Genomic DNA, 72,089 nt, shown 5'->3' on the forward strand with positions numbered 1-72,089 from the left:
TAGCTTTTATTGCTAATATATATTTTTACTGATTGATTACACTTCTTGTCAGTCTCTTCCCACTAAAACATGAGTTCCCTGAGGGCAGGAATTTCCTCCCTTGCTTCAGTGACTAGAAGACTGCCTAGAACAGCAAGCCTTGTGGCTCAAGGACTTGGCGGAAACCAACTGATTGCACCAAACAAAGGCGGGTAAAGTGGAGGATGGGTTTTGAAGGAATTTAATGAAGAGACTGTATATAAGCTACGGGTATGGTTGAAGAAAACCAACAAGAGTGTGAAGCACCCTGGTGCTACCAACAGAGGGCTACTCACAAGCTCCAGGTGGGAGACTGCATTTACCAGTATGCTTTGGTCTGTTCTTGACCTCTGATCTCATGAAGCCAGAAGACAAGAGCACCTGGATAATGTGGTCCATGGAGTTTAGGCCCCTGGGACCTGGAGTGGGGTAAAGCCTAGATCTGGAGAAGCACTTGAGAAGATTCATACACAATAAATCTGTTAAATAACGAATGAATAACCTTAAGAAACCCACATGTTAGTGGAGAAGACGTGTCTTACTCATGCTTTCATTCATTTTCTTCATGCACGTATTCATTCATTCATTTAAGGCAGAGGTGCTGAGCATTGGGTGGATATTAGGACTTATCAGAGACCAGGGTGGAGCTATTCCTAGCCCCTCATGAGCTGCCTCCCCTAGCAACTTGCTGGGAAGATGGACACTGAGGGCAGGTTTCAGGACCTGGAACTGCTGCTGCCTCACCTGTTGGCTCACCTGCTGGCAGCATGCTGTGGGAGTGGCCATAGAACACATCTGGCTGAGGGTGTGCTGGGCCCAGTGCAGGATGGAGCAGGCAAGAAAGCTTTGGTTCATCAGGGGACTTGTTAAGTCAGGCCAGGTTGTGTGAAGGCACTGGGTGTGGGGAGACATCAGTTGTCATTTGTTTTTCTAAACCCTAGAGATTTGAAGCTTGGTGAGGAGGTCACAGAGATGGGCAGCCTATGGGCCCTTTAATCTTCTAATCACACTGGGGAGCACTCTGTGCCAGAGCTCTAGCTTGTCCTCCCTTAATCTGTCCAAGTTGCATTATTATGCCCATTTGACTGTGGAGGGACCTGAAGCACAGAGAGATTCAGTAACTTACCTAAGGTTCTACAGCTATTAAGAGGTAGAGTTGGCATGCGCACCCTGGCAATTTGTGTGCAGTCTATGCTACTGTCCTTTATGCAGAGACCTTTGGTGGAAGATCCATAATGGGGGAGAGTGGCAGTCCTCTAAAGATCTAGGAAGATTCTTGGTGATTTCCTGCCCAATTGTGGAAGGGAACCTCTGCAGGAGAAGTCCTAGAGGGAAGAGACTTGATCAGAGACAAGTATGGACTTTAGGTTGTGTGCTCCTCCTGGCTGATGAGTCAGAGCTGAGTAGGAGTCCCAAGCTCTAGAAGCCAGTCCTCACTGACACCATCTCTCTCTCATACTTTTCCTAAAGCGGCTCTCCCCTGGCTACCTGGCCTTTTTTTTTTTTTTTTTTTTTCCTGGCCTTTTATCTTGCCTTGCCCCATTCATTCTCCATGCTGTATGTTTCCAGAACTCAAACATTGTCATGTTGATGCCAGGATAAAAAGTCCAACCTTCTCCCCATGGCCTAATGCCTGCATGATCTTCCCTGTACACCTCACTGGCCTTGTTTCTAGTCATTTCTCCCTTGGCTTCTCCACTCCAGCCCGCTGGCCTTATTGCTGGTTCTGGAGCACACTGTGTCATCCTGTCCTTGAGACCATTCCATTTACTATGTCCTGTGCAGGGAATACTGTTCCCTCAAAACTTCAGATGCCTTATTCCTTCTTGTCAGTAAGATTTCAGGTCAAGTGTCAACCCCTTGAGGTCTTTCCTCACCCTACCAGCTGAATGGATGTCCCCCCTTTTATCACTCAGCCTCTCTTCATCCCCTTATCTGGGGTTTACTTACTTTCTCACCTTCATCACTATCTGAAATTATCTTTTTAAGTTTTATTTGTTTACTTAGTATCTGTCTGCCTTCATTAGAATGTGAGCTTCAGGAAGGGAGGAAATTTGTGTTTTGATTATTGTTGCATGCTCAGTGCCTATAATAGGGTGTGACATAGGGTCTCCGCTAACTACATAACTCATCAAGAACTTGCTCTGCCGTTTCTTATCACTGGGCTTTTGAACATGCAGATCCTTTTGCCACCTTCTTCACTCAGTTAATTCCACTCATACCTTTGTTCTGAGCTCAAAGGCCACTTCTTTAGAGAGCCTTCTCTACTGGCCCATGTTCTCTTGACCCCCTACTTTTCTGCCCTCCCAGAGCACCAGACTTCCATTGTTGCATCTCACTCCTGACCTTGCAAGGTGAATTTCTGTCTCTCTACTAAAAAGTAAACTCTGTGAGGGCAGGGACTAACTGCTTTGTTTACTTCTGTTTTCCTGGTGTTTAGTACAAAGCCGGACACACTAGATGCTTCAAGGTTACGTGTTGAATCATTGAAGGGACAGCTGGGGCCCTCAAGTGGCCATAAGAGTAAGGGCACAGGTCTCTCTTATCTGCTTCTACCTTGACAGGTTTGAAAAGGTCTGCAAGGCATTTTTACATACATGAATTCAGTCTTTCTAACACACTCGTGAGATAGATAGGCATTGTGATCTTTCTTTATAGACAAAACGACAGAGGCTTGGAGAGATTAAGGAACCTTCCCAAGATTATATACTTGAGAGCAGCAGAGCTGGGACCCAAACCCAGGCCTCCTGACTTGAATCTTTTTCCTGGGATCCCTTGCAGAAAGTAAGATGCAGGTTGGATGCCAGGTAAGGTGGGAGATAGCCCACCCCAGCTTCTTCCTTTCCCTCACAGCCTGTTTTAGTTATCTGCTGCTGTGTAGCAAAACTTAGTGGTTTGAAACAATAACATTAATTATCTCACTGTTTCTCTAAGTCAGGAATCCTCAGCTTCAGGATCTTTCACAGATACAACAGTCAGGGTGTTGGTTGGAGCTGCAGTCATCTGCAGGCTCAATTGGGGAAGGATCCACTCCAGGCTCACATGGCCATTAGCAGGGTGCAGTTCCTTGCTGGCTGTTGGCCAGAAGATGTCTCCAGTTCTTTGCCACAGGGATCTCTTCATCAAAACAAGCCAGCTGAGAAGGCAAGACAGAGCCAGAGAGATGGAAGTCACAGTCTGTATCACTTAATCATGGGAGTGACATCCCATCACAGTTTTCTGTATTCTGTCATGAGGAGTGTGTACCTTGGTCCCCCCACACCCTGGCTGTGAACACCAGAAAGTGAAGGCCACTGGGAGCCATGCCAGAAGCTGCTCCTACACAGCCCTGTTCTCTCTGGCAGCTCTCAGATTTTGAATCCCTCCCTGCAGGGCAGCTAACTTCGTCCTATTCACAAACATCCATGGGGATGCTGCATGCACTCATTCGCTTACTGACTCATTTATTGGATGTTTAACGTTTACTCTGAACTTACTGAGTGCTAAATCTTTTTATCTTTTAAAAAATTATTTATTTTAATTATCTTTAGCTAATCATACATGTACTTAGTTTATTATTGGAGTATAATTAACATACAGTGTTATATTGAAATGTACAACAAAATGATTCAGCAATTCCATCTATTACTCAGTGCTTACTACAGTACCACGGTAAGTGTAGTCACCATCTGTCATCATACATTATTACAATCTTATTGACTGTATTCCCAGTGTTGTACTTTTTATCTCCATGCATTACTTATTTTGTAACTGGAAGTATGTACCTCTTAACCCCCTCTATTTGTTACTCATTCCTCCATTTACCACACCTCTGGCAATCACCGGTTTGTTTTCTGTATTTTTCATTGTTTATTTGTCTCTTTTTTCCGTTTTGTTAATTGAATTCCATATGTGAGAGAAATATGGTGTTTGCCTATCTGACTTATTTCACTTAGCATAATGCCTTCAGGGTCCATCCATCTTGTTAGGAATGGCCAGATCTCATTCTTTTTTATGGCTGAGTAATATTCCATTGTATATATTTATACCACATCTTCTTTACCCATTTATTTACTGATGGACACTTTGGTTGCTTCCATGTCTTTTATAAATAATGCTGAAATAAACATAGGGGTACATATATCTTTTCAAATTAGTGTTTGTCTTCTTTGGGTAAATACTATAGTTGAATTACTAGACAGTACAGTAATTCTTTTTTTAACTTTTTGAGGAATCTTTGTGATGTTTTCTGTGGTGGCTTCACCAACTTGCATTCCCACTAACATGAACTGGGTGTTAAATCTTGATTACTGGAGTTACCAAATTAAATAAGGTTCATTTCCTGCCTTGAAAGACATAGGTCAAGAAATAAATGAGATATAGTGCGTGCTCATGGAAACTTTGGGAAGTAACCGTGTTAATGCTCATTTAACACTGTGTACCAGGCATCAGTCTAAATGCTTTCTATGTATTCTCTCTTTTAACTTTCACAGCAACCTATAAAGTAGGATTTATTATTATCACTCCATTTTATAGAAGAAGTAACTGAGGTACAAACAGGTGAACTGTTTGTTCCGGGTCACCCAGCTGGCACGGCAGGGCTGGGATTCAGGCCTGGGCAAACTAACTCCTGAGTCCATACCCTTAGTCCCTTTGCCATCTTTTCTCTCAAAAGAGAGTCTCATGGGGATGGGCTGTCAGAATGACAGGTGTTGGGGGGCATCCTCAGAGTTTTTCCCTGTTCTTAGGATCAGTCTGTAAACAGATATGTTTTTGTGGGCCTTGGTGAAGGGCCTGGGCCCTCTGGATTATCTGGGATGGGAAGAATGGCTGGGAAGCCCACTGGCAATCTAGGGAAGAGAGTTGTTTTGGTTTAAAAGATTGACATTTTAATAAACTGCTCTTAATTAACAGCACTTTGAAATTCTGAGTGGTGTGCTCTCCATCTTAAAACACGCGGGCGGGTGGTTTCTTAGAGAGTGTGATGCTTGTGGGTGATCTCCTTTTTTGAAACAAACCCAGACCCTCCAGTCACAATGTATTTTTCATTCCAAAAATGATCTTTACTGCAAATGTTGCTTTGGTTCGAGCGAATTAGAAAGCCTTATTACACAGGCAGGCACTTCAAACAGTGCCCGGCTCGCCGCGCCGGCTGTGGCATCAAAGGCTCGGCTGGAATCCCTGATTACCACCCAGGCTGTCGGCCACTCGGGAACAGGCGGCATCTGAAGCGGGGCCCTGGCTCTGGCACTAGCAGGCTCAGGGCATCCAGAAGCCAGGCAGCAGCCTCCATGCCAGGCTTGGTGCTTCCCCTTTCAGGGATGTGGAGGGGGTGCTATGGGCTGAAGGGAGAATGGTTTAGCTGTCCTTGACTGAGCACCTATTGTGTTCCAGACACATGCTAAGATCTTTGACATGCATTATTTTATTTAAATTTTCCAACAGCTACCTACAGTAGTTGTTACACTGGGAGATGATACCCCTCTTTTTGTCCCTTATTCTGACCTAATTAAGAAATAAGACAAAAGAGCCAGGCAAATAAGAGGCCACAGATCATGCTTCTTACTGACACTATAGCTGATATTGGAGACGGTGGCTTCTATCTGCAGGCAAGCTGGCTTCTCATTCTGAACCTCACAGTTATCTAGTTCCTTCCACAGACACATGCACACTTACTGGGACAGGCTGCATTAGTCGATAATATGGATCTCTAAATTGTTAGCAGAGAGCAAAATGCATGCCCTCTGCGGGCAAGCCAGCTCCCCAGAGAAAGAGAGGGGCTGGAGGGAGCATGGCCACATTTGTCCTACCAAACTGACCTATCAGATAATTCTTCACTTTTTAAGGCCAGGTGAGTGAGAACAGAGGAAGGGGTCTGTGGGCCCCTACATAAGTCAAGAAACCTCAAACCTGCCAGCCCCTTTCCTGGCCATTGGTATTATTTTCTTTGTTCTTTTGACATGGAAGGAAGTCTGAGTTTCACAGCTGCCAGTTAGTTGGTGGTGAAGCCAAGATTCTGTCTGACTCTACTTCGCCTCTAAACCTTGAGCTCCTCAAGTTAAGAGGAGGTAAATTCCACTCATTCGGTGTCCGTAGGAACTAGCACAAGGCAGGCACGAAGCTATGTCTTTGAAGAGAGCAAAGCAGATTGATCCTTTCATCTAACTTATTGTCTCTATGCTGGGGGCTGTTCTTGCTGTTGATGGCATTAAACTGGTGAAGTAGGTGAATAGTGGCCCATCCCCCAAAAGGCAGGCCCTCATGCTAATCTCTGAAATCTGTAAATGTGACCTTATTTGGGAAAAGGATTTTTGCAGATGTCATTAAGGGTCTTAAAATGAGATCATCCCAGATTACCTGGGAGAGCCCTAAATCTAATGACAACTGAGAAGAGAAGGCAGAAGAGGACAAGGCCATGTGAAGACCAAGGCAGGAATGATGTGGCCACAAGCTAAGGAATACCTGGAGACTCTAGGAGCTGGAAGAGGCAAGGAAGGATTATTTCTTGGGAGGAAGCACAGCCTAGCTGACACCTGATTTGGATGGCTGGCATCCAGAACAGATGAGAGAATAAATTTCTGTTCCTCTAAGCTCACCAATTGGTGAAAAAGTACCACCTAGGCAGCTCTAGGAAACTACTGTGCTGTTATTGAAGTATAGAAAGACACCTTGGGCCCCTTCCTCTCATTCCTGACACACATGGGAGACATGGGAAGAGGTGGCCAGTCATCCCATCAGGACCTTGGTCTGAACCACTTTCCTCTGGGGGTGCTTGACTCCTCCCCATCTGAGGCATGAAGGCAGGAGGCCTATCTGCAGTTTGGAAATCATTGTATATAACATATTACTGAATCAAGTAAACATAAATGAAAATGAAGAGCAACACTTGCACATGGACCCCTCTACACCAGGTTCTAGAGATATGGGGGCAGGAGGTTTGGTTAAAAGCTGATGGGTTTTCCTTATAGCCCTGGCTGTTGAGATCTCTTGGTATCCAGAAAGGAAAGATAGAGAATTTCCAGATTCTCTAGAAAGGAAAGATAGAGAATTTTTTTTGGAGGGAACTCCAGGAGCCACAAGCTCTCCTTGCCAACCTTCCTCTCAAAGAGACATCCAGCTGCTATCAAGGTGCCTCAGAGTTGGCACAGCGTTAGGCCACCCTTCCTGGGGTACCTCCATCAAAGTACTTCCCTGCATGGAACCCCCATCTGTCTTTCCATGATGGCTACTCTCACTCTCATTTCATAAATGAAAAATGGAGTCTTGGCAACTTTCTAGGATCACATACAGTTAAGTGTTGAAGCAAGTACTCTGAGCGATTAGAGAACTTTGACTATCTGTCCTGGTAGTGAAAAAGAACAAAGCATAATACACAAGTGAGGGTTTGTGCTTGTCACCATTATGCTGCATTGTTGGGTATTGTAACAAGTGCTGTCATAACTGATCCAGGGCTTAGCTGTGGTCCTTGGAAGACCAGGTTGGTTACTTAAATCAGTATTGAGCTTCTCTCAGTACCTCTACAGGATGTATTTTGGGTGGGATTTTCTCAAAATATTTCCTGACTTTTGACCTCCTGGGTCCATCTGCAAGCACAGATTCTGCCAAATATGGATCATCCATCTGAAACCTATTGCCTCTTTCATGGTAACCTTGGGCATACTATGTATCAATAAATATTTAAATATAAATGCAATTAGTGGGATCCCTGGGTGGCGCAGCGGTTTGGCGCCTGCCTTTGGCCCAGGGCGCGATCCTGGAGACCCGGGATCGAATCCCACGTCGGGCTTCCGGTGCATGGAGCCTGCTTCTCCCTCCGCCTGTGTCTCTGCCTCTCTCTCTCTCTCTCTGTGACTATCATAAATAAATAAAAATTTAAAAAAAAATTAAAAAAAAATAAATGCAATTAGTTATGGGCAGCGGGGAAATAAGGATCATATTTGAACCTGTATTCTGGCTGGCTATTCACCCCTCCTCCCACCTGGGCTCTTTGCAGAGACCTGGGAAAGCATGGTTGGAACATTGGTGAGACCTCTTTCCCCCTACTAAAGTCAAATCTAAACCTTAGCACCAGCCGCATATGCCATCTGAAGTGAGGGGTGTTCTGTAGCACAATGATACACAACAGAAGCCTGTGTGATCTGTTTCCCTTCTGCAATGAGATGAGCATTGTATGCAGAATGTAAATCAACACCTGGTTTCTTTCAGGAAAATCTTGCTGGGAAAAAGTCCGCTGAACTGAACAGTATGCGTAGTGACATAGATCGTTTATGTCTTGCCCCTAATCTCGTTGCACACCAGTAAAAACCAGCACACAGACTAACATGGACCACACTAGAGAAGCACTGCTGAGTGCAGAGAAGAAATGAAAAGAGAGAAAAAAGGCAGGGTCTGCCCTAAGGAGGGGCAAGCGCTGGTCCCCTGAGGACCCTGCCCTGAAGTCATGGGGAATGGGGAACGCAGGAGAGAGGCCACATGGGGGTCAGATCTCTCCATGCAGCAATCCTGCTGATTAGGAGTCTCAGCCTATCTAGCAGTGAGGCTATTTCCTCTTGGCTGCTTTCTCTTAGCAACAGAGTATGAGGAAAAGGCTGGTCAGAGATGAAGAGAGGGATAGAAGCTTTCCTTTCCCTGCAAAGATGTCTTTCAACGGTGCAATGGAGCCTTAGCAACAAGAGTGGAATAAATTCCTGGCAATCATACTGCAGCCTTTACATGTTCTTGAGTTTTACAGTTCTTGATAAATGTAACAGCAGAAGGCCTGCAGGCATCTTCGAGTCTTCCTGGAAAATGTGAGGTTTTGTTTCCAGGGTGCTGGGATGCAGGTTTTTGGATTGGCAAACTCCCAGGGAGGGCTGAGATAAGCACACCTCAACCAGTTCTGCTGGTTGGGGTCAAGGGGGGGGGGTGGCAAAAGACAGAGAGACCTTGGGGACCTTTCCCTGCCACCAGTGAGAGTGGCCAGTTGAGGGGTTAGGATGCCTGGGTTTGTGTCCTGAGAACACATTATGACACTCTTGAGCTTTGAGGTCCTGCTGGGGGGCGGTCTGTGACAGGGCAGGCCATCCCATGGGGAGTGAGAAGACAGACAGAGGGGTCCTGAGGCTGCCTTGAGATCCCACCTCTTTGCACTTGAGCTGGTCGTGAAAGGGTACCAGAGAGGACCCAAGTTGCCAACCTGCTGAGGAGTGAGGGTGAGTGCTCAGGGAAGCCTTAGAAAGATCTGGCCCAGGCTGGGCTCTGTGTGGGCAGTGCTTGGCTGCCCAAGGAGCTCAATTAACTGCTTCTAATACAACCTTACCTCTCAGGGCCTCTTTTGTGGTGGGCTCCACAGGGGGACACAGAGCTGAGTCAAGCACACGGTGCCTAAAGCAATACTAATGAGAGCTAATACTGAGTGTTTACCACACACAGCGCTTATGCTCAGCGCTTCATGCACATTATCTAATTTAAGTCCTCCAGGAGTCCTCAGAGGAGTTGCTGTGTGATTCCCTTTGACAGTTTCAAGTATTGAGATTTGGTGACTTAGCCTGCCTGAAGTCACCCAGGTGATAATAGTGGAGCTGGGACTTGAATTCCCCAGTTGGGCTCTGGATCAGTGGTTTTCACCTTGGCTGCCCATCTGCATCGTCTGGAGAACTTTTATGGTATACCCACGTCTGCATTTCTCCCTAAACCAATAAAACTGGAATCTCTAAGGGTGAGGTTGGGCACCGATAATAACTTCACCCCAACATTGCATGTGGTCAGCTAGTTTGAGAACCTTGTCTCTAGGACCTGTGAGCTTAAGCACTGCACTGCCCCAGCCCTGCTTATGTCCACTGCAGCCTCTAACATGACACACCATGATGACCTCTGAGCACTTGCTTTTTCCCAGTGGGCCATGCTGGCCTCAGAATGGGGCTCTCATCCAGGTCTCTGACACAGGAGGACCATTTCTGTGTCATAAGAGAGGTACCCTCTCAGCAGGGAAGAATCATGGAGAAGACAGGAGAATCTGGGGCAGAGTGAGAGATCAGAGAGGCTGGTGGGAGCTTAGCAGGAGCCCCTAGTCTTTGTTCATTCATATGAACTTGATTGCCTAGGTACTGGGGAGCTCTGAAGGGTATGTGAGCATGACAGTGACCTCGCAGAAAGCCATCGCTTGCTGAAGCCCCTGTAACTCCTCCTGTACCTTCTTGCCCCAGGGGGAGGCTAGGAAATGGAATTCATTGAAAGATCAAAGTGTAAACATATTATTAAGAAAACCATCTCCTTGGTTTGAGGATTTTTTTGAGAAGAAATGAAAATCTTGCCTGTCCACACTAGCAATGCAACTGCCCACAGTTGTGGGGGAGACCTGGTAGCTGACACTTGCACAAGAGTGCATGTGCACACAGCCCACTCGCTAACCTTGGCAGATCCCTGACCCACTCAAACGATGCCTCAGTTGAGTCCTAGATGGCTCCTTCTCCCCCTTCTTCATCAGAGGGGGGCCCGTAAGCCTCCCTCTCCTCTATGCACACTAGCATACTGGTGGACTTCCCTGTCCACACTAGCAATGTCAAGGTCCCCCAGCCTACACACTTAGTGCTTCATTCCTCTTGATCTTTGTCCCCACAGTTTCCTCTGCCTGGAAAGCCCTGTCCCTTCATCAGCCATGTGAACACATTTGCATTTATACTTCAAAACCTGTTCTTGAAGCCATTCACAACCGAGCCCAGCCCACCTTGTCAGAGTAGCTATGCCAGATCCTGGCAAAAAAGGAGACACAAACATAGTATATTTTGAAGCAGATATGAGAGCAGGAGAGGGCTAGGCCTGAGAGTGCGGTGTTTTCGTGAGAGGTGTGAGTGTTTTACTGAGGCCAGGGGTAGCATTTTGGGGGCTGCCAAGTGGCCTGACAGAGGTCATTGGCTGTGTGTGCATAGAGGAGAGGGAGGCTTACGGGCCCCCCTCTGATGAAGAAGGGGGAGAAGGAGCCATCTAGGACTCAACTGAGGCATCGTTTGAGTGGGTCAGGGATCTGCCAAGGTTAGCGAGTGGGCTGTGTGCACATGCACTCTTGTGCAAGTGTCAGCTACCAGGTCTCCCCCACAACTGTGGGCAGACCCAGGCTCCCAGAGCCAGCCAGAGAGGGGATTACTTTCTGGTTTAGTAGATTAAATGCTGAGGTTTCTGTGAATTAAATCCCAAAGCAGCTTTGGAATGTTTTCACTATCTCCACTGAGAAAATGAGATCTTTTTCATCTGGTAACACAGGAATAATAATACCCAGATCCCTGGGCTATAGTGAGGATTAAATGAGATCCTGAACGTCCAGACCCTGGCCTGTGCCTGGGACACAGCAGGGCCCTAATCAGTGGTCATTCTCAAGTGAACCAAGGCCTAAGGGGGCTGGTTAGGGGCAAGCCTGAAATAAGAGAGCTTTATTACTTAGAGACAGTGGCCCATGCCCTTGGCTTTGGTTTCTTTTGGTCTGTGAGCCTTCAGTTCTGGGGCATCTCAGGCTTGGGGATAAATGTGGGCTCATTCCCAGGCTGCCCATGTTCCAGAACAAGACCTGAAACAAGTTCTTGAATCTCCCTGAGCCTACTTGCCTCATAATATTAGGACGTACAGGGTTGCCCAAGGATGGATGGATGGATTGATTGATTGATTTTTTGCCCAAGGATTTAATAATCATATCTGCCCCTTGCTCAGCTCCCAGCTTCCTCTGGAGACCTCCTCTAGACTGTTCTCCAAAGAGTGGCCAGTTAAGCTCTCTAAAATTGAAGTCAGAACTTGTTTTCCTGAGCATACAACTCAGAGTGTTTAACGTCTACTGTCCTCGCCATGGGCTGGCAGGCCCTGAATGATCAGCCTTCTGCTACCTCTCATCTCCAGTTAGATGCCCCCAATGCACTGGGCCATCAGCCAGCTTCCTTGCCATTCCTAAGCTTAATAGGCTCCTTCCTGAGAGCCTTTGTACTTGCTGTTCCCTCCACCTGAATGCCTTTCCCTCAAATAATGGCATGACCTGTCTCTGGACTTAATCTCTGCTCAAGCCTATACCACCTCATCCTGGAGACCCCTCCCCCCATCTCCCTCTCGGTCCTTCTCTGTTCCTTTATCTGGGTACAGTTTTCTTCATGGCACTGAGCTGTGGTTGCCATTGTCTTATATGTTTGTTTATTGTTGGCTCCCAGGCTGGAATGCAGGCTTCAGGGGAGCAAGGACTTGGCTTGGCTCAGCTCACTGTTATAGGTCCAGCAACTCGGTAACTCTTTGCTCAATAGCTGTTTGGTGAGGGAATAAATGAATGAAATGAGTGCCTGCAAAGCACTATTCCCACTGCCCAGTGAGCCCTCAGAATTATTAGCAATGGAATGAAATGTCCTTGAATCTGTAGCCCTAGAATTCAGTTCTTGCCTTGTCAAACTTACTGTGGAACCTCAAGCAGTGAACTTACCCTCTCTGGACCCCTGGGAGAGTATTGGACAAAAAGCTCCTGCCTTAGCCGAGGGAGATCAGGGATCATAGAAAGGTCAAATTGATAAGGGGACAGTTTGCCAAGCAAAAGAAGGCCCAAGAATATAAAGTAGAGGCCTGTTTTCTCTGAAGAAAGCTAGTGTCTAATTTCTTAGTATGCTGCCAGCTGGGCTGTGTCAGGTGTTGGTGTATAAGATAAAAAAAATCCCTTTGACTGAAATGGTGATATTTTACTGAGACCACTTGGTTTTGCTTTCAAATAATTTCTTCAGGGCTCCCAAGTGCCTCCTCTTTTCTTACTCATTAGCAGTCTACAGAACTTAAAGAGAGACTCTAATTAGGGAGAAGTTTCATATCATTTGCTAGGGAAAGAATGAGGAGGGGCTACCTTATAGGCAAGAGAGAACTTTCTGAGTCTACATGGAGACCCTTTGGCTCCAGGCCTTTGGCTTGAGCTTAGGAGCAAAAACTAAAGCCACAGGTCAGGAGGATGAATCTACTATTTAGTATAGGGAATCATCATTATTTTTTTAATATAAATTCTGGAAGAGTACACAGGTCTGGGGCATCTGGGGTGCCCAGGGATGGGTCTGACTCTTGCTTGTCAAAGAAGTGCAATTATTGACTCTGCTATTAATGAGGAATATGGAGTTTACAAGCTCAGGGCAAAGGAAGAGCAGTGGGGACAGCCTGAACTGGCAAAGAAGATTCTGTAGACTGTTCTGATATACCCTAACTCGGACCCCATAGGGAAGGGGACAGGCCCACTATATAAGTCCCTCTGGAAATCTGTAAAGGGAAAAACTAGGTTCTTTGGCTAGCATTAGGCCAGTGTGTGTCAGCAGTAGAGGAAGTTTGCTTAGAGTGCTGATGTCTTGGGTCATATCAACGTAGTATACAGTGCTGAATGAGGGAGGTGATAGTCCTGCCAACCACCATATTGATCGGCCCCGCTGTAATTAGGGTATTTGACTGTGGTTCCCATAATTGGCAAGGATATAGACAAAGTGTAATGAAAGGGAAAAGGTGGTAGAGTGATATGATTATTTTTTTAAACTACTTAATTAATTAATGGTCAAGCAGTAGAACCAAGAAGGGTAAGGAGCCTACTGACGATGACCATGCTTTGGGCAATGCACAAGACAGTGTCAGGGAGGTGAGTCCTGGTCTCTGCAGGCAGCAGCTTTCTCAGGTTCCTCTGCTGCCTCTGCTTGCCCTTCTGACTCTGCCAGGGTGATGCTTGCATGTGATGTTTGTCCCATGGGTGGGAGGCAAAGGCTATTCTTAGTTGTGGTCCTTGAAAGCCTTCCTGGGACCTTTTTTACTCTGTTGGGCTAGGATGGGAGAAGCAGTGGCTTGGAGGGCATTTGAGAATGATATGGACAAAGCCAACCCAGAATAAGATTACCTGGGGGCTCCTGACTCTAATCCCAGAAGCAAAGGATTCTGCATCTCAGCCTCTCCTGTGTCTCCTTTGGTCTTATCTGTACCATCAGCCTAGCTGAGACAACTCTGTCTGGAGCCATTGGGACCCCAGAAGAGATATGCTCCTGAGCCCTACCTGCAGCCACTAGCATGAGTCTGGGCCCAAAAGGGGACTGGGCTGTGATATCAACACATGCAGTGATGGGAAAGAGATGGTTTAGATCTTGGGTATCTGAAGCCCATGAGCAATAATCCTCTTCTTGCACTTCCCGCACCCCCATGGCTTTCCATATGGGAGTAGAGTCAGCAGCCCCTAAGGGATCTTATTCTGGATTGGCATCATCCACATCATTCCCAAATGCCTGGGTCCTAGGCCTGCCGGTCACTGATGGAAGGTGGTCAGAGAAGAGAACAATATGATCTATATTAACTCATCAATTTATGAGATGGATATTCTCATCTCCATTTGACTGATAAAGAACATGCAGCTCAGAGAGGCTAAGCAGTCTGCCCAACGTCACATAGGTAGGGAGTAATGAAACTGATTTTTGCATCTGAATCTTTGTGACTTAAAAGTCTGTGTTCTGTCCTTAAAGAGATTAGTGATTGAGGAGTGTGGCCAGCTAAGCATCTGTCCCTAGGTCTCGGTTTGAGACAGGATACCCCTCCTTGAGATTGGGAATTGAGGTGTCAGAGACTGTTCCTCAACTGTGAGGTGTCAGAGACTGTTCCTGCCTCCCACCCAGTAAAGGCTGATATGGAAGTCAGAGGCCGGCTTCCTTTTGAAGGGGTCTGTGCAGGGGAGTGGGCTCTGGGAAGAGCCTGGGGGAGCAACATAGTGGCTGCACTCCTGTCATCAGACTGATTTCTTAGTAGCGAGAAAAGCCACAGCCCCAACTTCACTGTCATGGCACAGATGGCGGGACATTGTCACTGGCTCTACTGGCTTTCTCTGTGGCCTTGGGCACACCACTCATATGACCTGAGGGGTGTGTCTAGCTCTTGGGTTCTATACCAGGATCTCCCTGACTTGACAGTGCCTGGGAGTCATCAGGGGGCTTGTTAGAAATGAGATTCTGTTTCAGGAAGACTGCAGCATCAGGTCTGAGCATCTGCCTTTCTGACTATCTCCCAGACAAGGCTGATGCTCAGTCCAAGGATCACACTTTGAGTAACCCCATTCTCACACTCTGGGCTCTGAGCCACCCTATGTAGAAGGTGCCAGGGCCTAAGCAGTTTTCTTCCTCCGCATAGAGCCTGGGCGTTAATAGACTGAGCTTGTGCCACGGGAGCTTCCTGAGGGAGCTCACCGGCTCCCCACTCTCAGCTCTTTAGGGTGAAAAGTGGTGAAGAATGTGGACCCCAGAGCTAGATGTTCTGAGTTCAAATGCTGACTTTGCCTGTGCCTTGGGCAAGTTACTTAACTTCACTGTGGCTTGGTTTTAGCATCTGTAAATTGGGGTTGATAACACCTGTCTCCCAAGGCTGGGATTTGAAAGAGTTGTTATTTGTAAAGCTGTATTGTATAATGGTGAGCCCATTATAAATGTTAGTTCCCTCCATTGTATCTGTTATTATCATCCTCTTCATTGTATCTGTCATTATCACCCTCTTTTTCCTCTCAGCCTCCCCCAGGCCCAGTCGTGCTCCTCCCTGACCCCAGTGCCTAGCACAGAGAAGCTGCTCAGAAGTCAGGTGCCTGCTGTTGGGCCGACAGAGTGGGGTCACTTCTCACAGGATGCAGATTTATGGCCCAGAGGCCAACATTAGGGCTGAAGGAAGGATTCATTGGGGATTACTGGCTCGTCCCAGCAGGGCCGAGCTTTTCTCATCTTATCTGGTTGCTGACAGAAAACAGAAGGTGTCCCAATTCCAGCCCCACCCTGCTCCCGGCCTTTGTGTTCTGGACCTTTGCCTGTCTCCCGGGCTTTGCCCTGAGGGCAGACATCTCCCATAAACCAAGCCCAGGGAGGGAGAGATCTGTAAGTGCGGGGCGTGGGGGTGTGCTTCACAGCTGCCAAGACAAGGCCCCCGAAGAGGTCTGGTCCATCACGGACTCTCCTGTCTTCTTGCCAAATGCTGAGGATGCCATGCCCTGCCGGGGGCTTGAGGGGTCGGTGCCCCACTTTGACAGAATGCAGTCCTCCCTTTAGATCCCTGCCTAAAAAGAAAAATGCACACACACAAAACAAAAGCCCTGCTGCCTAACATAAAATACTGCTTCCTAATCCCAAGTGTGGCCAAGTGCACTGTTAAGATATTTAGAAGGCCTTTAAATTATTTCCACTTTAGAAATGGTTTTATGTCTCCCATTTTGTTCACTTGGTTGGCTAAGGTGTAATTGCTCCGCTGGCCCAGACTTTGCTTCCTCACCAGTGGGGACCCCAGTTTTGTGTCTTGATATTAAGAACAGATACCGAGAGCTGAATGGGGCATTGTTTCCTAGCCAGATCAGTAGCTACTGCCTGCTTTTAGCAAGCGAGCGGTCCAAGATTGGCAGCCTGACCTAGCCCATGTTGTGGCTTGCTTTGATTAGTTGGTTCCATCCAGCTCCAATCAGGAGCTGATCACACACGTCCAGATTTTCATTTGTTCTCCCTCCCCCTATCCATTTTCTACAGTTGCAGGTTAAAGAACTGGGTTTGAAGATTGGCAGCCTGTGCTGATTTTAAACAGACTGTGTTCAGGTAGCTGATCTGGAGGGCCAGGGGGTGCCCCCCCCCATTAGATCTTTGGGCCAAAGCGGAGGCGTGAAATCTACGTATCTTCTGCTCTGTTCCCTTACCTGTGACCAGTAAAGGTTTTAGAAACTTCTCTCAAACTCTGAACAGTGAGAAGCACGATTCTTTCCCCAGAACATAGAAATCACTTGATATTTTACTCTTTTCATATTTTAATCAGATAGGTTGAAATACAGAAAACCACAGCATCTCATTTTAAAAGGATTTAGGAAAACATTCTACTGGTTACTTAAAAACTTTTTAAGTCTTCATTATCCTGCCCCAGTGCCTCAGAGTATTCCCCTCCTTGCTCATCATGATGTTTGGTCATAAACGCCAAGAACCTAGATAGAACCCCTTGAGCAATGGGCCCAGGCTGAAGAACAATGACAGGATGTTGGCTCACAAAGTGTCAGCATTTGCCAAATAAGTTTATCCTTTATTTATTATTTTCATTGTGGCTTAAAACATGCAGCCCCCAAAGCCAAGTCTCTAAACCAAAACGTATGGTGGGCCTGCCTCGGCCCAGAGTGCACAGTAAACGCAGAGGCTTTCCCCCTCCCTCCTCGCCAGCGATCGGGACAGAAGATAGTATGTTTTGAATTTACTGAGAGATCTACTGCTTTGGGCTCAGTTTTAGTACTTTTAAAAAGCAATCAATAATGGCCAGTTTGTAATAAGAAAAATTTATGAACTGACAGGCAAAATGTAATTACGGAGGGGATTCTTTGCAAGAAAAAAGAGGTGATGTTAACAGACATCCCGACAATCTGTTTGCACTCATTTCATTCATATAAATGATGAAGTGCTTCTGGGTTAAAGCAGCATTCTCCAAAGGCTTCCCGGGAGCCTGGAAAAGTCACTGCCAAAGTTTTTGCTAACAGAGGGCAATGAGTCTTTGCATTAACTTCTCATTGTTACCCGCAAAATGGGTTTTTCATGGTGTTACTTTTATGACTCTGACTGTTCCCAAGCAGCAGCTTACACACCTCATCTTCTGGGTCCCTGAGGAGATGCAGGCCCTTGTGAGCTTTCTGGAAACCAGGCAGTGTTGCAGTCACCTTGAGATCCTTTGGTCCCTCCCAGGCCACACTCCTATGCGTCTTTCTCCTTTTAGCCACCACTGCTGAGGACAGACATGGAGCTTCCTGAGTGTTAAAGGTGCCTGGCAAAAGGGAAGTCAGAGGTACTTGGGAGAACAGCAGAAGTTGTTCCCAAACTGCCGGATCCTGATCCTGTAGATCATCAAATCAAGCCCTTGACAGGTCTCAACAAATGCTTAAAAGATAATAATGGTGACATCTGACACCTGCCAGTCACTTTTTAATTCACAAAGTGCCACCAATAAGAATGTCCATTTTGATCATCCTAGTAATTTGAAGGGACATTTATTGTTATACCCATTCTACAGATGAAGTTCAGGCTCAATGAAATTACTTGACTTGCCCACAGTCCTGCAGCTTATTAGTGTTTGAACCAGGATTTGGGCCCACATTTCTCTATCTCCTAGGCCTATATTCTTTTGAACATGCCAAGAAGAGAGAGACCAGTTCTTTTAGAAAGAATGAAGAACAGGACTTTCTTGTCAAATACCCCTACAGTGAAATTTACTTAAATATGTTGACTTTTAAAGTGAGACCAAGGTTGCCAGAGGTGAGAACCGTTTTTGCTGTTTTTATTTTTTTTTCTTTCAGAATATGATAGATTTTCCAAGTGCTTCCACATCTTGATTTTGTGTCATTTGCCACTCGCCATGGCTCTGTGGGGGAGGCAGGGCAACTTCACCATGCCCATGTTGTGGAAGAGAAGCTCAGAGAAGCAAGGCTACCTGCATGGGTTCAGAAAGGACACTCCTGGGAAACTGGAAGGTCCTGACTATGTCTCATAGCTCATTGCCATATAAAGGGGTCCTCTTAATTGCTTTTATAGAAAAACCTCACTGTACTAGAAACAAGTAGTAGATTCCTTAGTTTTTGCTTTTTTTTTCCCTCCATGTTTACCTCTTAGGTGAAAGTTGAATGAGGGGCACTGGGTTGGCTCAGTTGTTGCATGTCTGCCTTTGGTTCAGGTTGTGATCCCATGGTCCTGGGATTGAATTCCACATCAGGCTCCCTGCCCTACTATGTGTGTCTCTCATGGATAAATAAATAAAAGCTTTTTTTTTTTTTTTTTTTTAGCTTTAAAAAAAAAGTTGAATGAGGTCCAGCAGTCATATAGGGCAAGAGGCATCCCAAAAAAGGGCAATAAGTAGAGTCACCCTGGAGAGGTGCCAGGGCCAGCCCAGCCCCAGGGCAGCATGACCTCCATCCTGACATGCAGTCCCAGTCCTGATGCTGTGGCTTTGGCAATGCTGAGTCAGGGAAGCAGAGGGTCATATTTCACAGAGATTTTTAGGAATATAGGTAGAGATAGAAGGAGTCTGAGCCTTCATTTACCTGAGAATCCACATGCACAGCAGCTTGCATTTCTCTGGGTGTGGCTGCTGGTTCCAAGTTTGGATGTGTTTGGCTCTGTGCCACCCTTCTGGACACATTTGGGTGACAAGGATAGCCAGAAATAGGTGTGGCTATGGGGGAGGTTGTCAGGATTATCCAGTCAGCCTTATCAATTAGAAATTAGTTTTTGGATCTCTATCTGCATCTCTTATTTGCCTATATAATAAAGCTATAAACCTTGTAGCTTAGAGGTTTAAAACGATGATTTCTTCTTCCTCCTGTGTCTGTGGGTCGTCATCTGGGTGTTGGCTAATCTCACCTGGGTTGGCTTCAGAGCTATAGGTTGGGTTTAGTTCTGCTCCCTGTATCTTTCCTCTTCCAGAGCCAAGGAACAACCTAGGGTAGGATGGTGATGGCAGAGGCACAAGACCCCAGCCAAACTGCTCGGCCCATGAAGTCACTTCTTCTTCTTGAGTCACTTTTACAAGTATTCCACTGGCTGAAGCCAGTCATGTAGCCAAGGAGGTCTGCCCTGCCCTTTCCAATGAGCTGAAGGGAGTGAATATTTTCTGAATTATCCAAACTCTTGATACCATCTGTCTGACTCCAGCATCCTGTTTGTTAATTGACTCCAACTCAGAGGGGGAAGAGATGTAACTAAGCATTATTGAAATTCCCCTGAACCCCCTGCATGGGTGAGAATGGGGTATGGGAGCTGAAGGTGGAGAGGCTTGGAGAAGAGGATCCAGCAGGTGAGGCTGCCTCCCTCTGGGACCAGCACGTCCTTGGGAATGGCTTGGGGTGTTGGAAGGCAGGAGGACAGGACAGGAATGAAAAGGAGAGGCACCAGAACATGACTGAACTGGGTTCTAATCCTAGCTTCCCTGTTTCTGAGCATGCTACTCCCTCTCTAGGCCTTTGGCTCCCTATACATCGCAAGAGGACAATGGCATATACCTCAGGGCAGGCAATTGTGCAGGGACAAGAGGCAGAAAGCAAGGACCCTGTGGTGAAGGAGTTTGGCCCAGATATGAAGAAGGAAAAAACAATAATATTTGAGAATATTTGGATTTCTTTATAGGAAGGAGGCTCTAGGAGAAGTCTGTAAGTAAAACAGAAAGAGGTAATGAGAGAGGTTGTGGGTGGGCTTCTGTTTCAGCTAGTGAGAAGGTCTTCTCACTTCCCTTCATTCCTTCAGGAAATATTTACTGAGCTGCTGCTACCAGGCACCAGCCAAGGTGCAGTGACTGCATCAGTGCATAAGACAGATGAAAACCTCTACCCTCATGGTGGAGTGGGGGCTGCATTTATTCAGCATTTACTGTCTTTTGGGCACTGTGCTGGGCTCAACATCCCTCCCCATGGCTGCCTGCAGCAAGTCAGAGGCACAGCTGGCACTGTTTGACCCCAGAACCTTCCCACTCTATGGCAGTCCTGACCCTAGGATGGCAGTTTGCAAGCAAGTCTGAGATTCTCGGAAGACAGGGAGACCAGAAGTAAGGGGACGGGCAGCAGCATATTAAGGCAGTTTCCAAAGGCAGATGGGGGCTGTTTGCTGATGTGAGCAGAGACACCGGGCTGGGTTCCAAAGTGGGTGTGTGAGCATGGGTGGGCATCCTCGCTGCAGGCTAGTCTCTCTCCTGGCCTGTCCAGAGAGGCCAGAGGGGCCCAGTGGCCCTTTCTTAAGAATTAGGGAGCAGGGGTGACTCCAGGGGTCTCTGAACTACTTCACTCTTAAGACCAGCCAGCTTCCATCACTGGTGTCAAATGCACAAAGATAATGGGACCAAGACCTGCTTGAAATCAAAAAGAAATCTGGAACAGATGTTAGTTAGGAAACCCCTCTCCACCCCCATCCCCTGCCCTTTTTTTTTTTACTTCGAATGGTAGGGTAATCTAACAATTATTGGCAGAACTCTGGCCCGTATAAGAAACAATCAGCTGCCTGGCCTGAGACTTAATAGAATCCCCAGCTTCTTTCCACTTCCTTCCCTGCTCAAGTTAGACATGCCTCAGGACCTGGATATGTCCTGCCCAAGGGGTGGATGGGCCCCACACCTCTAATTCAGGCTAGTCTTCAAGGCTGTCTCCTCTGCTCCACTTGGCCCATTGTCTTTCTCTATTCCTGACTTTTCTCTCTAATCCCTCTTCCTATGAATCATGTGAGTTTGCCAGGTACACACATACACATTCATACAACCAGCATGCAGCTTCGAGTCTTGGCAGTTGCCAAGTGTTCATAATGGGGGTCATCCCCAGCCTTACAGGGCCAGCCAGAGACTTAATCCTCCTTGACCTCCATCTCTATGTGGGCCTTACTTAATGAGCAGGGATCTTGGTGCCTGCTGGACCTCAGCTCTTACCACTCTCTGTTGCTCTCACCACTTCAGCCACATTGGACTCTTTGTTGATCCTTGAAGCATAGACATGATCCAGGCCCAGGGCTATTACCTCTCCGTAATATACTCCTACCCTGGATACCTGCACAGATTGATCCCTCCTCCTTCTGGTCTTTGCTCAGTTGATAGTTTATCGGCGACACCTTCTCTTCAGCTTCTTTATAATACTACCCACACCACCACTCTCCCTTTCCCTGGTTTTATTTTCCCCCATCACTTACTACCACCTGACATATGGTATATGTTACTTATATTTTTGAAATTTTATTGTCCCTCTTTGCACATTGGGGTGTAAGTTCCAGAAAGGCAGGGGATTTGGTTGCTTTTGTTCAGTTTTGCACCCCTCGCATCTAGATCCTGGACATTGCACAATTCCAGGAGGTACCTTTTATATAGAATATAATGCAGAATATTATGTAGTAGTTCTACCCAAAATAGTACCCGAGGTTGGCCCTTTATAGATTTCAATGGCGTGAATAAGCCATCTATCCTTGGCATAATTAAATCTCTTGGAAGTAGGATGTAATGCCCATACTTGAGTTCCTCATTCGAAGAATATAGAGGAATGAATTGGATGACACAGCTTTAGAAATTTAAATAGAAACTTTTCCCCTCAAAGATTTAAGCCAGTTTCTTGCTCTTTCTCCATATTTACTCTGAACCAAGAGATTTAATAATCAGGACATTAGAGGAATGGGCTGGAGACCCATGAGAATGACAGTTAATGCAGACAGACTCGAGTTCATTCATTAAGTCATCATCAGAAAACAGTTCCCTTGGGTCTCTTGCGTTTCTGCATGCTTAGTGAGTAGAGGCACCAGATACTCTTATTCTGAATTCTCTTTCCAAGGACGTTTGTACAGCTAACAGCCTTGCTGGACAGAGATAACGTATCCTTCTGGATGGAACCGAGATCAGGCAGGATGGGTGTCCATTATAAAAGACTCGGGTTCCCTAAACTGAGGGTTTGTTCTCCTGTGGCATTTCAGTGGGTGTACAGCTATCATCTGGCCTACTTTATATGACTTCATGAGAACTGGGGCTCGGGAAAATGCACAAATGCTAATCCTCTGACTACTCTGTTGGAGTCTCTTCTCTTCTGGCAGCAGGCATGTAACAGTGGCAGCCCAACTCCTAACTTGTCAGCTCACAAGTTAGATAAAATCTCAGACCCTTCACAGTCCTTGGCACTCATTCATTCCTTTATCTGTTTAACATTTTAAACATCTTCTATTGAGTTAATTACAAAACTAATACCTGTTTGCTGTGAAACTTTTAAATAATACAGAAATATAAAAAGCCTTAAAAAGCAAATAACTCCTTTTCCCATTTGTCAGCAGTTGCTACATATTTCTCCGAGCTCTTGTGCATACATACATAATCTTCTCGTATGTGTGCCATCTCTCTTTCTCTCTGACTCATGCTCACGCTCATTGATTGAATTTGGGTTTTTAAATTAAGAAAATAAGCAGTAGAGGAGCTATCATGGGTACTTTCTGTATTAGCCTGTACAGATCTACCCCCTTCCTTTGAACAATGCATATTTTTCCATCCTCTGGATCTTCCATCCTCTGGATCTTCCATCCTCTTGATCTGCACAAGTGGTTTCCCAGGACTGAGTTCTTATACAAAGCATTGGAGGGGTGGCTGGGTGGCTGAGTCAGTGGAATATCCAACTTTTGGTTTCAGCTCAGGTCATGACCTCAGGGTTGTGTGATTGAGCCCCATGTCTGGTTCTGTGCTTAGCATGGAGTTTGCTTGACATTCTGCCTGAGTTTCCCTCTACCTCTCTTACCCCTGCTCATTCTCTCTCTTTATCTCTCTCATCTAAATAAATAAAATCTTTAAAAAACAAAGCACTGTAGATACACAAAGTGGAGAATATTCAAATATTCCATTTTAACCCAGGCAATTTGAATATAAATATTTAAATCAGAATTATGCAATGATGATAAATTTCTGTTGAAAAATATTTTCAGCACCAAAAGACATTAGGCCAATTCAAATCCATGATTTTTTTATAGTTAAACTATTAAGTTATCTCTATTTTTTCAGTCATAACAGTAGGTTACTAAAATAATGCTTATTTTTGTTCACTCCTTTTCCATGAAAACTTCACAATAGAGATCTGGTTTATGGATCAGTTTTTGATCCATACCAAGTTACATGATTATTGACTTGGGTTTGGTAAGTTTTCTTTTCCAGACCTTATTTCTATCAAGTTCCATTTTCCCTGGTCAAGTTGTATGTATCTACATGTTACCATTTTAATTTTTATCTATTGTCCATATATTTTATATTAATTATTTTTATAGATAATATTCACTAAGACTTGGAAAAAGACTTCATAATAATTATTTACAGCAAATCCTAGAGAAAGTTGGGACCAATTCCCTTTGGGCTTCCACAATGGCTTTCTGGCCCCAGCCTGGTCATCTATTGTATGGCTTGTCCAAATGGCCTCTGTTTCCTATCTCTTTGCCTTATGGAATATTCTTACTGTGCCCTTGGCTAGGCCAGTAGCAAATGGAGGTGGTGACATGTAGGATCGAATATCCTCGTGGCCAAAATTGGGAGTCTAAAACATCTTACTTTTGGTACATGAATGAATATAAGAATTGTTCCTGCTCTCTAGGTATAGAGGAATAAGGATGGATATGAAGAGCAATAAATCACCTGAGCTAAGGGCTAACAGAATCGAACTCAGTGCTCTGGGAGGATAGATGAAGACTCAAGTACCTCTTCAGGAAGTTAAGATAGGAACAACAACCATGTTCACCCGCTCACCCTAATATCGAAACATGTGATTTTATAAAGTGTTTCAGGAAAAAGGCTAAAATATAGACTGGGTGGGGGGAAGCTTTTTTGGTTAACTTTCAGTAAGCTAGAACTTTCCAATTACCTATAAACCCCCCCCCCCCCATCCCCTTGCCCTTTCCTGAACACTCTAGTTAATCAAGGTTGAACTGTGCCTCCCAGGGAGTCTCAGAGAAGTGCCCTTGAGCTTACTGAACATTTGGCTTCGGGGACAGGAAGACACTTATGTAGTGCTGTGTCTTTCAGACACAACAGGCTAAGTCATCTTCTTTGTCTCTTTCTAAACTGAGTATCTATTAATACAAACCTTGCCCACTGCTGGGGCACAGAGGGCTGGGCAAGAGAGGCTGCACGTGTGGCTGAGAAAGCTTTCGAGGCCATTATCTCCTGGGGCACAGCAGGAGCCAAAGTGGGTGTCATTAGAGGCCTCTAAAGGGCTGGTCTGCATCCCCCCAGAGACATAAAAGAGGGTTAATTACAAAGAGGAGCTGGCTGGACAAAGGACCAAAGACAAGAAATTGTAAACGGTAGAAAAAAGGACACAGTGAAGACAAGATAAGGTGGGAGTGGGAGCAGATCGCAGTTCCCTAAACAGTCAATGCAGTGGGAAGTTTCTGGGCCCCTCTGTAATTGTGGGAGCAGGAGGGAAAAGGAGCTTTTAGAATACCATTAAGATAGGAATCTTCAAACCACGGCTGGCCCTAAATCCTGCAGAGCCTGACCTGGAAAGAAAAGGAGCACCCCTAGACTTCAAGCAGGGTTCTTTCTGTACATCCCACAGGTTCCCTGATCTCTTTCAATATTTAAGGACAATACTGTGCGTTTTTCATCTTTTGAAATCAGCCAACTTAATAAGAGTAATTGACTGTATTGCCTCTCTTGGCTTGCTCGTATGTGACATTTGTAATAAGACCCCCTCTTAGCAACTACTTCGTAGATGTGCCTGAGACAGACCTACCAGAACAGCCATAGCCTGACCCTTCAGACTGTGTTAGGTACCAGGACAAGGGCTCAGCCTGAGATCATTGCTTGTTCCTGTACTGTAAGCAAACCTAAGACACAAAGAATCCTGCAATCAAAAAAGACTTGGATTTAAAAAAAAAAAAAAGACTTGGATTTAAAGTTCAGCTTTGCTATGTGTTATCCGTGAAAATGTGGGTAGTCCTTCACCTCTCAGAGCCTTTGTCTTCTTCTCTGTAAAATGGACACAATAGTAGCTGCCACAAGGGCTCGTGGGATGCTACAGGGAAATGGCTCTGAGTCTAAGACTCTTCTCACTTTTTCACAGCTGTCCTCCCCTGCTGTCAGTGCCCCAGTCACACTCATTGCAGTAAGGGCGCTCTTTTAAGGGTGATAATGGTGTCCCCCTAGCAATGGTGATGACCAGAACAGGGGCACAACCTGATTTAGCCCCCAAATCAAGATATTGTATAACTAGAACAATCAGGATAGTTAGAGATGCTCCTCAGACACTGGGTTTATTAAACCAGGACGTTTTAGAGTGCTCTCTCTCACTTACTCAGCTGGTAAATGTGGCAGTTCACATTCGTGCTTGTTGTGTATATAGGTGGACATTTCTCTCTGTGGAATTTCTCAGGGATTGGCCAGATAATTAATTTCATGGCATATGTCATTTGCCAATGCTCCTGAGAAATCTGAAATACAGATAAATGCTTTTACCAGAAGTTATATTAGATTTAATATTTGATTAAGGGGTTGATAGATATCTAACGTTACATGGCAAATCTAGAGATAAATCTTGAGAATTTCTGGGTAACTCTGAGTCTGTCAAATTTCTTTGTAACCCATGGTGTTTTATTTCTTTTCCTACAGGCATTCAAGCACTCAAGACACCTTTACTCTTTCCCCCATCCTTGGCCTCTGCCACAGGCTCTGAGTTTCCCATGGGGCAGATAGCTTGAGGTAGCTGTGCCTCAGGTCATCCTCTCTCTTCTCTGCCCACACCTCTCACTACACCCGTAATGTCCTCAAGTCTGCCCAGTTGCCTGATGTAGGGGGTTGAATGGTGGTCCTCAAAATTTATGCCTACCTGAAACCTGCAGATATGAGCTTATTTGGAAAAAAGGTCTTTGCAGGTGTAAGTTAAAAATCTTGAGATAAGATGATCTTGGATTATCTCAGTGGACCCTAAATCCAATGACAAGTGCCCTTACAAGAGACAGAAGAAGAGAAGACATGGCCAGAAAAAACAAGGCATGGGAAAAGGGAGACAGAGTTTGGAACAATGTAGTCACAAGGAATGGGGACAACTACCAAGAGTAGAAGAGGCAAGAAAAGATTCTCCCCTAGGGCCTCCAGAGGGGTGCTGCCCTGCCAACACCTTGATTTTAGACTTCAGGCTCAGAATATGAGAGCAAAAATTTCCATTGTTTTAAGCCACCAGTTAGCAATAGTTCATTGCGGCAGTCCTAGGACACTAGAACACCAGCCTAGCCTGCTTTCCACTCAGGACTGGTGTCCTAATCCTCTCTCCCATATTACCCCAGAGAGGTGATTTATGTGTACTCTGGGGTCCCCATCCTGTCTCCTTTACATTCACTTTTAATTTTCCTATTTACCTCAGAAAATTGTTCTTTTCACAATGTTCCATCTGCTCACCTGGTTCTCACTGTCCACTCTTTCCTTTGTGGTTTCCCTATATTCAGCTTTATTTAGTTCCCTTTAGCTTTTAATATTCAGGGTTTCAGACACATGCCTCTCAGCATGTGAGAAGATATCTGTGATTTGAGGCTGCAGTTAACAGGTGACTCCCCTATTCCTGTGCTCATGGTAGAGGTCCTCTAGAGCATCGTCTCTCCCTTTTCTCATTTCTCCTCTACAGCATCTGGCAGGGGGATTTTCTAGCACCTGTTCATCTGCTTACATTTATTTATAGGTGAGGAACTCACCAACCCCAGGGCAGCTTGTCTGCTTAGATTCTCTCTGCCTGTTAAGACCTTAAATTGGCCAGATATTGAGCCAAACTTGCTTGTTTGCCTGTAACTTCACCCTCTGCTCTTTTCCCCCCTCTGGAGTTACAGGGGATAGGCAGGCCCGCAATATTTGCAGAGAGCTGTCATCATCCCTAAGCCCTCAATAGCCCCTCTTTCTCCAGGTTGTTTGTGCCAGATGTGCTTCCCCGCTCAATTGGGGCACAGTGCCCTCTCCTCTGCAGTGTCTTCTCTAGCCCAGGCACCTCCATCACGGCTCCTGACAATGAGAAATGTTCTCTGGCCCCTTACACCACAACCCTGGGCGAAGGACTGGCCAGCCACTGCCCTTTTGCCTGTTTACCTCTCTTCCTTTCGGGAAGAGTCTATGTCCTACTCCTTATGATTCTGACAAGGCTGATCAAGAGTCTCAACCTTTTCACCACAGGGAGAACATGGATCCTAGCAGAGTACCTCATATCCCTGGATGCCCACTTGCAGGCATTCATTTGTGATCATGAATTGTGGTTATCATGTAAGCCCGAGCCCATCTTTCCCACTCCACTGGGAGAGGCCCTAGGAGAGACTGCTGCTGGCATAATGGAAAATGAGAAAGGTGGAGAGATTGATTCTCTGGTGATATACTTGAAGCATCTGGATTCAACTGTGTTGGATGCTGACACACCCCTGGATTTTTCAGTTGTGTGAACCCCAAAATTCCATCTTTGCCTGAGTTAGTTTGATTCACATTGCTGCCTTTGCCATTAAGAGTATTGACCAGTATATCCAGTGCAGACAGCGTTCCCCTATGGGTCTCTTAGGGAGGACTGGCTATGTTTGGCTATGGCCATTGCCAAGCCTCCTTGCTTCTTTCTGACTGCTTTTACAGAAGAATGTGTACATATATTATTTAATTAAAAAGTAACTGAAGAGAATGGATATTTTTGAAACACAATTATCATCAATAGAAGTAACATAAACAGAGTTCTCTTGAATTGGAAGTCACTTCCTCCAAGGAAAAGAGAGCATGTTTTAGAACATGATCTCGATCTGAGCCCTGAATGTCATTAACGGATATAAACCAGATTGGGGGACAGCCTGGGTGGCTCAGCAGTTTAGCGCCGCCTTCAGCCCAGGGCATGATCCTGGAGACCCGAGATGGAGTCCCATGTCAGGCTCCCTGTATGGAGTCTGCTTCTCACTCTGCCTGTGTCTCTGCCTCTCTCTCTCTCTCTCTCTCTCTCTCTGTGTGACTATCATAAATAAATAAAAAATTTTAAAAAAAAGAATGCTCATGGAAATAGTGTTTGTAATAGTGAAAAATGAAACCATAGGTATGCCCACCTGTGAAGATGATTAAGTACATTATTAGGCAACTAATGTATGGGATTCAAGGCAGAGATAACAAAAATGAGGTAGATGGAAAGATCCTCATAACATATTTTTAAGTAAACAAAACAAATTGCAGAATAGCTAGTGTCATGCTAAATACAAACAAAAGCACCTAAAAACCATCATTTTTTCCATATGCACATGTATGTGTAAAGATACCTATTGAGAGTATGGAAAGACACAGACCAAGGTGATGCTAACGGTTACCTTGGGGATGGGGAAGAGTTAGGAGGGGGGACAGATGGCTAAGGGGGGTTTCCTTTTATCTTTGTAGTCTTAGCTTTTACAGAAGAATGTGTACATATATTATTTAATTAAAAAGTAACTGAAGAGAATGGATATTTTTGAAACACAATTATCATCAATAGAAGTAACATAAATCAAGTTCTCTTGAGATTGATGTCCTTCCTCAAGGAAAAGAGGCATGTTGTAGACTATGATTCTCGATCTGAGCCCTGAATGTCATTAACGGATATAAACCAGATTGGGGGACAGCCTGGGTGGCTCAGCAGTTTAGCGCCGCCTTCAGCCCAGGGCATGATCCTGGAGACCCGAGATGGAGTCCCATGTCAGGCTCCCTGTATGGAGTCTGCTTCTCACTCTGCCTGTGTCTCTGCCTCTCTCTCTCTCTCTGTGTGACTATCATAAATAAATAAAAAATTTTAAAAAAAAGAATGCTCATGGAAATAGTGTTTGTAATAGTGAAAAATGAAACCATAGGTATGCCCACCTGTGAAGATGATAAGTACATTATTAGGCAACTAATGTATGGGATTCAAGGCAGAGATAACAAAAATGAGGTAGATGGAAAGATCCTCATAACATATTTTTAAGTAAACAAAACAAATTGCAGAATAGCTAGTGTCATGCTAAATACAAACAAAAGCACCTAAAAACCATCATTTTTTCCATATGCACATGTATGTGTAAAGATACCTATTGAGAGTATGGAAAGACACAGACCAAGGTGATGCTAACGGTTACCTTGGGGATGGGGAAGAGTTAGGAGGGGGGACAGATGGCTAAGGGGGGTTTCCTTTTATCTTTGTAGTCTTAGCTTTTACAGAAGAATGTGTACATATATTATTTAATTAAAAAGTAACTGAAGAGAATGGATATTTTTGAAACACAATTATCATCAATAGAAGTAACATAAATCAAGTTCTCTTGAGATTGGAAGTCCTTCCTCCATAGGTAAATGAGAGCCATGTTGTAGACAGGATTCTCGATCTGAGCCCTGAATGTCATTAACGGATATAAACCAGATTGGGGGACAGCCTGGGTGGCTCAGCAGTTTAGCGCCGCCTTCAGCCCAGGGCATGATCCTGGAGACCCGAGATGGAGTCCCATGTCAGGCTCCCTGTATGGAGTCTGCTTCTCACTCTGCCTGTGTCTCTGCCTCTCTCTCTCTCTGTGTGACTATCATAAATAAATAAAAAATTTTAAAAAAAAGAATGCTCATGGAAATAGTGTTTGTAATAGTGAAAAATGAAACCATAGGTATGCCCACCTGTGAAGATGATTAAGTACATTATTAGGCAACTAATGTATGGGTTTCAAGGCAGAGATAACAAAAATGAGGTAGATGGAAAGATCCTCATAACATATTTTTAAGTAAACAAAACAAATTGCAGAATAGCTAGTGTCATGCTAAATACAAACAAAAGCACCTAAAAACCATCATTTTTTCCATATGCACATGTATGTGTAAAGATACCTATTGAGAGTATGGAAAGACACAGACCAAGGTGATGCTAACGGTTACCTTGGGGATGGGGAAGAGTTAGGAGGGGGGACAGATGGCTAAGGGGGGTTTCCTTTTATCTTTGTAGTCTTAGCTTTTACAGAAGAATGTGTACATATATTATTTAATTAAAAAGTAACTGAAGAGAATGGATATTTTTGAAACACAATTATCATCAATAGAAGTAACATAAACATATTCTCTTTGAGAATGGAAGTCCTTCCTCCATAGGTAAATGAGAGCTCTTTCTTAGTCTAGGTCTTAATGGAAGGAGATTATATAAGGGCATGATCACCAAAGGATGAGGACCATAGGGGGCCATTTAGAAGTCTGCCTGCCACAGGATACAAATGGGCAGTCCATAGAGAAATGACTATACACTTAAGAAAAGATGCCCAGCTTCACTAGTAATGAGGAAAAATGCATATTCAAGTGATAAAGAGAAGTCATGTTTTATTAATCGCATTAAGGGCAATTAAATACTGATGACATCTTGTTTTAGTAAGGGTTTGGGGAAACAGGTATTACTATGCAGTATTGGTGGAAGAGAAGATAGTTACTGGACATAGCTCCTTAACCAACAAGAGAACTTCTAAGACTCTAGTGCAGAAAAATACAGGTGCCCAAAGCTTTATGTTCAAGAATGCTCATGGAGGGATCCCTGGGTGGCGCAGTGGTTTAGCGCCTGCCTTTGGCCCAGGGCGCAATCCTGGAGACCCGGGATCGAATCCCACGTTGAGGGCTCCACGGTGCATGGAGCCTGCTTCTCCCTCTGCCTATGTCTCTGCCTCTCTCTCTCTCTCTCTCTCTCTCTCTCTGTGTGACTATCATAAATAAATAAAAAATTTTAAAAAAAAGAATGCTCATGGAAATAGTGTTTGTAATAGTGAAAAATGAAACCATAGGTATGCCCACCTGTGAAGATGATTAAGTACATTATTAGGCAACTAATGTATGGGATTCAAGGCAGAGATAACAAAAATGAGGTAGATGGAAAGATCCTCATAACATATTTTTAAGTAAACAAAACAAATTGCAGAATAGCTAGTGTCATGCTAAATACAAACAAAAGCACCTAAAAACCATCATTTTTCCATATGCACATGTATGTGTAAAGATACCTATTGAGAGTATGGAAAGACACAGACCAAGGTGATGCTAACGGTTACCTTGGGGATGGGGGAAGAGTTAGGAGGGGGGACAGATGGCTAAGGGGGGTTTCCTTTTATCTTTGTAGTCTTAGCTTTTACAAGAAGAATGTGTACATATATTATTTAATTAAAAAGTAACTGAAGAGAATGGATATTTTTGAAACACAATTATCATCAATAGAAGTAACATAATCAGAGTTCTCTTGAGATTGGAAGTCCTTCCTCCAAGGAAAAGAGAGCATGTTGTAGACATGATTCTCGATCTGAGCCCTGAATGTCATTAACGGATATAAACCAGATTGGGGGACAGCCTGGGTGGCTCAGCAGTTTAGCGCCGCCTTCAGCCCAGGGCATGATCCTGGAGACCCGAGATGGAGTCCCATGTCAGGCTCCCTGTATGGAGTCTGCTTCTCACTCTGCCTGTGTCTCTGCCTCTCTCTCTCTCTCTTTCTCTCTCTCTCTTTCGAATAAATAAAATCTTTAAAAATTAAAAAATAAACAAAAACCCATATTGGGTTACAGAGACTTGCAGCCAGACCAGCCTCATATTAAATAGAAGAAAGTCCAATAGGCAGACAAAATTGAAGGGAAATCTTCTTCCCCACCTCTGACATTATCTCCTCCAGGAGATATATAAAACAGTTCAGAAATGCCATAGATCCTCAAGGTCTATGGGCACTGTAGCTTGGGATCAGTTAGTGCCTCAGTAAATAATGGTGAGATCAGATGTGTATTTAAATCACTTTCCAGTCTATAACATCCACAAGGCTGTGATTTCTGGTGAACTGAGGTTAAAATATTGGACTATTTCATACTGGTCAGTAAACAGCCACTGTCACATGGACCAGACCCCTCCCCATCCACCCACTCCCTCCTGACACTCCCCCTGGACTTATACCCCTTCACAAATCAGCAAGAAAAGAGGAAATATCTGGCATACCAAGAGCACCAGGACCTTGCTTGACAGGCCAACATCAGTTCTGGTTGGCCAGGGCCAGGCTATTGCAGTTGGTAAATATCTATGTTTATTATATATAAAGTTTTAAGTAATTCAGGATGATTAATGCACAGCATGAGGTGAGAAGGATGCCAGCCTGTGTAGAACATCAAAAGCAGGTACAGGGTTAGTGTAAATGAGAACACCTATTTTCCTCTCCCTTAGGTCATGATGGTGATGGGAGGAATAGAATTAGAAAGAGATTAGAAAAGTTCTTATAATAATGGGGCCTATGAAATTTTGAAAAAGTTTCCCCTCTGGCTTAACATGGCTTCGACATATCAGATCATAGATTCCATGCTATTAACACATCTTAAGATTTCTTTGCGTGGGTCAATATAGATAGAATAGCAGTGTAGCATAGGAATGCTGCAGTGGAAGCCCGTGTGGGGCATTGAGTGCCAGGGAGCCCAGACAACAGAACGGATCAGGGAAGGCTTCCTGGAGGAGGTGATGCCTGTACCTACTTGGCCTTTGGAAAACAAATAAGAATTAACCAGCTGAAGAGAAGGAAGAGTATTTCAGGCAATGAAAAAAGTGACCAGTATGGGGGAATAAAAAAAAGAAGCCTTAAAAGAAGTTTGACAAGGCTGGAGAAAAGAGTATGGATTGTGGGCTGGGAGGAGGTGGGGCATAGAGGCCAGGACAGACATAACTAATTCAGAGACAGATGCACCTTTTGGGGCCTAAGGAAAAGTGCCACATTTCCCATATTTTCTATGCTGCTGAAAGTATCTATTCTTCTTAATTCTTGATTCTCTTTCTCCAAAATCAAACTGTATGCCTTGCCGCCTCCTACCTCAGGAAACAGATTGACTTGGGCACAAAAGCACGAACAGAATGGGAATTTTAAGCAGCAGCTGCATTTGAGCTTCCCTGGCAAAGATGTAGCCCATGGCTTGAAGATACCTAACTTGGGATCCCAGGCTCTTGCTTCTGGATGTCAAGGGGCAGACTGGAGTCACCTGAGACAGAGGAATAATCATGGAATATGAACTCCAGGTCAGGGGAGTGAGATGGACACCCTGCTCCCACCTCAGAATCAGTGTCTTGGAGGCCAGCCTATCACCTTCAGCTCCTTCACCCTCTCCTACTGATGAAGGTGCTGGGATGGGCAGGACTCAGCAGGCTCTCGGGAGGCCTGGGGATGTGATTCATGTCTTCTAAGCAGAGTTACATGGTGAAAATTCTTTTTTTTTTTTTTTTTTACTTATAAATTTATTTTTTATTGGTGTTCAATTTGCCAACATATAGAATAACACCCAGTGCTCATCCCGTCAAGTGCCCACCTTGGTGCCCGTCACCCAGTCACCCCCACCCCCCGCCCACCTCCCCTTCCTCCACCCCTAGTTCGTTTCACATGGTGAAAATTTTGATCTCATGTCTGTTAGCAACTTGAATGGTTATTGGCATGGATACTGTGGATAAGGTGTTTACATTCTTTGAGCCTCAGATTCCTCATCTACAATAGGAGGAAAACAATCACCCCACAAAGCCCCTTTGTGGGTGCCCTGGGACCAAGTGTAGTGGAAGCAACCTTCTGTATTACTTATCCACAATCTTTCTTGCGGCTCCTGGGGATAGAGTCATTTTCACAGGAAACCTGTGCTGTTGGTCTTAGAAAAACCTTTTGATGGACTTTTGGATCATATGAAGGAGACACCCAGCTCTTGCTCCCAAATGGTGAGGTTGAGAAGATGAGTAGATAAACTGCTCTGTGTTGGGAGTGCTTCTCTGTGCATCCATCATTTGCTGGCCTGGCGCCAACATGGGAGTTGGCTGGTATAGGGGAAATGGCTTGTTTTATTTCTTTGTTTGTTTCTCCTTCTTGCAGGTCCAGGGAGAAGTTGAGGTGCCCAGGTGGAGCAGCGCCTAGAGGATGACTTGAATACTGATAGTGGTACCATTGAGGATATTGGAGGTAAGGAATTTCTCTCCCTTCTTTATCGAGTCTGAAAAAGTTTTGAGAGGTATATCTCAGGATAGAAACACGTGGCCAAAGGTGCTCCATGGTAGGGGGATTCATGCAATATGGTGACAGGTGGGGAAGGGGTGCTAAGGAAAGGGGCCTGCAGGGGCTTCCCATGGAAGGCATGTCTGACAGTCTTCAGGAGCTGTGATGCCCAGTATTTAATTGAAAGTTTTTTTCTTTTTTCCTTTTTTTTTTCATGTTTTCTATTCTGATTATTCTCAAATCCTTACCAACATTCTGCTAAATGTTTAGTTTTTCCTGGTCTTACTAAGTGTAGGAAAATTAAGGCAAAGCCTTAGTCTCTACATGGGGCAAAGAGTCCTGCTGATAATGCAGCTATAGCAGGATGAGGCTGATGTGAAGGAATGGCAGGCAATCCCAGGGACCAGACAGTGGCCAGAGGCCCATCAGGAACGTGGGAACCTGTGGAAAGGACAGGCTTCCTCCAGTCGCCCAGGGATGATCCTTGAACTCTGGAGGGAGTTGTTGGTGTTTAGCAGAGCTAATCTGTCACCTCCTCCTCTTTCTGGATTCTGAGAAATAGGCATAGGGTCAAGGTGCAGTGTCAGCAGCCCGGCTGACAGGCATCCAACACCAGAATCCTAATCCACATTTTAGTCTAGATGTCAGCTGCCTGAGGGGAGAATTGTGTTCACCACAGAGACCTTCACGGAGTGGCTTGCATGGAGAATCATAGCGCCCTCACCTGGCGTAAGAGGGATTCAACAGCCCTAACCCCTGAAGCCACCAATGGAAGTCACATTCCCACCAATTCCCACCAGTCCCTAGGCAGGGAGTTTAGGATGTTCTTCCTAACATCTTGAGGGAGAGGAAGAATGGTTCCCCCTATAGGTGTTAAGATTAAAGACCATCCTTGCAGGAGGGAGGACCCAAAGACCTATACTTAAAATGAAGACTAAATTCTGATAGGCAGATGTGGGACTGATAAAAGTACACGCAGGGGAATCATCCTGCCTCTGCTACTTACCAGCTGTGTGACCTTGGACATGTCACTTAACATCTCTGGAACTCAGTGTTCTCATCTGTAAAATGAGGAATGACAACATCAATTGTGTTGGATTGCATCTGTATCATTATAAGGATTAAATAAGTTAATACATGTAAGGCCACCAGATCACTGTTAACTCAGTTGCTTTAACTCTTCATGATGCTTACATGTTCAACACAGCCCATGGCACACAGCTGACAGTTGGTAAACGGTGGCTCAATCTTCCATTTTACCTTGAGGGTAAAAATCGTCACTAGCTACCCTGACAGTGAGTGGGAGTGGTCAGGGGGAGAACAGTGGTTCTTGGAACAGTCTACTTTTCAGAGAAAATATAATAGATTGTTGCAATAATAGTGTTTGGGGAGAAATTCCTATCCCAAGTGGAGCCAGTGATTTACTCTCTGGTTATGAGTATATAACGTTACTAATGTAGTGTGTGTGACCCTAGCGCTTCTAAACTTTCAGTGTCTGTGGGTTTTAGCAATCCCTGGCCTCTCCTAAATGTCGGGAGGGGGAGGGCTGTCTCCCTTGCCTACTCTCCCCCACAGCCCCTCCCTGCAACACTCTAATGAAATGGCAGCCCTTGGGTGGAAATTCTGAGCTTTCAGGGCTCTCACCCACGGGAGGCTGGTGCCGCTTGCCTGCTTCTTTACTGAATGCAGGATGAGGCAAGAGGCCAAGGCCATTTCCTCTCTTTTACTGCATCATAAAAAAAGCATCTTATTCTGTGTGTGACACCTCTCAAGTGTTCATACCCAGGCCATGATTAGCAGATAATCTCGTAAAGGCCTGTGGTCCAGCTGCCAAGACCCACCTGGGGAGAATGTGAAGGCCTACAACAGAGACCCCTTCCTACCGCCTCGAAGACTTGTTCCTTGAAGTCACTCTTTTCCCATCTGGGGAGAATCTAGGCTGTCTTGCTCCTTGCTGGCTTGGCTCCCCAGCTGCCATTTTACTTTCTCAAAGAGAATCTTGCTCCCAACCACCCAGACCCTTCTAAAGAGAGCACCTCATTCTCCGACTAAATTACAGAAGTATTGAGCTGGAGACTTAGGGAGTTGTCCAGTAGTAAAACCCTTTTGTTGCAGTGATGGGTCAGAGGAGACTCAGAGACATCAAATGACTACCCCAGTGTCACACCACAGAGGAATGGTAGAAGTGGGTGTGGAAACCAGATCTCCTGACACTCATTTGAAGGAGCCACTGTCTACATTCCTGCTGACCATAAGTCAGGCATGCCCTGGCTGAGTGTTTACTGTGTCAGAGCTACCGGACCCAGAAGTACCTTCTGAGATGGGGCCTGAGCTCCCAGGCTGGCCCCATCCATCTCAGAAGTCATCAGAGCTACCTTTTGCCTGTTTAGCTCAGCAGGGACACTCAGGAGGGGATAAGGGGATTCATGGACTGGCTGGCAGCAGAACCCCCAGAGGGAGCCTGACTCTCCATTACATACAGGTAACCAGCACAGGCCACTTCTCTTCTAGCCTGGAAGGAGCATGCTGCAGAGGGAACAGCGTGGGTCTGGGACAGACCTAAGTTCCAGTCCTGACACTGCCTCTTTTTGGCTGTATGACATTTGGCTATACAATTCTCTCTGAACTATGTGTCAAAAACAAGAGTAAAAGGTACTGGCGTTATAGGCTGTTTTGAGGGTTAAAATGGCTTCTTCACAAATACACCAGCACGGAGCCTGACACAGGGCATGCGTTCCATGTACAAATACTGCCACTATTATTATCATCCCTCGGGCTATACAAATCACACCCTATCTGAACTTGAAATTTTTCAATATTTTCTCTGAAATAGTGAGGTTTTTTCCTATCCTACAGACTTAACCAAAAGTTTATGGAAGAGCACCTAGTGGGCTCTGCGGTCAGCTTTAATGTCCTTCCTTCATTCTGGCAAGTCCATGAAGGAGTTCCAGTAGACAGAAAGAAGGGCAAGTTGACCAAAAGTTAAGGCTCAAGTTGTTATTTCTACCATGGGTGCTAAACATCTATACTTGTGTCTGTTTCTGATGTGTTTCTGTGTCTGTCTCTATATTTCTATGTCTATCTCCATGACGTATATGCTTCTGGTTTTTCTCCTTTTTTTTTAAGATTGATTGATTGATTGATTGATTTATGAGAGAGGATGCATGCATATGCAGGGGGGAGGGGCAGAGGGAGAGAGAAACTCAAGCAGACTGTCCTGATCATGGAACCCGATGCAGGGCTAGATCCCATGACCCTGAGACCATGACCCCAAGACCACAACACTAGCCGAAGCCAAGAGTCAGACACTCAACCAAGTGAGCCACCCAGGCACCCCTCTTATTCTTGAAACAAAGGCAAACTGTTCAATTATATTTAAAAAGAAATGTCTATGCTCCTTATAAATAATTAATGTAATAAAGTTTAGACATGAAAGTAGTAAAATAACCCAAATAATACTACTACTTAGAGATAACCTATATTGAGAATAAACATCATCACTTCCGGTTTTGTATTTGCATACTGAAATAGAAAAATAAATATCTAAAAAATTACTTTAATAAAAATGAAATCATAACTCTAAATACTATTATAAAATGTAAAGTATTACCTTAACTTTCTGGAATTTAACAAGAAAATATACCAAAGTAAAACTACAGATTATTGAATACAGACTTCTTTATTGCATTTTTTTTAAATACAAGTATTTAATAAAAAAATCCTTTTAAGGTTGATGGAAGTGATTATAGAAAGCATCAAGAGATGGCAGTCATCATGTCTTTTGAAACTCTGCATTTCTATGTTAGTAGCAATTGTGTTTGGGCTATGGAAGGTAAGACATTAACACCCTTACACGTCTTCAACTCCCCTCTCCTCAAAATCTGGATTTTGTTATATGATTATTTGTACATTGTTCAAATGCTCTATAACTAGAATAGTTCCCATATTTCATACAACGGTTCAATCTCAGCTTTCCTGACTGACTTACTTTCTATAGTAAGTGGGGTGAGAGCAGGTAATAAACCCCCAAAAAGTAAAATATATGATGAATTAGAAAATGATACATGCTGTAGAATAAAAGCCAAAAATAAAGCAGAGGAAAGGAGGTCCAGAATGCTGGAGTGGGGCAGAGCACATGTTGCCCTAGTAAATAAGGCAGTTAGGGTGGGCTTCACTAAAGATACTGTTCATTACCAGGATAGATACTAACTAGACCTACTGCCCACCACTAGTACCCTTTCATGGTGTTCTGTTTCTAAGTTATTTTTTTCTATATGTCTTAATTGCCTGAATGTCATTGTCACATAGTTTTGTTTAAGAGGGACCCATAGATGCTATTTGACTGTTTCCTCTGCTTTGAGGAGATCTGTTGCTTTTTATATTTAACAGCATTCTTGTGTGGCTATAACACCTGGGGTGCATTTTCCCTCTCTTATTGTGAATACTGCCTTTTGGCCTTAAATGTACCTGTGGAGAAAGCTGAGGCCAGCTTGATTTTAACCCCTCGTAATGATTTGCTTTTCCTGATTCAATGTTTGAAGAGTCTTTTTTTTTTTTTTTTTTTTTAACTCATAGATCTATCATGAGCTGTCTGTATTAAATTTTCCTGGAACATGGTATATGTTTCAATTTGCATAGTTAATTTTTTATTTAAATAGTTTAAAAATTTTTACCTTTGGGTTTGGAAACTTATTTTTTTATTTATTAGGCTTTTTAAAAAATTCTATTAGTTACCCTGTATTTGTTTCTAATATAGTTTGTTTTAATCTGCATTTACTGTGATTTTTCTCAAACTCTCATCCATCTAACTTATTTTTAGTGGAATATACCTGTTCCCTGCTCTAATTTTTATATTAGTTCTATAATGATGGTATGTGTCCTCAATTTGTTTCCTTAGATCCTACATTTCCTTTGTTTGTTTTCAACCTCATTATCTTGTCTTTCAGTCCTTGTGTTTTGAATTTATATTCTTATTAAGATGTTCTATAGCCTGAGAGTATGATGAAGATTTCCTTTTGTTCCTTTGCTACGTTTTCTCCTAGGTTGGTTTTCTGGCCCTTTTTGCTCCCTCCTTCCCCCACCCTCCTTTCCTCCCTCCCTCTTTTCCTTTCTTCTTCCTTCCATCCCCCCATCTTCCTTCCTCCCTCCCTTCTTTCTTTGCCCCCCACCTCACTTTCTTCTTTCACAATATATTTGCATAATTCTTTCATAAATAAGAGAAAAATTCTTGTGATGCTCTTTCAACTCCCCAACATAACATTTGTAGAAGCTTATTATAAAGTGTCTGATTCCACTTCCTTGCCTTAGAAAGTACCACCTGGGGAATACATTTGAATCTGTTTGTTTCCTAAGACTCTGGAAGAGACTTAGGGTCTCCATTTCTAACTGTTTTGCCTGTACCCGGTATGGTGAACTGAGGCAGTGGATTAGAACAGAGGCCTTCATGGAGCATCCTGTCCTGCTCATCGATGAGCTGGGACACAGACCAGTAGGGCTAATGGTAGGGCTAGAAGCTGTAGGAACCAAAAGAAACTGACTCAAGGGAGCCAGATTCCAACTTCCAGTATCCAAATTGAAAATTTGGAATCAGTATCTATGGTGGCTGAGAGAGCTTATGTTCTGGAAAGAAACTGGTAGTTAGTCCAGGCTCTGTAACTTAGTGGTTTTATAATCTTGCTCCTCTGCCTTCCCATTCTGTACAAAGGTAATAACGATGGTATCTTTCTCACAGAATTGTGAGGATTAGATGAGGTAATGAAGCAACCCTTAGCACAGGCAGCTTTCATAAATGCTAGCATTTTCTATTATAATTAATGAGACACAAATTCCAATAAGCATTGATATCACAGAATATCTGATCAGAAGGCAGCACTGACCAGCAGGAATATGTATCAAAAGTGACACAGGGGCACCTGGATGGCTCTGTCAGTTAAACGTCCAACTCTTGATTTCAGCTCAGGTCATGATTTCAGTGTCCTGGGATTGAGCCCCGAGTGGGGCCCCATGCTGGCTGTGGAGTCTGCTTAAGATTCTCTCTCTCCCTCTCCCTCTGCCCCTACCCCCACCTGCATACACTCTCTCAATCTCCTGGAAAGGAGAAAAAAAGAAGGGAGGGAGGGAGGGAGGAAGATAGATGACACAAAGTTCATTTGGTGCCAGGAACAGTATTTAAGGCTTTGGTTATTCACTCACAGTAGGACCCCAGGCTGAGGCTGGGAGGCTGTGGGGCTCAAACTCCTTCCTTCATGGTGCTGAGGAGAAAAGGGGAACCTATGAGAGCCAGACAGGGTGGCTGGCCACAGTCCAGTGGTTTTCAAAATACGTTCTCCAGAACTGTGGCATCAGCATCACCTGGGATTTTGTTACAAATGCAAGTTCTCAGTCTCCACTCCACACCTACTGAATCAGAAACCAATTAATTGAGACCGGGACATTTGTGCTTAAACTAGCCCTTCTGGTGATTCAGAGGTACTCCTTAGGTTTGAAAACCATTCTCACTTCTCCTATCAGCTAGTATTTGGGAACTGAATGGACAGGTTGGAAAGGCACTGACTCTAGAGTGCCATGGCCAACATCTCAGAAACTTAAAGTAGGCTTGAAGTGATTTTGTGGGCAGAATTAGGCTGAGTTGCACTTGTTAATAGTCAATAGTCAATGAGCATTTTAATAGGTATATAATTAACCTGTAAATTTATTCTTCTAAATGTATATCTTCTCTGCTATGCTTAACCTATTTTTTCGTGGACTATAATTTCGATTATAAAATGATAAAATACAGAGAAACACTTGACTCTCATAGTTATGGTAAAAATCTGCAGTTTACCCTTAAACCAGAGTATCATCTGCCATCTGGTGGCAGCATACCCCGCTGACAGGCTCCACCAGTCATAACTCTAAATCAAAGATCTCAGAGCTAGGAATGAGGGGAGGGGGTGGGGAACATCTTGAGTCTGAAGAAATTAGAGGAAGATTCCTGCTCATATCAGGTTATTATGGTTCCTTCTCAGAGAAGTGAGGTGGAAATTGGGGAAGAATATGGGCATTAGCATCAGACAGAACTAGGGTAGAGCCACTTTTGGAAAGATCCTTAACATCTTGGAGCCTCAGTTTCCTCATTTTCAAACAGGGATGAGAGTAAAATAATACTTCAGTTTCCAGATTAGTGTGGGGGTCAAATGAGGGAATTTGCAAACAGCTGGACCTGTTTGGAAAGCTGATGAGAGCTTCCCAGATGTGAGTTGTTTATTATTTACGTTTGAAACTTGGTCTTTAATTGTGGAATGTAATGTTCTCTGTTAGAGGAATTCTAGATATTAGCAAGCAGGTGGAGAAGGTATTTGATGTTTGGGTTTGTCTTTAAAAAAATTTTTTTAAAGAACTTAGGAGTGAGAGAATTTGCCCTGAGATTACTCTGCTTGTGATTGAAGAAGGAAAGAGGAATGACCAACTCTATGCACCACCAAGGTGGGGAGCAATAAGACCTAGAATCCCTGCCCATAAGATATTATGGTGCCTTTTGTCCTTGTGTTGTTCGGACTTAGGAGAAGAAAGGAGAAGGCTGGATGGAAGTTTGCAGAGACAACGGTGGGAATGAGGAAAAGGGGCAGGAAGAAATAAAGAAATAAGACAAAACAGAGGGCAGGAAGGGAGTCAGCAACCAAGAGAATAAGGGAGAGAAGAAAGAGTCCTTGGAGGAAACTAAGTTCAAAGAAGCCTCAAATAGAGGGAAGAGGGAAGGACATATGCCCTGGTGCTGTTGCCCGGGTGGGTTCCAGGCCTTTCCAACTGGCAGCACATTTTGTGAGTCCACTTTTGCCACTGAAACACTTTTTTCTTCAGGGACCTTGTGTTTTTGTACATGTGAAGTGTTTGGATCCAATGTGCTTGGTGAAAGAGAAGAGTCATACATCGCTGGAAAAAGAGACCAGATGTCTTTGAAATCATCTAAATTGTCTCTATTTAAAAAAAAAAAAAAAAAAAAAGTTACTCTTTCCATTGCTGCCAGATCTGAAAGTCCAATTTGCCAGGATAATATATCCGGTGTGGATAAAGATTTCCAAACTTGAAGTGTTTGTTGCTTAGCAACCTGGAGGCGTGAAGGGCCCACTTGGGCTCCACCATTGAACCCTTCTGGAGACCAGCCTTCACTCAGCAGTGGGGCCAAGCTGAGTAGGAACAGGGCTCACTCAGGCCTTGAGCCCACAGTCCCTCCCCTTGCAGGTTTCTTCTCAGGTACTTGAGGCCAATAAAATGTAAATAGAGGAGGAAAAAGAAGCAGAAAGAGGCAGAGAGAAAGGGAACCACCTACAGAAAAAAGTCCCAGGGACTGACAGTTGAAAAGAAAACACCAGTTGTGCATATGACTTGATCCTGGGCTTTGAGCACACATTCTTCAATGATGTGAAACAAGAATATTTTAGTACTTTCAAAGGGCTGTTTTTTAATATTAACTTTAAAGAAAAACTACATATGTTATTATTATTATTATTGCCATATTCCCTGTCTGGAGTTTCAGTGGAGACTCGGTGACATACTCATCTGTGCTCCACCGGGGGCCAGGAACATGAGGGATGGTCCTTGCAGTAGTTCCCCCAATATCCATTGCCCTTTCTCTTGTTAATTCCTCTGAATTTTGATCCAGTTTCCATCCTCCTGCCTCTCTGCACAGTCCTAGCAAAGAAGTGACTCTATACCTAGAACCTGTGGTCTAGATGACCCTGAACAATCCCATCTTCCAGCCATAGTACAGCTTCAGGGATAGGGCTCTGACTGCATTCTGGCTACTGAACTACAACAAGAGAAGTGTGCTGGGGGTTCCTTGAAAAGCTCTTCCTTGGGCATCTGGAGACATTCCTGGAGGTGGCCCTTTTTTTTTCTCTCTGGATACTTGTAGCAACCATGAGAGGGAGAGAGCCTTAAGATGAAGCTGATTCTGGGCAGGGTAGGGTGAAGGGAGAGGAAATAATGAACAAACGAACAAATTCTTCATGGCATAGTCAGGCTACTGAATCAAACTGTTCCTGAAGCCCAGGTTCTTCAGTCTCCAGTTACATAAACCAATAATTGTCCTTTATTGTTTAAGCCAGTTTGAATTGAGTTTTCTATTACTTAGGATCCAACATTTTTTATTGATGCGGTAACATACATTGAGTACCTACTCTGTGCCTGACACTCTATAAAATTGTCTTATGTGTATTATTGTCACCTAAGCCCCATGGTAACCTGGCAGGAAGGGCATAACACCCCCATTATTCAGCTGAAGAAAACTCTAGTTCTAATACTGCAGTGGTTTGTAGCAGAGCTGGTGTTTAATCCAGGGCAGTCTCACTCCAGAGTACAGGCTCATTCCCATGCTCAGATTCTCAGCTGGCATGGGAGGAGATCTGCTCTGAGCAGACATAGGAGGAAGAGTAGAATGGAAAGTCAAGTGTGAGCTCTGAGGTGACAAGATTGACAAAGGTCAAGACAAGGGCCTTATTAAGCAGAATCTGCAGTGGGTTTGGATGACCTGGCTGGTTCAGAGTCCTCATGTGGTAAGCCATTTTTAATACCACATGGCCCCCCTCCGTGGCCAGGCCACACCTTGCTTTACCAGCCCCCTGGACACCATGAGGAATAATGACTTAATGACAATCAGTCATCCCTATAAACATTTGCAAAGGCTTGTGAAATTTTATTGTATTTAACTCATGTTTCCTAACTTCGTAGCTTCCTTTCAGTCTCCCTCTTCCAAGTTAAGACATATTAGCAAACCCCTGGCATGACAAGACCATGGATGGGGTCATGAGGGTACTAGTTAATGTTCACAGAATATTTACTCTGTGCCAGCCACTATTCTAAGAGCCTTCCATATACAGCTTGTCTGTTAATGAGTTAGTATATTGTCACCCCTCTACTGTAAACGTGAACATGGAGAGAGCTTAAATACCTTCCTAAGGTCATGGCTAAGCTATATCCTGTGCTCTCAACCACTAGCCTATATTGCCTTTTCATATAGACAGAGTGAGCAAAACCTCCTGCCAAGGTTCTTTGCCAACAGGATGTAATAGATGGGGCATGCTTGACTCTAAGCACCAGAATTACCCCATTCAGTATGGAAATGAACAAAGTGTGGCTATAAAGTTGTGAGACTGTTTTTTAAAAACACACACTACTTTATCATGCATATTACTGCAACACTTTTAAAAGTTCTCTCCCCCCCATATCCTCACTTTTGAAAGACAGCAAACCAGAAAAAAGTATAAATAAATAGCTTTGAAAAAGAAAAATGATGAGAAAAGACTAGCATTGCTAGACATTGGATAGACTACAAGGAAGTATTAATTAAAATAGCATGGTCCTATGGATGAAAATAGATAAGTAGATCAGTGAAAAAGAGCAGAAAACTCCACCATACTATTATTTGGTATATAATAGAAGTAGTATTTCATATGTGGAGATTGGGCAAAAGATGGTACATAGATAGAGACATGTTGATTTGGATTCTTTCCTCTTACTATATACCACGTTAAATCTTGGATAGATTAAAAAATAAGATATAAAAAGCTACAAAAAGATCTCAGGGAAAATTTAGGAACATGATCAGGAAAGGCTCTCCTAAATATTGCATCAACAGCCTGAACACCACAAACCAATTTATAGATTGCACTTTATAAAAATTAAATATTTTGGTATAACAAATATATTGACAAAAGGTTCATTGCTTTGACATATAAAGAACTCTTATAAAATCAGTAAGATAAAATAGAGAACATAGCAATGTAAAAAAAATGACAGGCCACTTTCACAAGTTGTAATTGAAAGTATAAATTCACACGTGATGAAACACAATGAAATGAAAAACATCAAAGACCTTAAAAATTTGACCCAGCAATTCCCCTATAGAAATTTATTTTAAGAGAATGGCTGGACAAATACACATAGACGTTTGTGCAAAGGATATTCATCACATTATTCACGATGATTTTAAAAATTGAAATTAAGCTTGCTGTCTGCAGAGAGAATAGGTTAAATAAATGATGGCATCTATCCATTTAAAGGACACTTAACAGTGATTAATGAAGATGATATACATGTGTATATGCTGACATCAAAACATGTTCTTGATCTGTTTTTAATTGGAAAAAGGAATTAGAAGTGTGTATCAAAATATGATCATATTTGTATATAGATATAACCCTCTTCTTCCTTGAAGTATAAAAATGCCTAGCATGCTATTTCCCTAAAAAAAAATGTTATATACATATGTATGTGTGTTTTCCAATATTTTCTAAAATAAATATACATTTCTATGTAATAAACTTAAATACATTAGCAAATTATTTTGTATATATAAAATATTGCATAATAAAAAGCAAAAACTGGAGATGTGCCTATAAATAACAAGACCATTTCTTCCTTTTTCTGGCCTGAGTGACTTTTGAATTGGTCCATCAGGTTGCAAGGAAAAGCACAGGTTTTGGGAACCCCACTGACCTGATTTGAAGTTTCAGTTATCACATACGAGTTGTAAGATTATAGGCACACTTCTTAACCTACTTGAGACTCAGTATTCTCACCTGCAAAATGAGAATAATATTCACCTTGCATGATTAATATGTGTAATACATTAAAGTAATAAAGCCTCTAGTTCAGTGACTGGTACCTAGAAGGGTCATATTAAGTTGCAACAAATATTATTCTCCTTTAGTTAATACTCAACTTGAATGCCTCTCTGGATGTCTTCACCAACTACCTCAGACAGCTGGTTCTTTACTGGCAGCTTCCTCATAGCTCTTTATGGACACCTGTGCATGGACCCACTGGATGTGAGCTGGAAGCCAGGGATCGAATAGGGCCATCTCTGGATCTGGTACCAAATGTTTGGTACATAACAGAGACACACAGATATTTGTTGAATGAATAAAGGAATAAGTGAATAACAATTAAGATCAATGACAGCAATGCTGAAATAAGTAAACATTTCCCTAAGAGAACAACTTTTGAGGCCTGCATTCACTGGTATGTATATTATGGCGCATTAAAAAAAAAAAAAAAAAAAAACCCTACCTGAATGTTGTTTTGGAATCCCATCTCATAGGAAATGGGACCCTAAAATAAAAGATATATCATGTATATTATAACAATAGTGATTGCAATATCTATTGAGTATTTAACTGTGTTAAATACTGGCACTGTGCTAGGCACTATTCATTTATTTATTCCTCTCAAAAGATAAACAATGAAGAAACTAATGATAAGAGATTATCAGTCACTTGCCTCCAGTATCTGGAAGTGGCAGCAGTAGGAATTGAACTCATGTCTTTTTGGCTAATTTGGATTTGGCATCCTAGCCTTTTTTTTTTTTTTTTTTTTAGTTTGATATTTCATACAGCCATTTTTTTTCTTAATTCAGTTTGCCAACATATAGTATCCTCTTAATCATGGGTCTCCCCAGTAGGGCGTTGTAAAGGCCTTAGGAAGAGGAATGTTGAAAACCCTGGAGCCGTTGGGCCAATGGACTTCAAGGGCACTCTGGAGAGGCCTACAGCAGTGGAAGGTGAGGAAGAAGAAGGATGTGAAAACAGGTATAAGAGGGAGGAGTGAAGGAAGTGGAGATGATGGGGAGAAACGAGATGGGGCCTGACAGAGTGGGAAAAAACCCTCCATTTACTACCCTGGCCTGCCATTTTGGGAGGCAGCCTTTTCCCTATCTGGACAAAATCTTGAAGCAGGCAATTCTAATGACATAACCATGGCGGGGACAGCTGGTCTGCAAGTGAAATTTTGTTTTCTTTTACAGTTTTCAGAGATCAGCCATTATTGAAATAAGTATATCGATTTGTTGTGTTGAATTAAAGCGCATCGACCGTCTAGGAAAACGTTGGCAGTAGGAAGAGGTCTTTTACCTTGCTTCCCCACAAGCCCTAACCTTCCCCCCACCCCCAGCCTTTTCGGTGTTGGTGTTCTATTTCTGCTAATCCTTGCTAAGAAGTAACTGGTGAGCAAGAGGTTAGCTGGTGGGGTCTCAAGGTGAGACCTTTCCCAGGGGCATTTGCATGTTAATAGAGGATACTGGGAACTCAGGAACAGCCTCCAGGTCTCAAATGAAAGAAGTCCTGAAGGTGGATGAGAGGCGTGGGCACAGCCCCCAGGGCCCCCGCTGTGTAGGCCACGTTGATTCGGCCTGTGTGGATGGCCGCTGCTCTGGGCTTCTCTCCAGCTGCTTTTACAAAGAAGTGGTTTGGAGAAGAACAAAGCGATTGTGTTTATCCCCAGGCAAGTGTTCCCTTGCCAGGGCTATGTGCACAGTGCCCAGCTCAGAGTCTGGACCCGGACTCTGCTTTGCTTAATGGTTATTCCTTGGATGAATGAAGAAAGCCCTTTGCTCCTCCCGTCTCCCTCCCCCCTCACACCTTTAGCCTCCCATGGCCACTGGCCCATGAGCCCCTGAAGCCCAAGAGCCCAACCCCAAGACCTGAGCAGCTTCTTCCTAGTGATAAGAACATCGCCAAGAAGAAATTCCTACCGTTTGCATTTTATTACTTTTCCTCCTTATAACTAGAAAACCTCAAAACTTGTGCTGAATTGCATGACCTCACTGACCACGTTTCATGTTCCTCGTTGAACTGTGGTTACAGCAATCTCCTTTTTAACTACGGCCAAACTGCAGAAAAGAAAATTCCTACGTGGACATGTTCTCATGCGCAGGCACATTTCAGGGTCCTGGGGAAGGAAAACGGGTGGGGGCGGGGAGGGAGCAATGAGGACAAGACTACTTTTCTGTTTGGCTGAATTCATCAAAAATGTCCAAACCCCATACCGAACATTCATCGCTAATTAAATCCTAGCACCATAATTCAGAGAAAACAATTACAGCATTTAGAATTTTTAAAGGAACTATTATTGCTGCCTTGGCCCTTTTAAAAATTATGCTCCCCAAAGGACAAAATGTGATCCATTAATATGTATGTATTATTACTTTTTTTGTAAGGGAAGATTGCTGATGCCTGTGAATATGGAAGCATTTATCGGTTGCCGACAGCCGCTTAGTTGACTTGCAGTTTTAAGTGCAGTATTTTCTAGAATCTAAAAGGCTATAACATTAATTACCTTTTTGCCTTTAGCTGGTGGCCTGCTAGTTTCTGTCCCATGTTCTAATCTCTTACCTTGTTACACTGGCAACCTGCTTGTGGAGTGAAGGGGTCGGTCAGACCCAGGAGTCAAAACAATGACTGGGAAAGATCACACAATAATCCATTCAATTGAGGGCAGTTCCTCCCATTTACCCTTGGTGCCCCATGAGTCCTTGTTTTACATTTTCCAGGTGAGGCCCTGCTGTGTGTTGGGTCCTTTGGGGCACCTGAGTGAAAGGCATTCTGAATTTCTAAGTCAAGTCCGTGATTCTTCTGTGTCGAATATGCCCAGCTAAACTGGGATCTGATTTTTTTCTCTTTCAATTTTATCCTTCTTCGTCTTGATAATTTAACAGAGTTCCTGAGAGGTGGGTTTGCGGAGTCTGGCACCAAGGATCACAGTTGGCCTCTGTTAAGGTATGCTGCTTGCTTAACTTGTGTGTGTGCGCACAATACATTAATGTATTGTGTGTAACGTGTGTATGTGAGCACGAGGTACATGTATGTATGTATATGTGTATGTATGTATGTATATGTGTATGTATGTATGTATATACATATAAAAGCACGACTCAGATTTCCATTCAGCTCCCTGATCAGTCTATTGTCACATGCATTTGGCATTCATTATCCATGAGCCTCCGGCGCCTCTGGTCCTGTGCCCTGGCTAACAGTGATTTGGTTTATAGAGATCATATGGCAGGGAAACAGACCTTGAAAGACAGAGCTCTGAGAAGCACACTTGATGAATTTCCTATGATTTGAGTCTGGGTTTATTCTTCCCTGTGGCGGGGCAGACACCCCAGAGCACACACAGCCGGCCTGGGAGCCCAGCGAGGAGTGGAGGCTATGACAATAAGCACACTGTTTTTTTCTTCACACGTCTCGGGTTGCATTTCCTATCTGGGAAAAAAAGAAAAGAGAGCCTTGTAAAGGATCCAGAATCTGGGCAGGAAACCACACAGAGTGAAGGTTGCCATTGTCATTAGCAATTAATGTAACCACCAGGGCTGGAAGGAGAAAGCCCTGCCAAGGCGGAGGGAGCAGGGAGGGGGCGCCCAGGCTGTTGGAGGGGAGGGGGCTGCTCACCCCATTCACCAGAGGAATGAGCAGTACGTCTCCTTAGGCATTCACAAGAGATAACACAATACTAGAAATTTTTATTTTAAAACAAGGTGCCTGGTACTTGATAAGTGAGTTGTAAAATGTCTCTGCCACCTATTTGCAGTTTCTGTGGCTCCAGGTCCCAATTCCTTAGTCCTTTTGATAAGTGATTTTTTTTTTCTCTTTCAGTCTTTTGAGACTCCTTTCTTGAACAGTATTTACTGAGTGCCTTCCCTGTGCCAAGTACTTGGGGTGCTGGGCATGAAGCTGATGCTAATCTGCAACATGTGTTGAGTATATGTGTACCAGGCATGGAGCTGGGTATTTTTTACTCATTACCTCATTCAGGCATCACTACAACTCTGGGAGCTAGGTTTTCTTCTTACCCCAATCTACAGATGGCACACCTAAGGCCCAGGAAAACTCATTATCTCTCTCCAGGTCATAAAAGTGATTCGTGGGCTAACCAGGAATACAGCCTAGGCGACTTTTCCCTTTGAACCTCTGCTCCTAATCCTTGTTTTATGCCCTCGAAGAGCTCACAGCCTGGGGCAGTTTCCATCAAATTAATCAGAGATTGAATACAAGGTGATGTGGGCTGGGAAGAGGATAAATTTGGAGTCTTCAGGCATCCAGAGACACCTGATCAGCCTAGGCAGGCACTCAGGGAAGGCAGCCTGGAGGAGGTGAGTTTGACATTCCTCCTGCCCTCTCTTGTGTCTCAGTAGTATGTTGGCCAAACTAGTCAGTCTGGAAGTGGACATTAATGTATTAGTATCTCTGCATAGCTTCCTACATAGGCGTCAGAATGTTCTGCAGATCTGTCTAGCCACTGAAGAGGTCTGCTTCTTGTGTCCTATGCGATGAAATCCCAATGGTGTTGGTAAGAGCTGGGCCTGCCAATGTTTCTTCTACACTTGAAATGGATTCCAATCTCTCTCCTTTTCCTGCTTCCCCCTCCCTGCTTTGTCTCTCTTCCTCTTCATCCCTCCCCTTTCTGCCCCCACCCTCTTTCTCTTTCTTTCTGGTAGTTTAAAAAATGCCACTTTTCATTAATGTGACCAAAATGTCATCAAGTAGTTTAATGCTCTTTAATGTCCTTGTATCGTTTACGTTTTGCGAACAGTGTGGAAATGAATCCCATCTGTGGGTTCAAGAACATCAAAAAAGTTGGACAGGCTATTTAGACGTGCTACTTCACATTGCATTAGCGTGTACAATGTCAGGGGGCTGAGCCAAGCACGGCCTGTCCCAGCCTCAGCCCGCCCCTTCCCCAGCCTGGGAGGGACAGATCACTTACCTCTGAAACCCAGAGGCAGTCCTGGGGATGGGTTCTGGAAGGCTGCCCAGAGGCCCCAGGAAAAGTGTGAAGCCTAAATAAAAAATGAGAAATGATTCAGGAAAATCTCTCTCTTCCTTTCTGGTGCCAAGATGCCCCAACAATAGCTTTTTCATCACTTCAGTGAGAGGCTGGTTTAATGCTGTTTGACTTCTTCAGAAGTGATTATCTAGTCCCTGTGTCTCTGTCTCCGTCTCTTTCTCTCTCTCTCTCTTTCCCCTGCCCTCCCCCACCCCAACTCCCCAGGGAAGGAAGCTCTGGGGCCCAAATTAAGCTGACAGTTTATAAGAAGGTGGCTCTAAATCAAAACTGACCAGAAAGCACCAAGTTCAAGGCCAGCTGAGCTCATAAAAGAGGTGCTCTCTAGATGGCCTTGAGAGGATCTCAAAACCTCAGTCAACAGGGTAGTAATTCCAGGATGACCCTGTTGCTGCAGCCTTAAAGGGAAAGATGCTGATGTTGGAGTCACACCTCTTGAATTCTAGCTCCTCTGGCTTTCTAGAAATATGGTCTTGAGCAAGGGAAGCCCTGTGTCTGTTTCCTCTCCTGCAAAATGAGGATGCCAATTATATCAGCCTACTTAGATGAGCTAATGATGTGACATACATAGACTACTAGTGGCTGGCCTTCATTAGTTCATAATGATGAACCATCAATTGTTAATAATATTACTTTGTTGTCTATCCTGCTCTTGCCACCTCACCTCATCCACGCTTTGCCCCTCTGGTGTGCTTTCAGGTGGGGTCAGCCCCTTCTTCCCTGCCATCTGAACTCTTCAACCTGAGCACTTACTTTACCTTCCACTGCAAGGATAGCAACGAGGGGGAAGGGCAGGGGACCTTGACTCCAAAATATCCTGGCTTTTTTCCAGGTCTGTGGAAACTGCTCATTCTGATGCATTCCCTGGAAAGAAAGACATGGCTTTTGATTTCAGAGAAACAAAAAGCAAAAAAAACAAACAAACAAAAAACAAACTAAAACCCAAATCTTCTATTCTTTCTCAGATATGGGGAAAAGCAGAGAGTGGATTTTGAACTGTTAATCGTTACAGCTGAATGAATAATGATCCACCTCTCTCTAAAAGCTCTTAATTCCTAGCCAGTATTGTAAATAAACCCCCTTATTTTGCATTTGCTCTTATGAATGAATACCTTTTCATTTTAAATATAAACATAAGCAAATAGCTTGATTGTTATTTCACAATTTTTAAGACAAGGTCATTCTGTTTTAACTCCTAAGTTAAACAAACAAACACATCCTTCAATGCATTTGCTTCTAAGTTCTTTTATAGAATGTGCTTTATAAGATGAGTGCCCATCAACCTGTTGGTTATTTATTCTAGGGTGATTGGGAGATTGCCAAGGGGTGTTCTATCTGGACTTCCCTGGAGGCTTGTGAGCGCAGCTGATAGCAGCCACTGTTCCAGCCTTTGTGTGGAGACCCAGTGGGAAAGATCCTGGATTCTAAGAATTAGCAGGCCTGGCTCTAAGACCTGAATCATCCCTTCTTGCTGTGTGGACTTGGACAAGTCATGCAGTCTCACCCAGCTGGATTTTTCCATCAATGTAGAAGGGTGTCTGCCTTCTAGTGTCTTCACTGTCTTGTCGCCGTGATGGTAAGAGGTGTTCACCCTTCAGGCTTCAGTTAAGGTCTTTCCTGGCCTCCTGAGTGGATAAAAGGCAAGCCTTCCTTAGCCCATCTACTTTCCGTCTGAACTCTCAGGATGCTATTGCTGGCGGATGGTGTAGCACTTTAGCTCACAGCAGAGTCTTGGGAGCCAAGCTATGTGGGTTTGATTTCTGGCTCTGTGGTTTGCTGGCTGGTGACCCTGGATAAGTCACCCAACTTCCAAGACTAAGAATAGTATCTATCTCAAAGGACTATTGTAAGATTAATTGACTTAATATGTGTCAGGCACTTAGCCCAGTGCCTGACACATAGCAAATGTTCTGTATAAGTACATCAGTTTTTATTCTCTCTTTGATTATTTACTGTGTCTCTTTAGTCCTTCATGGGGAGTTCTCAGAGGACAAGGACCATGTCTGTTTTCACTGCCATTGCTCACCTACCACTGAGCACAGTGCCCGGCACTTGGAAGACTCTCATGATTATTTCTTGATTTGTGTTGAAGTGAAATCATGTAAAAATGCTTTGCAAACCACCATGCAAGGAATTTTTTTCTGACTAGCTCTGGGAGGAGTTTATTCGATAAATATCTTCAGGGTTCTCTCTGAATTGGTGCTACTGTTGAACATGTGATCAGTTGACTAGTCAGCTTATGAATTGCGCTCGTCACCAGTCTTCCCTACATTTAGTTCTTGTCTTCCTGGTTTGTGCTGAGTGGGCCTGCCAGAAAAAACCTTTGGGTTTGCTAATACATATGACCCAACTGATGTTTACTGAGTGTCCCTTACAGGGTGGCCCCAGGCTGGGAGAGGCTACAGACAGGAAGCAGCGTGGGACTCCTTTCCAAGCTCATAGTCTAGGCAGGGAGGCAGATGCATATTGGCTTGGCCATGCATATTGTAATAAATGAAGACTTGATTCAACCCAGGCCAAAGCCCTTCTTCAGGATTTTATATACGGTGACTGAGAGCTGCAAGCTCTCCCTTTCCTCTGGGGTCAAAGGCTGGTAAAATGTAAGCCTGGACATGTCTAGAGACCACTCTTACTCTTTTCCATGTTACCTGGGGAGAGCTCATCTGACATAGGTATGGATGAAGACAACCCACAAAGTGAAATAGGGCAGGGAGTGAGGGAGAGCTTTGAGGATGCTCTGTCATTGCAGCAAAGCCAGCCTACTCAACTAACATAAATGCCATCTCGCCTAAAGGTCTTTCTAATGCCACATACCACGGCCTGAAATTCCCACCCTTCGGAAAGCTTGGGAAATGAGTTAAGGGATTCCAAAGCCATGGGATGTGCAGGAATCTTAAGCAGGGTTCTATTTGTATCTGTCTTGTTGTTGACATCCTAGTCCCTAATGAGGTCATTTGAACATCTGTAGCATATCTGCCAAGAGCCAGTTAACTGGAAATGACATTAGTCACTGTTAGCACAGTGTCTCTTCCCCTTTCTCCCTTGGATCTGTGCCTTGGGGACACTCCGACACAGCTCAGAGGTTCTTAGGGGCCAGACATCAAAGAGAGGGATATAGTCACCAGCAGACCCTTGTCAAAACACTCAACATTTTACTTGCTGGCTCCCAACCTTTCTGATACTGAAGATCTCTTTTACTAATCCTTCTGTCTGAGTGTTGAAAGATCAAATCTTCAAACATAAAGTACTGATTAAATCATAATATACTTATTTTCCCATTTACTATTAATCTGCCTTCATATAGTACTGACCAGATCATGCTTATGACACAGAATTGATTTAATTTCAGGCCGAAGAAATTTTAGCTTGAGTGGGCTTAACTATCATAAGAGGAGTGTTTCTGGTAGATCTTTTATTTTATTTTTAATTTGCTTTCAAAAGCGAACAATGGTTGTTATCCCTTTTACATGAATTAAATAGCTTGGGAATCCCTACCTTTGAGTACCTTAAAAATATGAGATCTAAAACTGCCTGATAGTCTGCCATTGATGCTCACTTAAGTTAAATGGTACCTGTGGGGCATGGGGCCTAACATACAACACACTTTGCACATTCACTGCATACCAGGCCTGGGCCAGGACCTTTAAAGTCTTAATATCTTTTGCAGTAGAACCACAAGAGTGTCCCAACAGGGCCAAGCTCTGGGATTTTTAAGGTAGCTCTTAGCTCTTGAGATAAAGCGGCTAAGGAGACCAAGAGCCTCAAATACAACGAGTTGACCTCGAAAGCCTAGTGCCTACCATAACCAGACAGAGTACTCAGAAGGAATGCAGGCATAGCTGCTCTGAAAGGAGCAGCTGGGTTCCCCTCCCAGGTTGTGTGTTGTATGTTTGCACTGGGGAGTTGGTTTCCCCATAAATTGCTTTCCTAGAAGTTTTCACTATTTCCATCAACACAAGTAACCATGCAACTCAGCTGTGACTTAATGGAAATGTTGGAAGGGGCCATAAATCTTCATCTCAGAGATGAGGAAACCGTTAACAGAGGAGCTCTGCTCGAGTTCACACATCAAGAAGGCGAAAGTCAACATTTCTCTCTGAGCTTCTGGTTCCAAAGCTTGTGTTGTGTCCACAAAGACTGTCTAGCTCAATTAGCTCAGTGTGCAGATGGGGGAACTGAGGCTCATAGAGTTTATGCCCTGGCCCAGGGTTATGATCAGTTCATAAAAGAACCAGGGATAGAACCCAGGCCTCCCAGCTCTAATTCCAGTGTACCTAAAGAATTTGCATGTCTATTACAGATGAATGGGAACTTGGAAATCCATTCATTTAGTCATCCATTCATTCATTCCACCAACTAACTAGCCTTCATTACTCATTAGAAATGTTGACACCTTTCCCAGAGCCCTCCTTCAGCCATATCTCTTTGGCTAAAATTGCACACCATGCTGAAGCCTAACCCATAACTTTATCCTCAGTGCCTAGAACTATGTCCAACACAAAACATGTTTTTGGTAATATTTGTTGAATGAATAAATGAATGATTAAGGAATAAATGATTGGCTTGGACCCAGGAGGATCCACCCCTTATGGTTGGGGATAGGCTGGTCTTTTCTAGAGGAGGGTGCATATATGAGCAAAATTGTGTTCTCAGGAGGGAGAGTAGATGGATGTTGCATAAATGACTAGTAGTGTCTATTACATCAGGCTTGTCCAGTTTCTATTATTACGGAGTCCCTGAGTGCTTTTGGATGAGCTCAGCATGTCCCACTTTGTTTTGTTTAAACAAAACAGCCAGCAGGAGGGTGTGTACTCTTTGGGACTGGGGCTTGGCCAGAGTGGGAGCACAGGGTGTCCATTCTCTAGGCCCACAGCAAAGCCAAGAAATGAATTGTGACTTCCTGGGCCAGCGGGAACTCAGGACTAGGCTCCATTTGTTATCTCCCTTGGTGACAGGCTGGTCCCCAGTGATGTCATCTGAGCATCTGCAGGCACCTCTGCCAGGAGCCCACTGACTGGAAATGACATCAGCTACCAGCAAAGTGACTCGGGCGCCCGGCAGACACGTCCCGCTGATCCCCTGTCTGGAGCTCATCTCCTGCCTACCTGGAAGTCTTCTGGCTGGCACTTTGGCAAACAAAGAGGCATTTGAGAGGGAATTAAGTTGACTTTAAAAGATAGCCTCAAAGTGTTTCCCAACACATTGATGCTTACATTGAATTATAGGTGCTAATAAAGCTGTCAGAGCCTTGGCGCAAGAACCAAACTCAAGCTGAAGGATCCCTGGGAAATGAGAATTCATTTGGGCCTGGAAAGTTGGTCCTTGGTCCAGCTGGAGGCTCACACACACACACACCACAAACCTAAGAAAGGGCTGGAATTATCCATTCCATCTGCCTTGTGGATTGGCCCAAAGGGCTCGCCATAGACTTAAAACAGTTTTGGGGACTCCTCCATGTCCTGTTGTACCCTGGGAAGTCCTGATCTCTTCCTTTCTAAAACACTCAGTGTGGCCATCAAGTCTGAGTGACTATCAGAATTTGTAGTCAAGAGGAGCCATGTTTAGAGTGTTGGGGAGAAGGGCACACCACAGGGCACTTCTGGGTCTTGCCTAAGATCAAGGACTTTAGTATCTGTAATTTTATTAAATGCACATAGATACGTCCTAGATCTATCTCACATACAGCTCTACTTACTAAGAACTTATTATATGGCAGTTCCTGGGCTAAGCTCTATATATTCAAGACACCTTGAAAGCATCCAGTAGTCCTATGAGCAACTATGTATGTATGCATTCCTTTCAACAATATTTATTGAGAATCGGTAACCTACTAACCCCGGAACTAGACTCTTGGGATGCAATAGGGAATAAGACAGACAGGTTCCTGTACTCTGTCACTTGGGCTTGGTTGTGTGAGCAACAACCATTAACAACTGTAAATGCAGTGAGTATTAAGGAGAAATCTGGGGTGCTGTATGAGGATGTTTTGGATGAACCTAAGGTTGAGGTGGCAAGGAAGCCTGACTTGAGGTAAAATTGTAGCTAAGAGTCAATAAATGGGACTTATGGAAGCCATAGGATGTGCCAGAAGAGCTGGCCTGTGCTGTGTCCACTGTGTGAGTTTCCTAGGGCTGCTATAATAAATTACCAGAAACGGGGTGGCTTAAAACAGCACAGATATATTATCTTACAGATTCTAGAGGTCAGAAGCCCAGAATTGGTTTTACTGGGCTAATGCTGAGGTGTTTGGGCTGGTTCCTTCTGGACACTCCAGAGAAGAGTCTTCCCTTGCATCTTTTAGCTTCTGGCAGGGCAAGCATTCCTTGGCTTGTGGCTGCATCGCTCTGGCCTCCACCCCTGTGTCCATGTTCCCTTCCCCACTTCTGTAGTCAGACCTCCCTGGCTTCCCTCTCCTGAAGACACTTGTGATTACATTAGGTCCCACCCAGATAATCTGGGACTATCTGCTCATTTTAAGGAGTGTAATCACTTATGCATAGTCCGTTTTTCCATATAAGGTAATAGTCACAGGTTCTGGGAATTAGGATGTGAATATAGTTGGGGACCATTGTCTATCACAGCCCTCAAATGGGAAGAGCCGGGGAATTTGTTTATATAAATAGCATAGTATAGTGATTAACATGTGGTCCCTGGATGCTGATTTCTAGGTTTATAACCTAGCCATGGTGATTTTTTGCTGTCTGATGTTGGACACTTTATTTAACCTCTCTGCCTCTCAATTTTTCCCATCTGTAAAGTGGGGCTCATAATAATATCTACTTTATAGGATTGTAATGAGGATGAAATGTGTTATTTCAAGTAAAACATGTAGAATAGTGTCTGGCATGTTGCATGTGCTTAATAAATGTTAGTTTTTATTATTATGTATTATTAGTTATTATTTTTTATTGAGATATAATTAACATACAGCATTGTGTTATATCAATTACATATAATTATATTTACATTGTATTGTATATCATTGAAATATGTATATACATTGATTTGATATACATGGTGGAATAATTATCATCCTAGGTTAGTTAACACCTCTATCCTATTACATAATTACCATTTCTTTTTTGTGGTAAGAACATTTAGATCTAGGCTCTTAGAAAATTCAAGTATGTAATACAGTATGAGTGACTATAATCACCATGCTGTATATTACCCAGAACTAAAGTCATCATGTAACTGGAAGTTTGTACTCTGACCAACATTTCCCCATTTCCCCCATGCCCCAGGCCCTGGTAATCACCATTCTTGTCTCTGTTTCTATGAGTTTGGATTTTTATATTCCACATAAACTGTTTTATACACTATTTGTCTTTCTCTACTTTGCTTAACATAATGCCTTCAAGTTCTATCTATGTTGTCGTAAATTAATTGACCATGTATGCATGGCTTTATTTCTGAATTTTCTGTTTTGTTCCATTGATCTGTGTGTCTGTTTTTATGCCCATATCACACAGTTTTGATTACTATAGTTGTGTAATATAGTTTGAAATCAGAAAGTGTAATGCCTCCAGCTTTGTTCTTTCTCAAGATTGCTTTGGCTATACAGGGTCCTTTGTGGTCCCATACCAATTTTAGAATATTTTTTTTCTATTTCTGTGGAAAATACCATTGGAATTTTGATAGGGATTGCTTTGAGAAGTATAGACATTTAAAGAATATTCATTCTTCTAATCCATGAACACAGGATCTCTTTCCATTTTTCCTATCTTCAATTCTTTTATCAATATCATAGCTTTCAGTGTGCAGATCTTTTACCTCCTTGACTAAATTTATTCCTAAGTATTCTTTTTGATGCTATTGTAAACAGGATTAACTTAACTTCTCTTTGGATAGTTTGCCTTTGGTGTATAGTGATGGAACTGATTTTTGTATATTGAGTTTGTATCCTGCAACTTTACTGAATTTATTAGTTCTAACAGTATTTTGGTAGAGTCTTTAGGATTTTATATATACAATATCATGCCATCTGCAAATAGAGACAATTTTACTTCCTCCATTCTGATTTGGATGCCTTTTGTTTCTTTTTCTTGCCCAACTACTCTGGCTAGGACTTCCAGTATTACATTCAATAAAAGTGGCAAGAATGGGCATTCTTGTCTTGTCCCTCATCTTAGAGAAAAAGCTTTCAGCTTTTCACCCTTGAGTATGATGTTAGCTCTGGGCTTGCTGTCATATACATATTATTTTGAGGTGTATGCCCTCTATACCCAGTTTGTTGAGAGTTTATTATCATGGAAAGATGTTTAGTTTTGTCAGATGCTTTTTCTAAATCTATTGAGATGGTCATATGATCTTTATCCCTCATGTTGTTAATGTGCTGTACCACATTTATCATTACTATTGTAATTTTATTATTAACATTTTTTTTAAGAAACAAGGAGGAGAGTATCTAAGAGGTCAGAATGTAAGCAGGATTTGATTGTGGGTGTTGCAGAGACTACTTAAAGCCCATTGTATGAATTTGGATCACCATCCTAATGGCATGGAAACATTTTAAGGGGAGTTGAGTGACACAATCTGATTTGTCCTTAAAGAGATAATTTTGGCTGCATGATTGAAAATAATTTGAGACCAATTAGGTCTCTTAAGTAAGGAATGATGGTGGGTATCACCATCCACATTTACTGAGGGAGGAAGCTGAGGCTCAGAAAGATGAGGTTACTCATTAACATGGCCTTAAGCTAGTTTGAGCCTTTACTTGTTAAAGTCACTGAGTTGACAAAAAGTGGACGTTAATAACTGGTGGTGGCATTTGAGACCAAATGTGTATGATTATGAAGTCTGGGCTCTTTACTCTAGTACATGAACACCATAGCCATGGCCATATGAAAGGCTTGCTGCTTCCAGACCCACTAGGAGCAGCTGCTTGAGGACCTGATAGAAGACCCCTATATGGGGGAAGCCTTTACTTTCTTGGTTTGTTCCAGCTCAGCTCCTCTCACATTGGCGGAAAAATGTTTCTCCAACTGTAATAAACTGGCGTCTCTATCTAACAAATCTTCCAGTCTACTCCCAGGCTTACTATTTGCCTTATCCTCCCAGGTTAGGTTCTCTTGGTCCTTGACAGCTTGGGTTTTGTTCTGAAAGCCTGTCCATCAATGATTACGGTGGCAGCCCTGTCAGCCATAGCTAACATCTTCATTTGGATGAGGTCCCTTATATTACACTGCATTCTTTGAGATGCTAGTGATAGAAATTCAAATCAAGCTGACTTAAGAAAAAAGGGAATTTTTTTAAACTCATAAAACTAAAAATGTCAAAAGGTATGACTGGATCTAGGTGCTCACATGATGTTGAGAATTCACCTTATTATTAATCTTTCTCAGCACTACTTTCCTCAGCACTAATCTGAGGGTGATTTATTTCATGGCAGTACATCCACTCACTCTAACAGCTCCTAGCTAACATTCCATCCCGCTGTAAGTTTCTTTTGTAGCATCCAATGAAAGTTTCAATATGAGTTCATTGGGTGTACTTGAGTCACATGCCTATCCTTCAACCAATCACTGTGGCAAGGGGAATAAAATACCCTCATTGGCTGAGTTAGGACCATATTTCCTCCGGAACTGGATAGGGTAGGATCAGTCTTATTCAAACCAGGTGGACTGAGAGAGTTGGAGAGTGGCTACTCCCCAAAGGCAAATTTAGGTGTTGTTAACCAAAGAAGAGAATTTGGTGATGAGCCTGTAAAAACTCAATAAATATCTGCCGTTCTTACAAACCCCAAATGCTTTTCAGTCTTTCCACCTCAGTCTACCTGATCCCTTCCACCTGAAACATCTTCTCTTTACATTCTACCATAGAAATCTTTATATTCTCAGGCCAGACTCAGTTTCTTCTTTTCCCAAGAGAATTTTCTTCATCTCAAGGACAGGCTTCCTCTTATTCTTCCCCTGGACCCCTCTATGCATTGTTTTTTTGTTTTGTTTTGTTTTTGTTTTTGTTTTTTTGTTTTAGGCTAAAGAAGCTTTGAATTACAGTTATCTGGCCCCTTCCCACCTTTCCTGACTGGGCATGACCTGAGCAGGGACTAGAACATCTGCATGGAATTTTTGCCCTTGAACTAGGCACGGAAGACATACTCACATGGCATTTGAAAAATCAGTGATTGCCTCTGATAGAGTCATGATAAAAAATACTCCAAGGACACAATTGAAGAAGAAGTAATAATAATAATACTTCAGCTCCTCTCACAGTAATAATAAGTAATAATAATAGTAATAAAACAATAAAACAATAAAAAATAAGTAAAACAGTAATAATAAGAAGTAATAATACTTTAGTAATGAGTTGAAGTAAGATGAGATGAAGTAAGATGTTTCATTACTCCTCACCCCTTCCTCTTGCCTTTCCTGCTTCTCTACCTCCTCTTTCCCCACTTCATAGAATCAGAGACTCTTCATGATGAGAAAAGCCTTAGGGAACATTCAGTTCAGATCCAGGGCTAGCCTAGACCTAAGTCTTCTGAAAACTGGTTCACTGATCTTGCCATTCTGACTCCTTTTTTCTTTTCTTTTCTTTTCTTTTCTTTTCTTTTCTTTTCTTTTCTTTTCTTTTCTTTTCTTTTCTTTTCTTTTCTTTTCTTCTTTTCTTTTCTTTCTTTTCTTTTCTTTTCTTTCTTTTCTCTCTTCTTTTCTTTTCTTTTTTTCTTTTCTCTCCTTCTTTCCTTCCTTCCTTCTTTTCTTTCTTTCCTTCCTTCCTTTTCTTCTTCTTCTTCTTCTTCTTCTTCTTCTTCTTCTTCTTCTTCTTCTTCATTTATCCTACAACAATCTTGTAAATAAGGTATCCTTTTTTTCTGCTTCATGATGTGGCTAGTGAGGCTCAGAAAGATTAAATGGCTTGCCTTCCTCTGGGTTTCATTTTATAATCCTGCCTTTTATATTTGTCTCATTCCTTTGATCCTCTTAATATGTATGCACCCTTTATTTTAATTTTATTTCCTTCTAGCATGTTAAAAGTGTTTAGGTGAGCCACTTGGAAACAGTTTTTTAAGGAGGTAGTGTGTAAGTAAATGTTCATGTAAAGAATAATGCGCCCAAGGACCCATGGGCCAGAGCTTACTCCCTGCTGCCAGACTGTCCGCACACATGGGGGTTGAGAGTGGAGGTCCCCTGGAGGAGCACAGGAGGGTAAGGTTACACTTGGAGCCGAGAAACAATATGATTCACTTCCCATCACCCTCAGATGCCTTTTTCTTTCCCCACTAGACATGAGCTCATGGAATTCTGTTTCACGTTCCTTTCAATAGATTTTCCTTTTCCTGGAGTAAGGTTAAATGGAACCATCATAGGGACGCATTCATCAAGAGCAGCGAATGGACAGTAATAGGATAATTGTGCCGGCCCTGGTACCACAGAGATGATAACTAGCATTGCTTTAAGAATGTGTAGAGGCCGCATTTACGTTTAGGGCAGCCCCTTTGAAAACTTTGGCAAAGGTCCCCAGCGCTGTTTTCCTTCCCGCAGTGTGATGTGAGAACACTGTTACAGTGCGTGCCTTGTTTAAGCACAAGCCAGGCACTGTGCAGCCTGGGAGGTGGATTATGTCCCAGATGATGGTGGAAAGCCTTGGCAGGGATGGATTCAGTTCTTCCAGGCTCAGTGTATATATATTATGATAATGTGTGTTGCCCACAAACTCTGTGGTTATCATACCAATGTAAGGAGCAGTTGAATGTGGAAGACTAAGCAAATGTTTTGATTATTCATATTCTTGATCTTGACACTCAAGGCCCTCTGTATTTTGGTCCAGACTTCTTTTCCACTACTGCCTTACATATACCTTAAATCCAGATGACAAAGAGGTTTCATTCTCTGTACCAACTGTGATCACTTGAGAGTGGCTGCCTGGGACAGTGTTGAGAAGGATTCTGAGGTCATCCTGACTCAGCAAGATGAAGCTCTGTGATTGATTAGTGAAGTCTGCCATGGGTGAGGGTGGTGTGTTAGCAGCACACACGTGTGCCATCCCCATCTCTGTCCAGCACATTCATGTCATTAGATAAGCTACAACTATATACCTCCCTGCCTTTTCTCATCTTCCTCTTTGTTAGGAATTGCTTCCTTGTGGATATCTGTTAACATTCTTCATGGATCATTGCAAACTTCAGCTTTTTGTATAAGGCTATTATTAAGTCCCCCTAAGCAGGCTTCTTCTTTCTTCATCATACCAGCGGTCCTTAGTAACATTCTTAATTAAGTACCATTTTCTGGCTTGAATTAGAGAGCTATATATGTATACCTTATTTCTCTTGCAGGATTTGTAAACTCTACGATGGTAGAAATCAAATCTTCTTTATCTTTATAACCCCATGGCCAGTTGCTCAAAGAGAGTCTAGAATCTGAGAATGGATCTTAGCTCCTTTGCTCTAGGGTCCCCATTTTACAGATGGGAAGACTGAGATTTAGGAGCAGTTAGTTTCCAAAGTTCACACTGAAAGTCAGAAATACTGGTTCTGATGCAGACCCTCTGGAAGGTTAGAGCTGGAAGGATTCTCCAAGGCACTTGGTTTAGCTTTGGCAGCCAGGAAGCTCTGAGTGGAAGAACTTCACACTTCCGCTGGCTACTTCCTTACTCTGGGCTTTGATAGTCTAGGTTCATTGTGATCACTCTGTGGAAAACATGAATTTATTGTGAGCCACAACAAATCACTTTTGGAAACAAGCTGGGAACAAACAGTGAACAAATAAAAATAATAGGTATTCATTCATTCTTCTGTGGAAAATTATTGACATTATTCTATGTCCTAGGATATAGTAGTGTACAAAACAGACCAAAAAAACTACGCCCTTTTGAAGTTTGAATTCTAGGAGAATGTTTGTGTGTATGTGTGTGTTTGATTCTACTTCTATTAACTCATTAAATATAAACTATATGTGATAGTTAATACTGTCGTTATCCCCATGTTGCAGATGAGGAAATAAAGGCCCAGAGAGATTAAGAAATTTGCCCAGTGTTGCACAGATAGAAAGTGATGAAGGAAGGATTTGAACTCAAGTGGTCTGGCTATTTACAGACAGAAACCGAGAGTCAGCAAGGGTAGGCCACTAAGTCAGGGCTACACAGCTGATTTAGGGGCACAGTCGGGCTATCTGACTCCCAGCTCTGATTCTTCTCAGGCCACTAGTCTGCCTTTTTTTCCCAGGCTTTGGGAAGGAATGGGATAGACAGCATCAATGGGTACGATGGTTTGGCAAGATGTGAGAACACACAATTTCTCTTGCAGAATAGACATGGGCTGTTTGTTTCTTACACTAGTGAGATGGCGGGAGGGTGGGGAACAGACTTCCAGCACGCCAAATATTACCCTAATTGGCTCAAAGGCCATGATTGTATCAAGTTCCAGAAATTATGAGTGAACCAGACAGTTAGGCCACCGCAGCTGGTCGGCAAATTATTGGCTCAAGTGTTGTAATTATTAAATGCAGCAGCAAAAAGAGAGAGAGAGAGAGAGAGAGGGCGCAAGAAGCTCAGACACTTAGTCCGGGATAATTGATCCAAAAATTATGGGTTCCAAGAAGGCCAACACTTGCTTAAATTTAGATTTGGACTCAACTCCTGTCACACGCACACAAATGACTACTGTTTCCTGGACACCCACTCAGCACACACAATCGGCCCCTCAGCTCTGCCAGCCCGCAGGAACAAAAGGGATTTTGATTCTGATTATTTTTAAACTTTAATGACAAATCCTTTCCTTCTCCACATTAAAAAATAAAGGCTGTGTGTAGTACCATTAAGGGACTGCTTGCTGCCGCTTGATTCTCGGAGGCACTTACGTTGTTTAAATTTTAATTTCTGGGTTGAAATTTTTATTGAAAACATCACTATCTTTCTAAACAACAAAAAAAAAGTTCCTTCTCTTGCTACTGTACTAGTTTGTTCTTTTACCTGCTCTCACTTCTTCTCCACGGGAGGCTTTCCGGCTTCTCCAAAGCTCTGTGACTCCCAGAAGCCTCCCTCCAGCCCAGTGATCTACACTGTCTTCCTATTTTCCCTGGACAAAAGGTTTTGAGTCATTTTTTTTTCTTTTATAAATGAGAGTTTGTCTTGGGGGCTCGCTGAGGACTTATGTCTGCAAATCCTTGGACCACTGGGGCAGTATCTCTCTAAGGTTCATGTGACTATGGTGGTGAAGTGATGATAACAGTATGAGGAGACCCCACTAAGCACTTCCTGTGTGCCAGGTGCTGTGCTAGGCACTCTTCCTGTATTACCTACTATATGCTTCAGCACACTGCAGGGGAGCTATTTTTATCCTGTCTTCTAGAGACGGGGTCTGAGAAATGGCTGCCTCAGGGAAGGTGACATGTAATCCATTCTAGAACAACGTTGGCAGTGACAAAGATCACTAGAAGGTGAGGTGGGAAGGACTGAGTGAGATCGGAAGACAGACATCTTTCAGTAGGTGCTGGAGTAAACCAGGGAATCTTCATGACAAAGAGGGCATTTGAGCTAAACCTGGAGAGCAGGGTAGGCTTTTGATATGCAGAGAAAAGGCCAGAAAATGTCCTTATTAAAGACAAGAAAAGTGGAGGTGTGTTTGGGATTAACTGTTTTGGCCAGTTGGGAAAATGAGGAGAGGAATTAAGGGCAGAAGATTTAACGATACAGTGGTCAGTTCTTGGCAGGCCTTGAATATTAGCCTAACAGTGATGGTCTTTTCCCCTTGGGCAGAGGAATCCGCCAAGGGTATCCTTTAGGGGAGGAACAACATTGTAATTGCAATTTTGAAAAATCAGTCCAGCAACGGGTGATTAGGAAAATGGAGGAGGTAAGACAGGAGGCAAGGAGGCCAGAAGAATGGCTGTTGAGTTAGACTGTTCCCAGCTCTATTTCTGATCTTGCCATGCTCTTCTTTGGGTCCCAGCCCCCGACCTTGGACTACCAGGTTGCCCCCTGGTCCCAGCCTGCCCTCAGATAGCTCTCTGCTGCCCCCACCTGGCCTAGGCAGCCCCCGACACAGTTCACTTGCTGGCCTGGCCTGAGGATCCAGCACCCAAGCCAATATCATCACTATGAATAATACAACTGCTGCTATTGGAGTTGAGACTCAAAACATGTACAGTGTGCTGGGGATTATTCAGTCCTTTACAGGTACTAGGTGCTTGACCCTCATAGGAATTCTATGAAGTGGCTAATATCATTACTTTTATTTCTCAGGGAAGGAGACTGAGGTATAGATCTGCACTATCCTAGAGCTTTCACAGGAAACTGTCTGGAAGTCTGAAATCCTCACGTTAGAGTCACTTCTGTATAGATCCTGTAGGAGGATCTGGTCAGAGCCCCAGTGAAATGAGGGTGTGGCTATTTTAGGGACCTGACCTGACCTGGAGAAAGCATGAGGAGTTGGTGGATGGGAGAGAATAATCATGTCCAAGGTCCTAGTGCTGAGAACTGGGACCAAAGGGAGAGACAGAGCTTGAGCTTTCAGGGGCAGTGAAAGGCAAGAGTCCTGGAAGACTGATATAGAGAAAGCCAGAAAGAAGTATGAGGAATGCCAGAGCAAGGCTTCAGGCCCCTGGCTGTGACTGGCAGGTGGGTTTGGGGCTAGATTTCTGTGTGTGTTGGTTTCTTTCAACAAAATTCTCACTGCACAAAGTAATCTTTCTGACTTGACAATAATTTGGGGTTCAGGCTCTGACCCTGAAAATATTCCTCAGGAAATCTCGGGTTAAGGAAATCTTCAGGTTAAGGAAAACCTGAAGCATCTTCCAAGCTGAGAGTGCGCCCCTGAGGAGGCTGGGGACAGACAGGGCAGTCTTTAATGGAAAGATGCAGGGCATGGGCGCAGCTGGCAGTCAGCAGGAGGGAGCAGCCCAGAGAGGTGTGTGGGGAGCCATACACTGACTTCTCCCACTTTTCAGTTTTGCCTGGGGCCAGCCCTGGGCCAAATGATAGCATTGCTATAAAACAATTCTCAGGAAGGTTGGTTTAGAAGGCAAAGCGTACTTTTCCACAATTAAATACATCCTGCCAAATTAAAGACCTCTCTGGGATCCACTTGAAGTTGTGATCATGTTTCAAGTGCACACAAAGTATCAGACCGCGGATGGGAGTAAGAGCTGGGCATGTGTGGATGTGCACACATTCAGTGTCACATCTTCCTTGTGTCCAGTAGGACCTCTCACTTCCCCAAACACTCCTTGGCTTCTAGCTGCTGGCAAAACGCAGCAGCTGCTGAGCCCTCCCAAGATAGGCTAATGAAAGGATGTGAATAAGAGTCGGATGGAGACCATTCCACGAGTGCTATTCAGGTTATTGTTGGCAAGAAACAGACCATCTTAAGACAAGAGAGGTTTATTGTTTGGATGTGTGTAGACCAGAGCTGGAACCTCCATATGCTTCAGACCAAGACAGTCTACAAGCCTACTTCTCTCCTGGCCTCACATGGGCTGTGAGGTACTGTGTTCAAAGCTTCTGCTTCCATCGGCTCCAGTGAGATCCCAAGATCAAGTCGGGCACATAATTGTGTCTGCATGCTGTAGCCCAAGTTGTAGAGGGAGACCATGTGATTGACTTAGCTAATTATTATTGGTTCCCCTGGAGAATGTCATTTATGACAGCCTCGTGGGGGTACTGTCCACCCAGTGGATAAGCCATCTTGGATGGGATGTCCACCTCTGAGCCAGTTGCTGGTCACATAACATTAAGAACAGCTTATGGCTTCTTCCTTCAGCAGAGTTGCAACAGGTTGGTTTTAGATAAGAGACAGTGTAGAAACTAGGAGTCAACACCACAAAGACATGCTGAAGACAGGGATCCATTTGATTTTGGTCTCTACACAGGTAGGAGAAGGAATGGAGGAAAGCAGAAAACAAACACATGCACAGAAACAAAAAAGTAATTTCTGGAACCACAAAAAGTCAGAGCTGAAACATAGCTTAAAGAGAACCTGGTCAAACATCCCTGTGTTACAAAGGGGGAAAACTGAGAGTCGGAGAAGGAAACTGGCATGAGATCATAAATCAGTTCTTCCTTTATTTCTGGTTGTCTTCTCTCCTTTTAGCCACCCATCTAGGAAAAGTGATTTCTTAAAGCAGATGATTTAATGGGTCAGCTAACCTCTTTATGTATAAAGGGCAGGTCTGAGCTGTTCCTGGGATTCACTGAGAAATGTTTACGTAAAGACTTGTCCAGGGAGGACATTTAAAGTAGGATTAGGAGTTAAGTGTAAAAAAGATCAAACCAAAAGAAATGAAAGAAAAAGTTAGGGCAGCCCAGGTGGTTCAGTGGTTCAGCACCACCTTCAGCCCAGGGTGTGATCCTGGAGACCCAGGATCGAGTCCTGCATCGGGCTCCCTGCATGGAGCCTGCTACTCCCTCTGCCTGTGTCTCTGCCTCTCTCTCTCTCTCTCTCTCTCTCTCTGTCATGAATAAATAAAATCTTAAAAAAAAAAAAGTTAAATTTTGATGACACAAACTGAATTAGGAATGGCTTTATAATCTTAAAACCAAACACCAAAAGATTGATATGCTTGACTAGATAACAATATAATACTTCTGTATGTGAAAATTAACATAAACAAATTAAAGCAGAAAAACTGGGAAAATTGGCACAAATGTCAAAGAATTAATATCTTTAGTATGGAGATTTCATAAAAATTTGTAAGGAAAAATATGTAAGTTCTTAATAGATAATGGGGAGAGGATATGAACATGCATAAGAAAGAGGAAATATGTGATTGATAAACCTTTGAACAAAGTATCTGCTGTATTGTTGAGAGCAACAAAAATGAAAACAGCCAGATGCCCTCCCCCACCCTCTTTCCTAATCAAATTAGTAGCTCCTTCACACAGTACCTAGTGCAGGTATAAAGACAAGGAAATAACCACCTTCCTGCACTGTGGAGAGGAACCGACAATAATATACTCATTTTGGAGAATAATTTGGGAATAGGTATCTGGGAATTTGTCATAAGAAAATAATCTAGAGGGATCCCTGGGTGGCGTAGCGGTTTGGCGGCTGCCTTTGGCCCAGGGCGCGATCCTGGAGACCCAGGATCGAATCCCACGTCGGGCTTCCGGTGCATGGAGCCTGCTTCTCCCTCTGCCTGTGTCTCTGCCTCTCTCTCTCTCAATCTCTCTGTGACTATCATAAATAAATAAAAATTAAAAAAAAAAAAGAAAATAATCTAGAATTCAAAAATGTTCATTAAAGTATTATCATAAGGAATAATTAGGAAAGCTTCTTGTACCACCACAGAGGAATGTTTAAGTAACACATGGTTTCTCTATATGCAAGAATATACAGCTGTGAGATTATCTCCAACAACCTGTGGCAATGCTAACCCCACGGTGTTCAGTTGAGCCTGTGTACGTGCAGTGTGAATACAGGCCTGTACAAAACAAGGCACAGCAGAAAAGCATGCATGCCAGAATGTTTGTTTCCTCTGCTTAATGGACATTCTGGATCATTCTATTTTTATTTTATTTTATTTTTTCCTTCTCTCTGCAATCAAAATAAACATGTATTATTCTTATAACATAAACAAAATAAATCAGAGAATAATGGGTTGTGGGAATTCAGTTCAACTTGAGTGCAACGAATAAAAGAAATTGAGAGAGCAAAGAAAGAAACATGCAGGGCAGTGTGTTGAGTCTCCCATGATGTGCCAGCCTTGCAATTGGGGAGGAACTGATCCCACTCCAACTCTGTGGCTGGGCCCTGATTGCTGTATGTCAGTCAGTATAACCCCACCTTCCCACCTTGCTGTAATTTGGTTTTTGTAACACAGGCTAAAGCCAGAGAGACTGTGACTGTTATTCTGGGGTCCCAGTAGAGTGAAACGAAGCAGTTTGAACTGATATTTGTGGGATCCCTTCTCTCTGAGGAAGCACGTGGCCCCAACTGCTGCTAGTCAACATCCTGCAAACTTGAGGGAAGCCAACCTGAAAGCAAAGCCAACACCAAGAGGAGGGCAGGACCTAGAGGGCTGAAGAGGGACATCGCTGCTACTCTCCTACCTAGAGCTTTTCTATTAAGTGGACTTACAGTGAATTACATTGGTTTGAATTTTTTGGTTTACATTTAATACTATTATTTAGAACTCTAAGACTGTCTGATTTAGGGGAGGCATCAGAGATTACTTACTTCCATGAACAGATTATACTGGAAATAGAAAAGAATGTAGGAAAAGGTGGGGGCATGTGTCTGACTTCACTACTGGGAGAAAAGAGCCTGAGAAAGGGACCTGGAAACCTATATAAGTCCTGGAAACATGTGATGAAGAGGTAGAAGCGCCTCCAGGGGAAGCCCTTTAAAATGAGGATCAGCACAACCCAAACACAGCTTTATCACTTCTCATCTTACTCCACCTTACTATCCTAATGGTCCTGCCAAATCATGCAAACTGGAGGAAGAAAGAATGATGTCTCCTGAGAGAGATGTTTTTGTTTTCTCTTGACACACTAGCCAGATCCTAGATGGTCTCTGGAAGTTGGGGTGTGCTCAGCTGGTTATCTGGATGAACCCTGATGCCACCAAACATACAGTACCTTCCCTCATATTTGGGTGCTCTGCTGGTGACTGATGTACCAAAGAGCACCCAGTTAGGGACGAAGGCAGGGCAAGCTTTGCAAGATCTGTGTAGTCCCTGACTTTGTTTTTTTATTTATTTATTTATTTATTTATTTATTTATTTATTTATTTATTTTTTTTTTTTCTGACTTTGTGAAAGAGAAAACTCTCAGTTCTGGATTTGAGGAAGAAAATCCTCAGCTCATCTAAGCAATTCTCACTTTGAAATTAAATACAAGTTGCTGCCCAGGTTTTGCTAGAGTTGAAAACACACACACACACACACACACACACAAAATGCAAACGGTGATTTTCCTATTTGATACTAGAGTTTCTAGGAAACATCTGTGTATCTGATAGGTCTTCTCACTCTACTAAATCACCCAGATGACCTCAACCATTTATTTAGACATTCATTTACCAAAGGCTTATTGGGGACCTACTGTGAGCCATACATCGTGATAGGGCTCTGGAATATAAGAATAAATAAAGCAAATAAAATACATTTATTCAGTCCCTGTTATGTGCCAACATCATAGCAAGCACTTGCTTATTTTATTCGTTATGTTTAATCCAGTGAAATAAGCCTATAGCTCAGCACTACTATTTATTTCAATTTTACAGATAAGGAAACTAAACATTCAATAGGTAACTTTGCTATGACCATACAGCCTCCAAAAGGAGGCTTATATCAAGTGCCTAGCATAAAGAAATTCAGCCAACTGTAGTTCCATCCTTCACTCCTTCATACTAGAAATGACAGCATGGTTACCCAGATGAGTTACAAGACCTGCCACATGTTGATAATTTCCAAGATTGAATAAAATATTTAGCCTTGCCTTCTGATCCATTTTTTCTACATTGATTTACTAAGTTGAATAATTTTAGTACTTTTGTCTACCACTCTAGTTCTATTAGGATAGACTAGGGTATGCTACAATAACAAATTATCTCTGGAGTCTCAAAGGCTTAATAACATCGGAGCTTATTTTTCACTCACTAGATGATCAGCACTAATCCCCAGGGGGCTTTACTCCATGTAGTCAACTTAGAGGCCCAAGTTGACAAAGACCCCACAGTCTTTTAACTATATAATCTGGAATGCAAGGTCTCTAAGGGTCCTGTGGAGATGTAAGAGAGAGATGGAGGATGAACATATGTTTTTCACTGCTGTCAATTGGAAGCGACATATGTCACTTCCACTCATGATCCTTTGTTCTGAGCTAGCTGCATGTTCCAAGCCTAACTGTAGGAGAAGCTGGGAAAGGGAAAGAGGTTGTGAATTTTCAGTGAACTCCAATTGCTTTGTTATACTAGTGATGGTTATAGAAAAACTTAAAAAAAAAAAAAAAAAAGATGTGGGATCCCTGGGTGGCTTGGTGGTTTAGGGCTTGCCTTTGGCCCAAGACGTGATTCTGGAGTCCCAGGATTGAGTCCCTCATTGGACTTCCTGCATGGAGCCTGCTTTTCCCTCTGCCTGTGTCTCTACCTCTCTCTCTCTCTCTCTCTCTGTGTCTCTCATGAATAAATAATAAAATAAAATATTTA

Source organism: Vulpes lagopus, chromosome 15 (genome assembly GCF_018345385.1).
Source record: "Vulpes lagopus strain Blue_001 chromosome 15, ASM1834538v1, whole genome shotgun sequence".
NCBI lineage: Eukaryota > Metazoa > Chordata > Mammalia > Carnivora > Canidae > Vulpes > Vulpes lagopus.